General features: G+C 32.0%; 2 protein-coding genes across 3 annotated transcripts; one reads left to right on the top strand and one right to left on the bottom strand.

Annotated features, from left to right (window-relative positions):
• Nucleotides 1–11588: 11588 nt before the first annotated feature.
• On the top strand, nt 11589–32281 carry LOC118181040 (cathepsin L-like peptidase). The gene is made up of 9 exons (XM_035350115.2): nt 11589–11740; nt 13377–13484; nt 17544–17693; nt 20158–20307; nt 20400–20523; nt 21880–21980; nt 23264–23424; nt 30230–30340; nt 31997–32281. Exons 2-9 carry the CDS (start codon nt 13377–13379, stop codon nt 32094–32096), a joined length of 1005 nt encoding a protein of 334 aa, XP_035206006.1. The 5' UTR covers nt 11589–11740; the 3' UTR covers nt 32097–32281.
• Nucleotides 32282–33505: 1224 nt separating this feature from the next.
• LOC118181047 (uncharacterized) lies at nt 33506–45439 on the bottom strand. Of its 2 annotated transcripts, XM_035350124.2 has the most exons (4): nt 45199–45434; nt 42247–42343; nt 36460–37109; nt 33511–34553 (listed from the first exon to the last, which is right to left on the bottom strand). In XM_035350124.2, exons 3-4 carry the CDS (start codon nt 37098–37100, stop codon nt 34286–34288), a joined length of 909 nt encoding a protein of 302 aa, XP_035206015.1. In that variant the 5' UTR covers nt 37101–37109; nt 42247–42343; nt 45199–45434; the 3' UTR covers nt 33511–34285. The 2 variants fall into 2 exon arrangements, with proteins under 2 accessions (XP_035206024.1, XP_035206015.1); XM_035350133.2 differs by lacking the exon at nt 42247–42343 and having other exon boundaries at nt 33506–34553; nt 45199–45439.
• Between the last annotated feature and the right edge of the window lie 6220 nt (nt 45440–51659).

Raw genomic sequence — 51659 nt, forward strand, 5'->3', positions numbered from 1 at the left:
CTGAAGAAAACGCTTACAACCTAGTCATTATCTTTAAAGGGATTTACTAGTGTCCAAAAGAAATATTATTAAACATGAGTCTTAATGGAAATTTAAAAAATCACTCACAGAGTTGTGGTCATGCACGTCAATCAAAGTCTTAATCAGAATCTCTTCCTACTAGAACATTAGGATTAACTGCTACAATGAACAATAGGCTTTATATCTGAGAATTTCTTTTTCACTGATGCATTCAAATTCCTTTATTTAAATTAGTTTGTGTATTAACTGAGAGCAAATGTCTTCTCTGAAGTTGGAGTATTTTTATTGAAGTAATAAGAGATGGGGGTATAGATAACCTCTGTATGAAATGGTTGATCGGTTTAGAAAAATGTCATTTTATTCGAAGATTTGTTATATAAGCTAAAGTACTGATAAAAAAAGCGGGACTGAAATCCAGACTTTTAAAAAAATTTAACAAATAAAAAAACTGTTCCAGACGTTTGAAGAAAACCCTTTTAATTTAATTGTTAACAGAAATATTTGCAAAATAATAATTGATCAAAAACAGGTTACTGCACATAGATTAACTAAAGGCATGAAAACATTAACCGGACCATAAGAACGACATAATTCAATCATTTTTAAAGCAAAAAATGCACCCAATATACTATAACATATAAGAATAAAAAAACTGAGCTCAGTGAGCCGAGTAACAGAGTGAGTATAGATATATATATACTTTTGGTGTGACCAATTGTGACCGAATGGGAAGGTGCACAACTGCACGTTACCGCAGTTCCAGGTACAAAATTTTAATGTTCTTAGGATATTCGCTTTTGAGTTATGCTAGATACATGCATACGTACTTACAGATGTCACAAAAAAAAAAAAAAAAAAAAAAAAAAAAAACTCTTCTGAATTCATTTTAAATGCTTTTTATAGTCCGTTTTGGGGAAAGAGACTTTTATTCTCTACTTATGCACAGATGTTAAGCAAAACCATCGCTCACATGGATTCAAGAGCGGTCAAAATGGACATTTTTGTTGAAATATGATACCCGAAATTTTTTACGATTACAATACTTCGTACAAGGGAGTAAAAAAGTGTTATTTTATACTGTAAGCTGTAGGACTTTTTGGAAGCAAGAGAGACTAAAAAATGAGCAACACCTTCGCCGGGAATCGAACCACGGACCTCTGGAATACGCGCCCAGCGTGCTGACCACTACACCACGAAGGCATGTCAAGAATGCGGGAGAAACACCTTATAATTCGTTTCGTGAAAGATCTTTATAAATTGCTTGAATACAGACAAGTATTTCTGATAGTCTGTCTTAAATTCTGTGCTTTTTCAATATTCATTTAGAAAATGCAACTCCCGTTATTCAACTAAATGTTGTTCAGTCAATTATTTCTTCCTTCTCTTTGAGATCTTTTTAATTATATTCCATTCTGATATGCGATGATGTTGAGGTAATAGCATAGGTATGTAGTACTAAGTATTGGTAGTTTCTTTGGTCCCCAATCGAACAAGCGAAACAGTGTAATAAGCGTAGTGTTATATGTGGAATGCCTATATTCGGTTGGATGGTTTGTCTTCAGCTACAGAAGTTAGATAATGAAAATAAAAATCTACGTATAGACTTTGATATTTTGTTATTTACTGTGGAGATTTTTATTTTGAGCACAGTACCGCCTTCTTGGATATAACCGATGCAAATCTTGTACAATTATTAAAGTTATTTTAATCCCTTCTTCTTTGTAAAGAGAGGTTATTTTATTCGATGATGGTGGAAGAGAGAAATATTATCTATCACTCTTCACTAGCTATCTCAAGCAAGTTCAGGATGTTAAGATCAGGAGATTGTGCAGGATATGAAAGCTACAGAAAAGTTAAAATCTATTATTATTTATCTGTTAATAGCTATTAGTATTTATCAGTTAATATTCAATATTCGTTAATACCCATTATCATCCCTCCTTTATTAATTTTAGGTAAATATTTGTTGCTTATGATTATTATGCAAGGGTTATATTATAGTAGAATAATTATATGTGTAAATATTATTTTGGTTATTATTAGCTATTCAAGGAAATATGACATGGAGACCAACAACTATTGACGACCTCGCCTGAAAGTGACTTGTACCTCTGAGAACTCAAATAGACATAAGAACTGAATATTAGTTCTTTAAAACAATCACCCTCATACGAGACAAAAAAGATTAGTTGCGCAAGTGATCTATTTAATGCGGTTTAACGGCATAATATTGCTTTCCTAAATGGGAATAAAAAAGAGATTACTGAATGATAAATCAAAATAAAGTAATAATAAAGCTAAAATACATAATATATATTCAGTAAGAATGTAAATTTAGCTAAAATTAAGTTTCATTTTTATTTATTGCACAATCTTGCACCGGTGAATTTTATGCAATAAGAAATTTGCAGCCAAAAATATCCTGCTAAGGAAACAATTTTTTTATTTCCATTAAACTCGTGATATTCTTTCATCATTCCAACTAACAAAATTACGCAGGAACTCAATTATTTTCATTTTCATTGGTTTAAATTGTTTAAATGAGATAACTAATAATTTGGTAAGTTGAACACTCTAATCATTAAAACCTGAAGGCTCGAGTATATAGGTATTTCAGAAATACGAGTTGAGTTTTACTCTACATGGAATTTGAATTATTGCGCACCTACGTCTTGCAATGTAGGTTCATACAGCACTGTAGGTTTGTACGTAAGGTCTCCTAAATCTATTATATGCAATTAATTTCCATCTATAGTTTTGCATTTCAATGGAAATTAAGTTTATATTATTTTAAAATTTCCTCTCGATATTTTTTCGATATTTAAAATTTCCTCTCGATATTTTTATTATTATTATTATTATTATTATTATTATTATTATTATTATTATTTCCCTTGAAGAATCACTGAAATCTAGATGATCTAAAATTGAATTTTCCAAATTCCCGTGACCCTTGATATTAACATTTTAGCCCAAAAGCGGAAAAAATGAAAGACACATTCTTTTTTTTTCCCTTAATGCAAATCATATATAAATATCTTTTATATTATTCAGGCAAATTCAGCACGAAACTTGAGTAATGTTTCTCTAATTATGGAGGGAATGGAAGTTTGCGAGATTTATATTATAACTCTAAATAAACAAAAAGAGGAAAGGAACTATAACACAGGTAATGAAATAGGTAATGTTGAGCGAAATTTCAAAACATAAACTTCAGTAACTGTAAATGAAATGCCTATTTTTTGAGTATCTAACATAATATTATACAGATTAATACAACATTTATAAAAAAAGATTTATACAAGACACATAAATGTAGGCAAAGTATATATTTGGAAGGTGAAAATGTAAGAAAATCGCCAGTAAAATCTCAAAATACGTTGCATAAACAAAGTTGCGAAGGCCGAGCTATGTGACGTTCATAAATGGGTGGGACTAAAATTGTGACGTCACAATGTATTCTCTACAGATGTAGAAATAAGTATACTAAATTTTTTGTATTTCAAACTACTATAATACGGTAAGTGAATTGTAACAGTTATTAAAACTGTAAACAACGTCGCAGTCTCTCATACAGGGTGAATATTTTTATGCTTTAGTATTTATACAAACAAAAACAGATTTTTTAAAATTTTAATTTCATATTGCGGAACATTTTAACTTTATCATCTTTACAAAATTACCTTGTTGCTACGTAACGACACCATCTCTTACAGACTAGTAAGTAGACAATCTTCATTTATTTTCTAAAAATTTCTAAGCTTTACATTAATAAAAAAAGAAAGTATTTGTTATTGAATATCAACATCATACACAGTTTCATTTCCCTGTTTTCTTAAATTCCTAAACCACGTTCTATACTCTCGTATTAGAATTCTACACATTAATAAATTTAAAAAATATAATTTCTCACAATGAAAGAAAATAAGAAAATATTAACAATAAGCAATTTTAAAAAGAAAAAATATTTTCACTTACCTTTTCAGGAAAATAAAAAGTCTTTTTTTATTATTAGTTATTTATGTCGGGAGAAAACCTCCCTAAACCCCGTCTTTAAGAAAATTTACTCCGTTTCATCGGCCGTTTCCGACGGATAAATCTTTATGATTGCCGCTAAAAAGGCACGATAATGTTCATCACTTAGTGAGTGGTTGTGCCATTTTCGCCACATATATTCCGCTAAATATGAATCAAATTCTCCATCTACGTGGTTTGTATTTCGACGTAAATTACCTTGATTCCAGACAAAGTACTCTCTATGGAATTAGTGTGCGCACCCGACTCGGGATCACGGAAGTACAGACTGTGGTAGACAGCCATAACCTAAATTTTTTAGTCCACAATATGCCTTCCAGCAGTCTGAAACCACAGTTGATCCCGGCAACACCCATTCAACTATCACTCTCTCCAAACTCTCCTTTGATCTATTCTCAACCTCTCTAAAAAAACATCTGTTCGTTCCTCTTTCTATACCACCAATTACCCAATGACCGTCCACAGGCTTTCCTCTTCCATACTTCATTTTCCCGAATTTCCTCTCATCCACTTCAACTATCACTCCTTCACCACCAATTGGAACACTATCATTTATCACATTTGTCATACACACTTCTCTGCAAAACATAAACCAATCAACAACAGCATGTTCATGCACTTTCACTTCTTAAATCACATATTCATTTCCCATTTTTAAAAACCAACACCTCGTAATTCTCAAAATATCACATATACTCAAATGGCTATGACTAAACCATGAACCTTTCCTTATACTCCTACAAACATCATGCGCATTCACTTTTCCTTGCTTTCTACATCGCCATTCAAATCCATCTATACTTCCCTTTCTCTCACAAAAACGCATATTTTCACCACATTTCGAACAAACAAAAAAAGGAGCAATCAAACCAACTTTCATACACCATTCAATGACGGCACAAGTTTCCCTTGCAGTTCCAATTAAGTAACAAATTTACATGTACTACATTCACTCACCTCTCTCAGCATCACAGATAAATCCAAAGCGACTGTTTATTTAACTAAATATATGCAGAAAAATGGCAAAAACACACAGATAAAACCACTCGATTGATAACTACCACAAAAGAACATTCAAACGGCAACTGAATTAACTGATCAAATTACGAAGTAAAAATTCTAAAAGAAATTGTCTGCTTGGAAATTCTTTTTAACTGCAAGTATATTTTTGAAAGCATAAATTGTCATAAGCTACTTGACAATTTGTCTTCGGATATTTGTGCTCTCTCCGAAGAAATTTATTCGTATCTAGTTATTAAAAAACGCTGTGAAAGCCATGGCTTTTTGATATCTAAAGCTACGATAGGTAATATTGTCAACGATAGGAAATTACAAAAAAGACAACAAATATAATGAAATTAAAAAACAAAATAAAATCTGAAATTTAAGACTTTACACTACGCCCCAAAGGTGCGTTTTCATTACACTTTACGTGTTACCTTTATTAATTAAATATCATGTTCTTCGCACTTAAACCGTAAAATTCAGTTCAACAGCAATATCGCAAAATAATTTTAAAATAAGCATATCCTTTAGATTTTCCGATTTTTTTTCTGTAGAGCATTGTCATTGCTTTCTTCCTCAGCATGTTAATCAAAAATTCGTTAAAGTTTTACAAAATATCCAAACGATAATAAAACAAATTCCAAATTTCAAATTTGGGCTTCCAGATGCCCATATTCGAAGGAGGATTACGTTATGCAAAATTTGATGTTTCTAGGTACCGTTGTTTTATCAAAATGCGGGAAACATACATACATTTATGAAGATTTTAAAACGTTTAATTCCTTTAAATATAATACAGGGCGATAATATTTGTTGTCCACAATTTGAAAAGTGAAACAACGCTTATAGTGAATCATCGCAAAATGCCGAAAGGAAATTAACAGTCCTTTGGGCAAATTTCCCCTTTGGACTAATAATTTAAAGCTCAATTTAGGAAAGTTTAAAACACAAAATACCATTAGTTTCGCTTAAAAGCTACGTGTAATTCACAACAAATGCGAGAGGTTTAAACCTCGTAGAAATTTACAACATTTTCATTCAAACATGGAAGTTTATTTCTCGCAAAATGCATGATTCATGCGAAGGATTCATTTGTTAAAATTTATCTGCGTGCATACATATTTTCTTAAACAGATATCAGTCACTATGCGTACCAGAAACAGTGCATAGAAAAACCTGCTATACAATAGGTCAATTAAACAAGAGTAATAAAATTAAACTTTATACAATAGGTCAATTAAACAAGAGTAATAAAATTAAACTTTATACAATAGGTCAATTAAACAAGAGTAAAAAAACTAATATAAGTCAATTAAACAAGATTAAAAAAATCATAGAATTACACAAACTTGGCATTTCGCACTGCCTTGGCTTTGTCCATGTGCAAGTCGATCTATTTTTACTTCGAAAACATTAGAGAATTGCACAAACTCGGCATTGGGCGTTATATTGGCTTTTCCCATGTACACATAGATCCATTTTGACTTAAAAAAAATCCCAGAATTGCACAAACTCGGCATCGCGCAAAACCTCGGCATTGCGCACCACATTGGCTTTGCCCATGTGCACATCGATTTATTTTCATTTAAAAAAATTTCCCAGAATTGCACAAACTCGGCATCGCGCACAACGTCGGCATTGCGCACTGCATTGGCTTTGCCCATGTACATATCGATCTATTTTCATTAAGAAAACATCAGAGAACTGCACAACGTTAGCTTTTCCAATCTTCTAGGATTGAGCCAAAAAGAAATACAAAATATTAAAAATAAGCAACTTTAAAACAAACCATACAAGAAAAATTTTTTCACGTACCCTTTTCAAGAAAAATGTAAAGTCTTTTTGAGGGTTTTCATATATGAATTTATCTCAGGGGGAAACCCTTCTGGATCCACCCTCATCTGTAAATAAATTTACTAACGTTTTATACGCCGTTTCCGTAATATATGCAGAAAAAGGCTAAAACTCACAGGGGGAAAAAACACTCGATTAAAAAAAGAATCACCACATAAGAACATTCAAACCGCAACAGAATTAACAAGTAAAAATTAAAAATTTTTAAAAAAATGAAAGCTTTTAGATTTTACAATTACGCCCAAAGGGGCTTTTTTTTAACGTTTTGTGTGTTACCTTTCTTTATCAAATATCATGTTCTTTACACTTAAACCATAAAATTCAGTTCAACAGCAAAATAATTTTAAAATGAGCATATCTTTAGAATTTCCGATACACAGTTTTGCGCTCTGCACGTAACTGTTTTTTTTTTTTTTTTTTTTTTTTTTTTTTTTTTTCGTTCTGTGTTGCCGTTGCTCGCTTTGAAATCTTTCAGTTTGCTAATCAAAAATTCGTTCAAGTTTTACAAAATATCAATCAGATAATAAAAAAAATTCCAAGTTTGGGCTTCCAGATGCCCATATTAGGTTGGAAACGTATATTATTCAAAATTTGATGGCTCTGGGTACAGTTGTTTTAACACAATGCGAGAAACATTTATGCAGATTTTTCAAGTTTTAATTTCTTTAAATATAACACAGAGCGATAACATTTAGTGGCAACAGAATAACAACACAGCTTCAAAACATCGGGTTAGCCATGTTGGCGCGTTTATTGCCCATTGAAAAACAATCGCCAAGCAGTGGGCTAAACCGCATTTTAACCATTTGGAATAACAACATGGATAAAATAGTTTCTAGCTTTTATTTTTACCAATCTAATTCACCGATATACAAAATCGCAATGAAAGACGTGCTTTAGCAATGAAAGAAACAAAACAAACGCACATATTAACTCGTACTTGTCCTGATTCGAATTGAAATTCATCTTATGTCTGACGTCGCACGAAACCAATTCAATATATATTATAATGCTATTTGTATTATTCCGATTGATTCTGAAATTAACATAGATTTAATATTTAGACATATATATACACGTAATTTAATAACGCAGGAAAAAATTGTAAGGCTTTACTTGATCTGTTAATGTTAAATAAATCCTACAACCTTTAAATACAAGAAGAGAATTATCGCTATGCATGAAGAAACTAAAACGTCGTGAGAAAGTCCAAATAACCTTTTTATTTAAACGCAGCAATATCAGTCACAGCTCGTGGTAATGGAACTAAATAGAACAGACAAATTTAAATTGAGCGAGGAACAGCAGTCAAAGACTACACTGTTAAATATTACTGTTGCGCACGTAAGAGTTCGTAATAGATTGAATGCACACAGGTCCGATGACAGGCTGATAAAATTTATTATACGAAAAGAACTGAACAGTTCTGAACTTTCCATAAAAGAACTTTCCGTTCAGGAACTTTCCATGTCACCAAAAGAACTTAACAATTCTGGAACTTTCCATAAAATAGTCGTACAACTCTTCACAGTATCATAGAATCAATAGTAGTTAGAGTTCAAGCTACTTAGAACGATAAACAACGCAATGGAAAGCGCATCTAAAGAAGTAGCTCAGACAGAGATATCTCAATACTCCGAACTTACTCTAAACTAAATAGCTAACAACTACTTACAACTACTGTGAGCCGATGCTCTCTCCGGTCGTATGCAGTTTTCACCGCGCCGCCGAGATATTTTTAGTATTTCTCAAAATTGCTGGAAGGCATATGAAGGCCGAATACGGTTATCGTTACATATGAAGCAATTATAATTATTCAGTTACACTACCCAAAAAGTCCAAACACCTCAGTATAGATACTGCATTCTGGTAAGGAATACGGAAAGGAGAAATTATAATAGAGACCAAAATCATAATAAACCTTTAATTTAAGTAATGGCCTTATAAAAGTGATAATGGGAAAATTTTCTTATTGGAAAAGTTTTTAAATCAAAAAGGCATTTGTGTACACCATGAACACGATTTTTTTTTAATTTTGGGTAGATAGTATTATACATAATTAATCAACTAAACAGGAACAAGGGGAACGGCACACTCAGTAATTTTAATTTACTATGTAAAAATTGTATCTTATAAATTGCAACTGACGTCAGCCAATCTTGGCTTGGCTGACGTCAGGTGGATACTTTTGTAGCAATCGTTATAAAATATCGGATCTGGGAGCCTGTTTGGCATATTTTTGACATTAATCTGATTACCGACATGCATATCGACTGTCTCCGAATGGTTTCCGAATTCTTGACGTGAAGTTTTCAGTTACATTTAGATCTTCGCAGGTTTGCTCCAATGTCACTCCTGCTCCCATTCTCCCAATCCGTCAAATGACTTCTCAATGACGTGTTTCACCTTCCATTTTGACATCTTTTCTTTGAAGCATCCCCCTTCACTCGTTTCTACACAGTGCAGAAAGAACGAACGAAAAATTTGCAAATTTCTGTATAGCAAAGATTTATCCCATTGGATAAAACGCTGGCCCTGAGCTACCAGCCACCTTTCATTGAACTTCACTGAATAGGATTAGCATACAGCACCCTTTTATAGATGTTCCTTTAAGTTTTTACGTCAGTATATGTACAAGACTGTCCATCTGGGAAATTGTTCACAGTCTGTGCTATTGAATATTTATAACTCAAATTAAATTCTTAAAAATTTCAGCTTCAGTCCGAAATTTAAAATAAATGTAGATATTGCATATACATTTCTCCCTCTTTTACTGCGACAAGCATAAAAATATATTAATAAAAAATGCGATATACTGATAATTTATCCAGGAATGTTATAATAACAAAATGTACAAACATCATTTTATTAAATAAAATGTTTTGCCTTTTAAGGTATGTATTATAATAACTTTAGAATAAATGCTGTTTGCAAATTGATTATTTATTTATACAAGCAAATAATTTTTATTTTACTTGAGATTATTATTAAATATCTAGGCTTTTCATGTGAACTACTTTGAACTTCAGAAGAACCAGAAGAAATATAAATGTTTCATGTGAAATGCATTATAAAGATTCTCGCAGCTTAATATGATTGGATTTTTCAAGCCAAATTTTGGTGGGGGGAAAAAACATTTTTTTCCTAGCCAATTATTTTATTTCAAACATTAAAAATCATAAAATGTATTTTGTTTCTCATATGTAGATCCATAAAGAATTTGTTAAAATTTCGAATGTATTCAAAAGAGAAAAACTGAACAAATCACCTACTGCTTTTATATCTCTTTTAATACAGATCTGCCGCACGAGGTAGACTAGAAGAAACATGCCCTGAAATAAGTATTAAAAACTAGATAAGATTTAGCGCGTTAAAAAGATCATTAAACATTATGAGCTCCGAAAGTTTATCCGCTTAGAACTGCCAAAAGCGTTTATCCTTAAATATTTTTAAATTATTTAAATTCAAGGCCAGTACGAATCTTGTCGAGTTTTACCCTCCTCAGTACTGGATCTTTAAAAGGTCAACTGAAGAAAGAAAGCTGTACAGCTCTTTTTATTAAATGAAGAGATCTTTCAGATGACTACAGACCTAAAGTTATTACTTTTCATATTTATTGACGCATTTATTGTACAAATTAAAGGATTTGCTTATTTCAATACACCTTAGAGAAAAAAAGCTGAAGAGCGGAATGATAATCTCAAATAAATTGTATTTTTTTCTTTAAATGCATCTATTCATTTTAAAATTGTTTTGAAATTATAAAATGATTTAAGTTGAAAAATAAATTATAGAATTTGAACTTCGCTGAATGATAACACTGTCAGAGCTAACTGTATATGTAGTCTCATGGGATACATTAAGATCCTAAGTTTCGTTCAGATCAGTGACAAAATTGCCGTTATATGAATGATAACAAAATGTAACTTAGGAGACCAAACATTTTAGAATGAGTACTCTGAGTACATATCAATCATTAACAATTATAAAAGACCTGAATAATATTATTGTTCCCTTTTAAATTCAAAATTATCTTCCTTCAAGTTGCAAAGTAAGCTTCTGCAGCTTTTATAAAACATATGTATTTAAAATTTTTTTTAAAAAAAGAAGTTTTAATAAATAATACTAGGAAAGTAAACAAACGCTTTAAAATTTATTTATAACACGCATTTAATAATTAAAATATCAAAAAGAATGTTATCGAAGCGATAGCATATGTATCATAATTTGCTGTAAATGCTATTTTTTATGTAAAAAATCAAAATTTGATATACTTTGTTTTTTTATTTGAGACAATAAAATAAAAAATTTCCAACAATTGCTTAAAATCAAGTTTATAATTTGAAACTAACTCGTTTAGAAAGCAAAATTGACAAATATTCAAACAATGAATGTGATGCGCAGCAGATATAAAAAATAAATTCTGGACTCCATTTAATCGCAAAAATGTTAATGCTCTTCATTGAATTGTGGAACAAAGTGCCCAGAGATAAAAGATATTTTGAGCCCCCAACCGGTATGAGGGTGACATTAAAAGCAAAAAAAAAAAGAGAAACTGTTTCATAGGATCATGATAATAATTTGATGTATCATGCATTTCGGGGTTCTAAATCAGAGATATCGATTTGTTTCTAAATTCCATCTCGTATGATTTATTATTATCTAATGATAATAACATGATTAAAAATAATTGTTATCAAACATTGTTTATGACTGCAACACTATATAACGACACAATATTTTCTAACGCATAACCATTCAACAACCTTTCTAAGGACTTCAACGACATATTTTCTTGGATTTCTCAGTTCCCAATTTTGTTAAAGTAAGCTGACTTTTATTCTTTTTAAATACTGTAATTCTCTATATTAAATCATATAATTCCTGTTTGAATAATTTTAGTAAAATACTCCACTGCAAAAAATAAATACGCAGTTTAAAAATTGCGTATTTATTTTTTGTAAATGTTTTTTATAAAAAAAGCCAGCTATGTCTAAAAGTAAATTTATTTATTTTAATTATTATTATTTTTTAAAATTAATTTTTTATTTTTTCGATTTAAGAAATATATTTTAATATTTTTTTAATTCTATTTTAATTTAGTTACCTCGGATCGAACTACCAGTGTTCAGCGACTTTACTTGTAGGGTTTATATTTATTTTAACTAACATTTATTTTAAGTTTAAACTATCTTTCCTGTCAAGCCTTACTTTCCCCTGGAACTGCCAATGCCAGAGTATGTAAATTTTAGTAGAACGCGCAAGGATTCAAATTTTCAGCGGAAGTATTCTGTTAAATAGAAAGGAAACGAGTTCAAGGTGTGCTGTTCTTACTTCACGAGCGCGGAGGTAGTTAGCCAGAAATTGAAGAACCCCGCGTTTCGGCCTGTGTGCTTGCCTTGGAGAATTGTTAATCGTTCAACGTGATATTCAAAGTTTGCTGAATTAGCAGCGGTATTGTAAAACGCGGTGAGGTTAGTTACTTTTAGAGAGCCTCGTAGTTAGAGTCTTGTTATTATTTCTTTTCAGAGTCTTATTTTTATTTTACCGCCGGGTCGGCGTAGTTTGTGAGCGTCAAGAGCACGCAATTGTAACTTCTTAAATTGAATAAAAAGGGACTTAAACCCTTAGCAAGACTCTGTCTATTTTTCCAGTTTCAACAGTCACCTCTTGGTTGCGTGCAGGTTGGAGGCGCGCAACTCTACATACTACTCGGCTGTCATGTTCACTTCTCCTTACATGTTTAAATTACAACAATCTGAGAGTTCTTACATATATGTTATTACAATTAATACTGTTATAGTATATTTTATTTATTTTTAATAAGTTATAAGATATTTACTACCTTCTTTCCGCATGCTTTCGTCGTGTAATCGGAAGCATACTCGACGCGTATTAGAGAGAGGTCCAGGATTCGAGTCCCGGCGAAGGCACTGTATCATCTTCGCCTTCAAAAAAGCCTAATGATTCTACAAACTTATATTGATAAATTAACACTGATAATTGAATAAAAATCACCAAAATAAAGTTCACTTATGGTTTTACATTTTCACTATGCTTTCAGCATAAAAATGTTGGTAGATTCAATTCTTCTTACTGTTCAATATGCGTCGACTGATGAAAATATTTCAACATTTCCAAAATACGGACTAATCACATGATACAAATAAACCGTGTGAAAAATGTAATGTGGATATTTTTTACACTTTTTGAAGAATCCCAGAGAAAAATTAAAATCATTTACTTTAAATAATGCTCAACTTGAAATCGGGCTTCTATCTACATGTGAAACATAAAGAAATTTATTCTTCAGTAACCAGAGAATGTTCTAAATGAAATTTCATAAATTTGCACTAACATATAATGTTTTAATCTAAATGTTCAAGAGTAGTAATATGACAATTCTTATCTATGTTATTAATATAAAATTTTGACCAGATCAATTTAATAAATCTTTCCAGATGGCAGTTCCCATTTCTTATATTGCTGTTGTAGCAATCGTCGTTCTATATGGAGTTAAGGCTTCACCTTTTGACCCAGACTTGGATGTTCACTGGCAGAACTTCAAAGTAAAATTTTTGTACTTATATACTTTCATATATGTTAAATAGTAAAAGGTTTAAAAAATTAAAATATTTCTAAATAAACCATGAATTTTGTGCATATCCTCTTCAGTGACTTAGCTGAAAGATATATAAATTTTTGCAACCTGTATGTCAAATATCTTAATACTACACTCATGTCCATAAATTAAGGATAATGCAAAATCAGGCAAAGGAAGAGTTAGAAGCAAAACAATTTTGACTTATTTGTAAAGCTTATTTATTAAACAAAAGGTAAAGAGCAAAAAAAGATGCTATATGTTTGATATTATTAAAAAAATTAGCTATTTTTTCTCCCTGGAGCAAATTACAAAAAACAACTACTTACAAAAAACCAATATTACATGGTTGGTATGATTGTTAATACATTGTATGTATCCCAGACGATGCAATACAGTCCGTACAACGCCTAGGAATGCTGAGTATCAAATTATCGATCTGATCTTGGGGGATATTACACCACTCAAAAAGCAATGCTCTCCGAAGTTCCGGTAGACATGTAGGAGGAGGTTGACGGGCTGCAACTCGTCGACCAAGCATAACCCCACACGTGCTCCATTGGATTCAAGTACGGTGAGAATGCTGGCCAGTCCATACGGGTGATATCGTCCAATTGAAGGCATTCGCTTACGATGTTTACACAGTGAGGACGGCCGTTGTCATCCATAAACACAAATTGTGCGTCCATGGCGCCCCGAAACATAACGTAACATGTTGTTCCAGAATGACGTCCCGAAAGATTTGGCTTGTCATGGTTCCAATTTGAACATGCAGGTCAGTCCTGGAACCCAGAATAATTGCACCACCGTAACGGTGTCGTTCAATGATGTTTTCTTGGTGGCAACGAGTACCTGGAGCTCTCCATATGAAAGTCCGGCGAGAATCAGACTGCAAGTTAAACCTGGACTCGTCGGAAAACATTACACAAGCCCACTGTTGCGGTGTCCACAATGCATGCTCTCTACTCCAGGCTAACCGCAGGCGACAGTGAGTTGCAGTAAGTGGAACGCATCTGACAGGTCTACGAGCATATAAACCAATCTGCCCTAAGCGTCTATACACGGTCTGCCTTGAAATTGTCGTACCAGTGGCTGAAGAGAGCTCAGGAGACAGGTCTGAGGCTGTGCTCCGCCTGTTTCTTTTGGCAGTAACTGCCAAATACCGGTCCTCATTCGGCTTTGTAACTCTGTGGCGACCTGTGCTGTAACGTCTACTCACATTACCATCATCTTGGAATCGTTGCCAAAGCCTGGAGATGACACTCTGGGCAATTCCAAGTTCGCCTGATACTTCCAGTTGGGTACGCCCACATTCCAGACGGCCGATAATTCTACCACGTAAAATATCATCCAAATGCGTCCTTTGTGTCATAACTATTCGGTTATTGTACTGAAATGCTTATAAAGCGCCTGCGAGCAATTTTACTTCTTTGCCTGTATTCCATATATATCACTCTCTTACACTCTCGTCATTGTGACGTACCATCGGTGTCATCTGGTTGCTTCCTGAAATTTGCATATGATTCTTCAAGATGTGTGTAGTGATTTTACAGGTGATATATTTATTTTAGATTTCGATTTCCGCGTGACTCCGAATTATCTTTAATTTATGGACATGAGTGTATATACTATAAAAGTTGTATTTGAGAATAAATTAAAGACTGTGATGGAGGAAAAATGTTAAATGCACTGAAAAAATTGATAAAAATATATTCCGCCCAGACGGAATGTGATTAGTGACACTGACTGCGGTACCGAAGGGCCAGGGTTCTAATCCTGGAAGAAGGCATGGATGTAATTTTTCCGTCCCTTTATAAGAGGCAACGGTGGCCATTTGCAAGTTACCTACATAACAAAGAGTCCACTGTTTCCGGCCTTAGTAGTGACCAATGCTTATAAAAGGCTAGAACCTGCAATTGGAACAAAAAAAAAAAAAAAAAAAAAAAAAATTAAAATATATTTATAAAAAAATAAATCGCAAAATGTAAATGTATTTTTAAATACCTGTTATACTGCGCACCTTCGAAGGTTGTTTTCTAGTTTTTAATAGAAAGGGAAGTAGTTAGCTGCATGTACTTCAATCATATTTTTGAGAAACTATCACCGCTTTCTTAAGCTTTTACATCTTTCTATAAAATGCAATCCCATTTATTTGTACACACACATTTGATGGGATAATTACTGTTACAAACCATAAAACTAAAGCAAAATTGCTTCGGGAAATGTAAAAGGCATAGAAACTATATGAAAAAACTGCACTGATAACAGATAATGTCACAGTATTTTTGAATTGCTTTCATCTACAAGAGAAGGTAATTTAATTGTGTATAATCTGGAATGAAAAAATTTTCTTAAATCATTCATTAAAATAAATTGTTAATAATTAGTTTTCTGTTTCCCGTTGATCCTTGTCAAAATACAAGAGTAATATGAACAAAAATATTGTTTCTTTTATTTTGAATTTTATTCTTGTTTTCAACGTTAATTTAATTTACACAACCAAATGAATAAACTGCTTAACCACATAGGAAATTTGCTAACTTTTTTCTAACAATTATAATATAGGTTATTTCTCTTTTCTGTGTTTCTTTCTACTATTGTCAAAATAATAGTGATTTGGGGTTAAGTGTGGATGTAGATCCACGTATTACCCTAGTTAATCCATTTTTCATTACCCTAATTAATGAAAAACCCGCTGAGTGCTGTTTCATTTAGATAGTCAATCTAAACAATGAGTTTTTAGAAAAATGTGAGTACTTTTGTGTGTGTGTGTGTGATTTATATATGAAAAGATATTATTAATTGCATACATGTGAGTGATTAACGATGACATGTACAGATATTATCGTAGCAAACTGTTTCTTTTTTAAAGATTTAAGTACTGATTTTTAATGAAAGTTAATACTGATATTAATTAAAATGTAATTAATTGATTAATAATTATAATTAATAGTTAATTATTAAATTTAATATTAATATTTAGTTAAGAGGGAAAATGATAATTAATAAAACACATCAAGACAGTTATGAACGGAAACTTATATAATAAATATACTATAATCTTTATATATTGATTATATAAATAATATTACATAGTTTTATGAAAAGAATATGCTTTGTCTTAATTCTCTTTATTTACTTCTTTAAAGTGCACATCTGTGATTACATGCAGGATTTAAAACTCAGTTTAACTATTGCATTGAATAAAACAAAGTTTAATGCAATGCCTGAAATTTACTTTGAAATGGATGCCAAATAACTTCAATATAAAAGAAAATGAGAAAACTAATTTAAAAAATGGGTATAATTAAAAATGGCTCTTGTAAGATTATTTTCGCCATAGTCAGACATAAAATCTTTAACACTACGGGGTGTTGTACCTCTTATCACTTCTAAATCCTATAATTATATTCCACAGCAAAATAACGTGCGTAAAATTGATATTTGAAATTCTCACGGAATTCTCGTTTAGCTAAGCTCTATGTTTTCAAATATATTTTGAATCGTTAGGCATAGTCAAATTACAGTTTGTCACCTACATATTAAGAAAACTTATTTTAATTAATTAAGTTACATATGATATTGAAATTAATATGCTATTTAGGGCGTCTTACTTAAATTCCTTTTGACATATATTTTGATTTATACGTAGTTGCTTGAAAGTAGATATTTATTCAAAGAGACTGATATGAAATAAAAATTATCTTCTAATACGTTCAATGATGTAGCTTACAAAATCTTGCACATTTAGTTCAAACTGAAATTTTATCTTCGAATTCAGCAGTTATGAAATGCGTTGATAAATGAATTTTTTTACAGATTTTTTTTTCAATAACATCCTTCTAAAATAATTAGTTTTGCAGATGGTTAGGTAACTTTATATTTTAATAAACATTTGACGATAGATAAAAAGATATTATTTATTCGTCTGGATTATTGTTTATAGGAAGTAAATGTTTTGTTAGATTTTAAATTTTCGATATCATAACATTACTTGATTCACAGTTTCTAATAATTTCTCTTTCAGAGAGCATTCCAAAAGCAGTACAGTGGGGAAGAAGAAAGCAAGAGAAGACTCATTTGGGAAAACCACGTCGCTGACATTGTGAGGCACAATTTGGAATATGACCTTGGAATTCATACGTACAGAAAGGGGCTAAATGAATATACTGATCTGGTAAGCAAACCGAAAATTTAGGTTCACATTTAGGTGTTTGTTTCCTATCTGTATCTTCTGAAACGAAAATAGTTTCAACAGTTACTGTTACTTCATATAGCCCAACATAATTTCGATATGAAATTCATCAGGCTTCAAATAAGTGTTTTTTTATAAATTATACTCTGGCAACTGTACTCGAAACGTAAGCAAAGTTCACAGTATGACCTACAATATTAATAACCCTTGAAGCTTATGCAAAACGCGCATTTTTTGTAAGTAAATTGTTATACCATATTTAAAATGATGTTAAAAACAGTCTTAGATTGATGTAGATTTTGAACAAAACTCAAAACTTGCTTTAAGATTACTCTTTTGCCTAACTTTAAATTTTTCGCTTAAAATTAGATTGATATATCATAATGGCTGCTGAAAAGAAATTTCCTCTGTATTAAAGAATTTATATGTAAGAAGTTTAAAGTCCCGCCTGCAAAATCAGTAGGTTGCTCCTGCATAATAATGCATTTAGTTGCAGTAACTGTTCATACGATTTTAGCTATCAAGATATGTGCAATGTTTCATCACCTTGTTCATTTACCAGAGTTAGCCCCGTCGGATTATTTCCTGTTTCCTTAATTGAAGCTGAAAATGGAAGATACTCATCTTAATGATGTTAGCGTATTCAATTAATATCGAAGAATTAGCTTGTGTTATTCCAAAGACTAAGAATTCTTAATTCTTAACTATGTTTTATTAAGAATGTTTTGAAAAGCCGCATACGTACTGTAATAAATGTGTTAAGTTACGATGATTATATTTTGAGTAATATGTTTTAAATAGATTCCTCATTTGCTGGTCAATAATTTAGTCAGTCCTGATAATATAGACACGTTATGTATGGATTTTCAGATATGCAAAATCTTAATATATATATTTTTTTGATGGTCGCAATTTATTAAACTAGACATCTGATTAGTCGAGCGGTAGATCGGTGGGTATTTTTGAGTCGACTACCTATGCTTTACGTTATTAGATTACCTATTTTATGTTTTTATTGCTCACCAGTGCATTGCGATGTTATACCTGTAAGAAACGAAATGGGTCACACTCACGAAAATGCTGACACGCCTTGCCCTATATGAACAAAACACTTATTTTTTGTGAATTTAAAACAAATATGATTCTAATATGAAGCCTAATATAAAGAAGATAATTTTGAATTAAATTTCTACCTATGTATTAAACTTAAAACTGATTTTATTAATTTTCCAAGAGTACTTTTTAACGCAAATGAGTATGTATTTTCTCTTACAATAATTACAGTTTTCAAACAGAAAAATATGATATATAAAATTATTTCCTTAAAAATTTAATCTTTGTCATACAGAAATTCTTTCGAGAGTTTTCCCTTGTAAAGAATTAATTTTAAGAGGTTTTATAATAGAAAATATATCCAACTCTTAATTACGGAGAAACATTATATATTTTATGATTCAAGTTAAAATTCAGAATTCAGTAATTACTTATTAGGTTGTTGAGACTAAAATGACACTTTTATACATTTAAAAAAGATACGGTGCTATAATCTTTATCAAGGTTATAAAATTTTGCGTCAAGTACATTGGCCAAACTCAGAGAGCCTTAAAATTTCGCGTCAAGGAACATGAGGCATATGTTAGAAAAAAGGAAACACAGAAGTCTTCTGTTGCGCAACATTGTTGGTCCGAAAATCACACTTTCAATTTTTCTCCTGCTAAAATTATTCAAAAAACATCTTCCATTGGAGAACTGGATTTTCTAGAGACATTTCACATTCATAAAAAACTTTCTGTCGAGTTAACGATCCTAATTCCAATCCAAATTTGCCTTCGGCCTTTAAAGAAATGTTTTAGTTCTGGTTTCACCAACAGATGGCGCCACTTGCTTATTCTTGTCCAGGCTTTCTTATCTTATCTAATCATTTTTTCCTATCTTGTTCATTTGCGGTTTTGCAGCTGAGGATGGTGGTTCGGTAAAACCATCGAAACTAATCCTGTGGAAATTTTGTAAATATAACGCTGATTTTTGTGTTTGTCTTCTGAAGAGAGACTATACTCTGATAAATTTCGCAAAACTGTTTGTCTCGAGAAGATAACTTTTACATTTGATAGTAGATCAGCGATAAAAAATTATTTCAGCCTGAAAAATTTTGCGAAATATTTTTTAATAATTCTTTTAAATAATTTTATTTGTGATATCAAACTGATAAAAATGTAGCGTTTTCTTCACCAAGCGCATTTATAATTACAATTAACTGAATTTTGATTTAAAAGAGAGAAAAGCATTAGGAGAACAGAAAACGCATTTTCTGTGCACTTTGAGTAGTTCAAACCATTTAATCGTCTTCTTAATGTTTTTTAATTTGTAGAATAGATCTATTAATCCATAAATCCCGTTCTCCCTATTTATATTTAACAATAGTTTTAATTTCAATGCTTTCACTTAGAGCCACGAAGAATTTGTAAAAACGTTGAATGGATTCAAAGGAGTAAGACTTAACAAGTCAACATCTACTTTTGTGCCACTTTTCAATGTCAATTTGCCCGACACGGTCGACTGGAGACAAAAGGGACTCGTAACTGGTATTAAGAATCAAGTAAGTTTCTCTGATTAAATATTGTAGTAATTTTTACCTATTATCCAAACTTAGAAAATTAATGTTATTCATTAATTTTGGTATATTTTTAGGGCCAATGCGGTTCTTGTTGGGCTTTCTCTACAACTGGATCTCTGGAGGGGCAACACAAAAAGAAAACAGGAAAACTAGTATCTCTGAGTGAACAAAACCTTATGGACTGCTCAGGACCAGAAGGTACAGATGCTTAAATATTAAAAATTAACGTTGCGAATATTTCTCTCTACTTTTCTCTCTACTCTCTCTATTATGGAATTTTAACTAATAATGCACTTCATAAAATAATACATGAGACATTTTTGAAAGAAATATGTGCCTCATGCTTAATATAATATAAATGCTTGTTATATTCTTAATTTGTTGAATTTGACACAGTAATATATTTTTGTTATAAATTTTAACATTCTTTCAGGGAATTATAAAATTATCTAAATAATTTTATAAAATTTTTTATGGCAAAATAGTGTTAGACTACTTACACAGCGTGTTTGAAAACGGTAGCTTCAGGATTTATTTTCTTAACTCCTAGCATACTTCCTAGGCATGTAATTCTATTTACAAAATTTCTAAACGTAAGATGAAAAAGGTTAGCAAATTGCCTCAACTTTGTGGATGGGAATGTAAAAGCATCTACATATAATTCTCATTTTGTAAATTTTGGTTAATTAATGTTTAGTATTTTTTAATAAATCAAAAACAGAGCATTTTGTATGTTTGTTTTTTGTTAAATTCTTGTATGCATCCAAAGGCAAAAGTTCTGATTTGTGTCATTTTCCCACGCCTTTAATATTTTAAATTCAAGTCTTTGAAGGGTTAACTGAGGATGCGATTACAGAACAGAACATGTTTATAGCTGCTAATAAAATGACATACATTATTCAATTTTCAGTCGTTTTAGTTATGTTTTGGTGAAAACTCTTTGTAAGCGTACTTCTGTGAGCATTAAAGGTAGAAAACGGTTTCTTCTAACTACGGCTTTTCTAGGTGTAATAAACATTTCACTTTATATGAAAGATTTTTCTATTCGCGTACTCTTTCCAAAGACTTCCCGCTAACAGTGCTGAAACCGTTCTCACACATTGTTTTAGTTGTGTTTTACGAAATTTTGCAGTTTTTAAGTATTTGTCTGTCAGCAAAGTTTTCAGTCACCTTCCAATTTTTTCCTTCCACGTTCTTCTGTTAGCATTCTTTTCGAATTCTCAAGATTCGGAGTTTTAATCTCTCTTTATTAAGTACATTTTTAAGCCTTATTGCGCTATGTAGTGTGTAAGGAAACTTTTTTTGAGATGACAAAATTCAAAATGATGCCACTCATATGTAGTTAATGCCCTTACAAATTACTGCAGAGATTTTTAGCTGTGCTTCGTGAGGAATCTACAAATAATTTTAGTTAAGCTGGTCACTGAAAACAACAGCATTTTGTTATAAAATGTTAAATAAAGTTGCAAAAGTAAAAACAAAGATGTTAATTTCCCATTTTGAATTGAATATAGATACTTTTGTACGTTTTATTAAGCATTCATATGTTTGTAGGTAACATGGGCTGTGAAGGAGGACTTATGGACCAAGCTTTCGAATACATAAAGAAAAACAAGGGAATTGATACTGAACAATCCTATCCATACACTGCTCAAGTAAGAAAATTTAAATAAAATCAAATGCTGACCAAGTTATTTAAAATTATTGCTCCAATTCAAATAAAAATCGATGGCTCCGATTAAGTTGTTCAAGTGTTTTTAATATATATCACAGTCATTTGGAAGTCTAATAAGAAATAAATGACATCAAATTCTGGTGAAATTTCATTGATTTAAAGACAGAAACGAAATCATTTTTAATAATCTCAAATGCGATTACTTTATTTCTATACAATCAGAAAAATTTTGAACGCAACTTTTTTTATTTTAATGAAATATTTTCAAATCAAGGAATGAATGATAATACGTATCTTATTTTGAAATAACTGCTTACAAATAAAGAAACTTTCTCTTCATTAGATTTAATAATAAAGTATTAGCTTAATAATTTTCTGAATAAACTTCCTTTGCTTATGGACTTAAAGCACTTAATTAAAATCTCTTTAAAATATTAACATTATTGAATGGTACTAGATATAAAAGCAGAAACAGATTATTTCCATAAAATAAATAAACAAAAAGAAATTTTCAACTTGGTACTTCGTTGTAGTTGAAGGTGATTCAAGTTAAGTCTAAATTATTCATTTAACATGATCAGCTGGATATTTGGAGAAATCAACTAATTGCAGAATAAGCAAGATCATTTAAAATATGGCCTTTGCAAGTCTTTTCGATAAGCAGAACTGAACAAGTTGACTGCGGTTTTCAGGCTTGCCCGATATGTGACATAAATGCAAAATAATTCTCTGTAAGAAATCTTCCTCGACGACATCCTTCCTAACGTAGAAAGCTCTGAGAGTTTCGCCAAAATAAATGACTTATTTTAAACGGACTACATTTTTAATCATTTTTTTTTTTTTTTTTTTGTTAACCAAGAGATCCTTATAATAGGTTTTAAAGTATTTTTAGCGGTATGCTGTTTTCGTCATAATAAAACTTCCACCCTGACAGGAAAAATATATGACAGGAAGTATATAATCAATACATTTCCTGTAAATTAAAGATTTATTACGGCCTTCTAATTCCAATAATAAAATATGCTGATATTCTTCTATGAATAAATAATACGCATGAAAAACCCTTTTACTCATACAAAAGTATAATTCTGAAATTTTAACCAGAGTTTTAAGCGTAATTGAAATTGGTTAGAAGAAGCAAAAGACTGTCAGTAATATAAGTAATATAACCTATAACCGCTTCTGTTAAATGGTGATAAATTAAATCCACATGGGGGAAATGTAAAAGCTTCTAACAATTGCGAAATTTATTATTTTATGCAGGATGGAACTTGCCATTACAAAAAAGCCAGCTCAGGAGCTACTTGCACTGGATATGTCGACGTAGCGTCAGGGGATGAAAGTGCTCTACAACAAGCAGTTGCAACGATTGGACCAATATCGGTTGCTATCGATGCCAGCCAAGAAAGTTTTCAGCTTTACCAGTAAATATATGTTTTGCCCTTTAAAGAAAAAATAATTTTGGTCTTCTAATTCCAGTAATAGTATACGCTAACGTTTTCTCTATGAATAAATTTTATATGGGAAAATTCCTTTTTATTACAGAAGAATATAATAAAGAAATTTTAACCTCCGTTTTAAGCGTAGTCGAAAATGATTAGAAGAAGCAAATAAAAATCGAGGGCTCCCATTAAGTCTATCCACAGAAGTTCTGCACTATAGCAGCTTCTGAAATGGTGATGAAGTAATTCTTTATGGAAATGTAACAGTCAGATCCAATCTAATTTCAACTGCTTTTTTCGTTATAGCACTGATCTCGCTGTATTTCCACTTTTTTTAATTCGACAGTATATGGTTTTCAAGCTGCTTGCAGCGTAAATTTCTTTTCTTTATCAGCTTTCCTTTTCTGTTCAGCAATTAATTGTTACACTTCTTTTTCTGTTTCTTTTTCATTTTGGGTTTTTTTTTCCTTTGCTAAAAAACAGTCCTTAATTTATTTACACATTCAAAGTGTTCTTTAGCTTACTTCATTATAGGCATGCTCACTCCATTTAATTCATCATACATGTGGGAAATCATACCGTCCAATGCTGAATGAGAATTGCCCGTTATGACGTCATCAGTACAGCATCACCCAGCGCAGTAAGAATCATCCCAGACAGCGCTGAGACCTGGTCGAGAGTGGAGGGCAGACGTGAGCAGACGGCTCACACGTCTTCAAGAGTTTATAAAAGGACTGTTGTTGCATCATTATGTTAATCCTGCATACCGTTAACTTCATCTTTATATACTTTTCTTTATATACTTTTATTTCTTTCTATTAAATAAACCATTTAAATATTACTTCGTGCTCTCATGCTGTGAATTAAGTCAAATTCTACAAAAAAAATATGGCGACCAACCGTGCGGCCTCGAATTCCAAAATGTGCGAGTACTAGAACTGTGCTTTGAACTGTGAACTGAGTGAACTGTTGTCACAACTTATTCGATTTATTGGATTACTCGTATAAAGTGTGGATTACCCAATTGACGACGATCATCTGTCGGGTGAGTACAAAACTTTCTTTCCAATATGAAGTTAGTAGAAATTCCAGAATTGGAAGCAGCTTTAAAGAACCGTAAAAGTTCTGAAATCAAAAGTTTGCATAAGCTTATTTTTAATACTGATGGAGACCGAAATAACCGGAAAAGATTACGTGAATTTTCTGGCTTTATATTTAAACCAGATTCTGAAGAATATAATAAGAAAATAGATGCAGTGCAGAATAGTTTTACTTTGAATGAGTTAATTAAAATTTGCAATGTACTGTGCATAAATTCAGAAGGTTTAAAGACGGAAGTCGTAACCCGAATTGTCTCTTACCTATGTGATTTATCTGTATTATTTGAAAATATTTTGCATGAAGAAAATAGTGATATTGAAGATGAAACTATTAATAAAATTTCTGAAGTAATGCTTAATGATAATCAAAGAGACAATCCTGGTTTTAACGAGTCTCAAGTAAATAACAGTATGCAGCTTCCAATTCAAGATCATTTTAAACCTCATCTTAGTTTTTCTGATATTGAAAGTATTGTTAATCCTTTTTCTGGTAATGCATATGAAAATGTTGATAAATGGATTGATGAATTTGAAGATGTTATAAATTCTTTAAAATTGAGTGATTTGCATAAATTAGTTTTTGCTAAAAGATCATTAAAAGGTAAAGCGAAACTATTTATTCAGAGTGAACCTAAAGTTAATGACTGGTGCAAGTTAAAAAAGCTTTTGAAATCTGAATATGGTAAAGCTTTTAATTCTGCTGAGTTGCATGAAATGTTATGTAAACGTAAATTAATGCCTAATGAATCTTTAGATGAGTATTTTTTGAAAATGAAAGAAATGTGTTCGCGAGGTAACATTGAAGATGCTTCATTAATTAAATATGTTATTGATGGTATTCCCGATTCTGTGGTTAGGAAAACGATATTATATGGTTGCGAAACAATATCTGAATTTAAACAAAGGCTTAAAATTTATGATAAAATGAGATCGGACAATGATAAGTTTAAAAATCCGAAACCGAAAGTAGACACTCAAGTTAAAGATAGAAGTAAGCTTTCGTCATCAAACCGAAATCAATCTAACGTTAATAAGGTCAAATGTTTTAATTGCTAGGAATTTGGGCATTATTCAAAGCATTGTGTAAACAAATCAAAGGGTGTAAAATGTATAAAATGTAAGAAGTTCGGGCATTATTCAACGAACTGTCCAGAGCAGAGCCCCGAGACACATCAAGCAGCTTTATTACAACGAATTTGTGACAAGGATAGAATTATGAAGACTGTAGAAATAATCATTTAGTTGATAGTCTAGTTGACACTGGTTCAGATGTAACGATATGCAGCGTAGAGTTACACAAGCAGATTGGTTCTCCTAATTTAAATTGTAGCGATATCACATTAAACGGAATTGAATCAAAGCAAACGTACCCCATCGGCTTTTTCATTTCTGATATTTTAATTGATAGTTTTTCTCTGCGTACGAAAATTTATGTTGTTAAGTCATTATGTAATCAAATTGTATTAGGTTTGGATGTATTGAGTCAGTTTAACTTCTCTTTTACTGAGAATGGCCTTCAAATAATTTCTCATCGGAATAAAAGTAATGTAAACTTGATAACTGCTGAGTCATATCGAAATTCTAACGTTCGTTGCGTTATGGGAAATTTGAATATTGCTGTCTCATTGAAGAATGTTTATGATCCTTCGCGATCGTCTGGCGTCTCTGTTAATGTAAACAAAAGTCCCGAAAGCGGAAGTAGCTCGACGTTTAATTACCTTTCACATCTGGTGAATACTATTTCTGTCAACGAGATTGATTTATCGCATATTTCGAATGCAGAACATAAAGAAAGACTGTGTAATTTAATTAATTCGTACCAACCTCGGAAAAGTAGACAATCTGACTTCAAGATGCAAATAAATTTATGCGATGATATTCCGGTCTGTCAAAATAGAAGATACATGTCTTTCGCGGAACAAAAAATTGTTGACGATCAAATTAAGGAATGGTTGAAAGAGGGCATAATAAAGCCTAGCAATTCTAATTATTCGGCGCCTATTGTTTTGTGTAACAAGCGTAATAATTCGAAACGTTTATGCGTGGACTATCGGAAATTAAATAAGAAGATTATTAAAGACAAATTTCCACTACCTTTAATTCCGGAAGTACTTGATCGCTTAGAACAGTCCAAAGTCTTCACGACACTAGATTTGAGAAATGGCTTTTTCCATGTAGACATAGACGAAAATTGCACCAAATATACCGCATTTGTAACACATAATGGTATTTACGAATTTCTTAAAGCTCCTTTTGGTTTATGTATTAGTCCAAATGTTTTTCAAAGGTACATTTATTCAGTATTTCGTGACTTGCTAAATGAAGGTGTACTAATTATTTATATGGATGATATAGTCATACCGGCTAATGATGAAGTTGAATGTTTAGACAAATTAGAAAGAGTATTCAAAACTGCTTCGGAGTATGGATTACAAATAAATTTCAAAAAGTGCCAATTCTTAAAACGTAAAATTGAATTTTTGGGACATGTAATTGAAAACGGAACTATTCGACCATCACCTTCCAAAACTGCTGCTGTTCGAAACTTTCCACAACCGCGTAACTGTAAACAACTACAAAGCTTTTTAGGACTAACGGGATATTTTCGTAAATTCATTCCTCAGTATGCTAAAATAGCTAAACCTCTTAGTGACTTACTTGGAAAAGGTATTGGTTTTAAGTTCGATTCCGAACAACAGGAAGCTTTTTGCAGATTAAAAGAAATTCTCTCTCAGGCACCTGTTCTACTCATATTTAGGCAAGGATATCCATTAGAACTTCATACTGATGCTAGTAGTCAAGGCTTTGGTGCGGTATTACTCCAATTGTCTGATGATGGTAATTATCACCCAATCCAGTATATGAGTAAGAAGACTTCACCGCAGCAAGAGAAACTCTGTAGTTACGAATTAGAAGCCCTTGCAGTAATAGAAGCTCTGAAGAAATTTCGAAACTATTTGTTAGGGACTAAATTCAAAATTGTAACTGATTGTAGTGCTTTTCAGAAAACTTTAGATAAGAAAGATTTAACTCCTAAAATTGCGAGATGGGCAATGTTTATTGAAGAATTCGATTACGAAATTGTACATCGTTCAGGAAGCCAAATGAAACATGCTGATGCTTTAAGTAGAAATGCTTTAATTTTAACATCATACACATCCGATGTAACTGAGAAGATTCGGTTAGTACAACAACAGAATGAAGATGAACATGTGAAATTAATCAAGAATTTAGTTGAGAAGGGAGAAGAAAATGGATTCTTCGTGAGAAATGATATTTTGTACAAATTTGAAAATGGTAAAGATCTTCTAGTAGTGCCAGAATCCTTACAGAATGAAATCATACAGAAGGTACATAAAAAAGGTCACTTTGCTGTAGAAAAACTGTGAATGCTGTAGAGCAAGAATTCTATATTCCCAGACTGAAATGCAAAGTTGAAAAAGTAATTGCTAACTGTATAGAATGTATACTGTACAACAAGAAGCAAGGAAAATCAGAAGGATTTCTTCATCCTGTACCAAAAGAAAACGTTCCTTTGAGTACGTATCATATCGACTTTATTGGACCTCTTCCATCGACGAACAAGAGATACCAACACATTCTAACTGTTGTCGACGCTTTTACGAAATTTACTTGGTTCTATCCAGTGAAATCACCAACTACACAAGAAGTTATTTCAAAATTGAAGCAACAACAGACTGTATTTGGAAATCCAGCCAGAATCATTTCAGAAGAATTTTTAGCTTATTGTACTGAAGAAGGAATAGAACATGTCAAAATTACTACCGGTATTCCAAGAGGTAACGGACAAATTGAGCGAATTCATAGAATTTTGATTCCTGTTTTGTCAAAATTATCACATGAAGATTCAACGAAATGGTTTAATTATGTTTCAGATGTTCAGAGAATAATCAACAGTACAACTACGAGAAGTACGAAATATTCACCGTTTGAGCTTCTCATAGGCACGAAAATGAAGAATAAAGAAGATTTGAGAATTAGTGAGATATTGAATGAAGAATATCTAAAACAATTGATGCAAGAACGTGATGAAATGAGAGAAGATGCGAAAAACAACATTTTGAAGATACAAGAAGAGAATCGTAAACAATTCAACAAGAAACGTAAGAAACCGAAACTATACAAGATTGGCGACTTGGTAGCCATTCAGAGAACTCAATATGGGACTGGTTTGAAACTACGACCTAAGTTTCATGGACCGTATAAAATCATAGCTGTTCGATCAAATGACAGATATGAAGTCGAGAAAGTAGGATGCCATGAAGGACCAAATTTGACATCTACTGCGGCTGACCATATGAAGCCATGGTCAAATTGATTCCATGCTTGTATCAGCTCAAAACCTAAGGACCTGATACTCTCTCTCTTTTTTTTTTTTATTATTATCTTTGCAGGTACATGATGGTGATGTCTATTCAACAGACATCGAGGACAATGCCTCTTCAGGCTGGCCGAAGCTGTGGGAAATCATACCGTCCAATGCTGAATGAGAATTGCCCGTTATGACGTCATCAGTACAGCATCACCCAGCGCAGTATAAGAATCATCCCAGACAGCGCTGAGACCTGGTCGAGAGTGGAGGGCAGACGTGAGCAGACGGCTCACACGTCTTCAAGAGTTTATAAAAGGACTGTTGTTGCATCATTATGTTAATCCTGCATACCGTTAACTTCATCTTTATATACTTTTATTTCTTTCTATTAAATAAACCATTTAAATATTACTTCGTGCTCTCATGCTGTGAATTAAGTCAAATTCTACATACATTTTATTATTAATGGAAGTAAAGAATAACTAATTCAAATTCTTTTGGTGTTTATTAAAGCAGTTTTTATTTTACCGTTTTGAAGCAGAGTAAACGGAATTAAATGATAACGAATTCTAATTCTTTTGGTGTTTATTAAATTAGTTTTTGTTGTGCACTTTGTGAAGCTGAAAAAAATTGCCTTTTCTTTCATTTCTGAAAAACTAATCTCTGCCTAGAAGAAAAATTATCAGATGTTTATTTACTCAAACCATTACATGCGACATTTAATAAAAATAAGCAAAACGTAATTTAGCGTAAAATGTGGCAAATAAAGATATACGTGTCTGTAGTTCCGTTGAAACTAGTCCAACATTTTTCATTCGTTGTTACAATAACGCAGCGGGCTTTGAAATGTTTCATGTGCAAGCTAGAATATGAAATCGAATTTGAATCACTTTGACTACCAACTTGTTCATGAAGCACTTCACCTTTCGCTGTGTTTTTTGTAACAGTAAAGCTTTGATAATATTGGATTAACTCCAAAGGGATATTTCCATCTTTATGTGTGCTAATTCTTACGTGGAACTATTTGTTGTTTATTTTAAATTGCACATTAAGTATTTATTAAATTTAGAGCAAATTAAAAACAGTGAGCGTACTTCTGAATGGTTTGCATCTTTAATTTTCAGTAATATACTGTATAATATAAATAATTGATAATTTTTATAAATATTTGCACCAGTATTATAATTTAAAACTTATTTTATATTCTCATATATTATGTAATCAGCTACAGAATTATCGTCTGAGCCCAATTAACAATTATATAAATTTATTTTTATTTTATCTTCTCAAGACAAATTTTAAAGTATTTTAGCAAGTAACTCTCTTGTGACTAATATTCTACTTAATTTTTCAGGGGAGGTATATACAACGAACCTGCATGTAGTAGTATGTTCCTAGATCACGGTGTCTTGGCTATCGGCTATGGTTCTGAAAATGGCGTTGATTACTGGCTCGTCAAAAACAGGTAAATAACTAATTTTTTTTTAATTTGCTGTAAAGCCTTCTCTCCTTTATGTTATTTATTTATGTCAAGGAAAAGAGCTGGTTTCTCTTTACGTATATAAGAAAAGTTATTGCATCTATTCTAAAAATATATACTTTTCACATATTTTCTGTACAACTAATTTGCCGAATTTGGCCTTTCCTTTTATCTGGCGATTCAACACCCAATAGTCTAACTCGCAAACACTGAATAAACATAGCTATAACTAACGCTAGTATTCTTTATAATAATAGTATAATCACTCGGAATTTACATGCACTTGATAGTACATATATCTCTACACTTTTGCATTTTGCCATAAACGTCAACAATCGATAAATATCCTTGTTAGATGTAGAGTAGTGAAAGATTGCGATTTTAAAGATGCTTGAAGAAGTTAAGAATTAGTATCAATTTAGAACGTTAAATTTATCTTGAAATTATGAACTATTTGAGGAAAAATGCAGTTTATAAAACGTGGAAATAAATGAAAAAATAAAAATGGCCGCGCACTTTAGAGAATTAAAGCAAAAGCTTTTTATGTTAATAAAGAAGGAAATGGGATCAATTTGACTTCTGGTGCTCATTTTTAGAATTTGATCACTCTGCTGCACCAACTAAAGCATGGAATAATACTAAGTCTAGAAATAAGCATAAAACACCCAAATCGGGGATTTAATTCTATCGCCGTTTCAGATCGTCGATTGTTATAGCATAAACATTTTGATAAACTAAAATAATGCTTATAATTCTTAGAAGTCACAAAACAAAAAGAGAATGACGTCGTTATTAAAGACTGCTTATGACGGACTTTTACATAGTTATTTGCTAAGTACAGTGCTCTTTTGTATTTTAATCATTTTAAATTTATGTACGTTCCATCATCCTAAATATGTCATTGAAAACTCATTCACCCATATAGAAATGCATTGTGCTTTAATGTGCTTTAATGATTTGAATGTTCATGAAGCTACTCAGTTGCAAAGAATAGGTAGGAGAAAACAGAAAGAGATGGAAAGATTTATGATTACTTCTAACGCAGATTTTTTTAACGTAAAGTCATTTCTCATAATGAGAAGTGTAAATAATGTGAATGACTAATGTTCAAATGCCAAGCGAAACTATATTGCGTTAAAACTACTAACGAGTGAAATTACATTTTATTTAAAGAAATGTATCGAAATTTTAGATGAATTAAAACAAATCAAACTACAATACTTCTCTTTAATGGTTCAAATAACTTAAAATACTAGTTTACTTTACTATAAAAAATAGCAAATCTAAATAGAAGAAAGTAACCGAAATTTTATATGACTGCTGAATTTCAAAATAAATGTCTTTAATTCTGCACATTTTTTTTTTCTATAATGCATTTTTATTTTATCTTTTCTTCACATAGAAAATTCAGTTTCTAATTACAAATGTGATTATTTTTTTAATATCTTCGGCTTTAACTTACCTTCCATACATATCATATAACGATTAATACATGAAAAATAGTGTTTATGAAATGTTCTTGTATATATAAGTATCTTTAATTTATCTACAACTTAGTTTGCGCGAAGTATATAATTATTTATGCCTTATTATTTTTAAAAATTACTCTACTAGTTTTCCTAATAATTAAATTTCTTTCAGCTGGGGTACATCTTGGGGAGAAAATGGCTACATCAAAATGTCCAGGAACAAGAATAACCAATGTGGTATTGCTACACAAGCCAGCTACCCTCTCGTGTGATCTCTAATAGAAAGCTAAAGAACTGAAAATTCTTATGTGTTTGTTTCAAGACTTCTAAATTTGTTTTTTATCCATTTGTATCAGGACTATGTGAATAAGAAGGATTTAAATTATAATCGACATGGAATTTAAGCTATTAAAATAATTTTATTTTTGATTGTTTCCAATAAAATACCTGAAATATGCCCTCTCTTCTTTTTCTTAATGAACCACATCTATCAAAACATTTATGGATCTAATTACGTTAAAGTGAATGGTGGAAAACTCTTAGCATGTTGATTTAAAGGCTTTCAAAGAAATGTTTTTCAATGAAATGATCTTATCGTAAATATTTTCCTAGTTCATTACCTAGAAGCATGAAGAATTTAACAGAATGTATTTAATTTGAATAAGTAAATAAAGGAATAGAATTTTTCTGTTTAAGGTAATATGCTCCCTTATTGGCCGTATAAGGTGAGAAGATAATTTTTAAATAGGTAATTAATGAGAAAATGAATATTACTGATTAGAAATTAGAAAATGAGTATTTCATTTTGCTTCTTAGTGTATTACAATCCCTGATAATATAATCGTAAGAAACATACGAATGGGAAAATTACAGTTAGACAAAGGAACACACTTATATTGATGTGAATACAACTAACTCTATTACTTTCGAAGATCTGACATAGTTTCCCTCTTCTACAGGAGTAAAATTGCGCATATATATGAAGAGTTGTATAGAAGAGAGCTTCAAGTCCTGTTCTATCCTTCAAAAAATGTCTTCAAGCCTACACTGATTTAAGATAGCATTCTTGGAGGAATAATGTCGTACTTTTAACCAGCAGTTACCTTTCGATAACCGTTTTTTTTCCTTCAAAGGATATTAAAATAAGCAGATATAAACATATGCAATTGGAAAGCATGTATATTTTAAAAAGGGTGATAAAATCTACGTATTAATGATCTAAAACTGTTATACATACACGCATTAATAATGAAGCCAAGATACATAGATTCCTTCTGAAGATTAAACAACCAAATCACTTTCGAGTTCCTAAGTTTCCATATTTTGCCTAACGCATCTGTTGCATTTACCCATCTGTTGCAAAAGTTTTAAACTTAATTACACTTTGGATTTGATTAGCATTATGTTAGAGATTACGGGGACCTATATTGCAGGTCATTTTATTTCAAGCAAAAATGGACTTATTAGGCTAAGTATTTTGGTAAAAAGTTTGATAACGTAGTCATTTTGTCTCTCTCACTTCTTCTTTCAGCTCTTCAAATCAACGTTTTGATATGTGAAGTGCACGCAAGTACGAAGTTGCATAAAATTGTTAGATAATAAGGTTTCATTATCATTTCTGTTTTTTGAATATACACTAAGCTCCACACCAAAATTGAAATAACTATCCTATATAAGGATTTGGCTAATGTCTAAAATTAAGTGATTAACAATACCGGTTACTACAGAATAACTTTAGCGATATTCCTTTGATGAAGCAAGGATGCTGCTATAATTTAATACACCTGAAACTTTCCATTTCGATAGAACTTTAAAAAATGATTCTACATAAGTGAAATTAGTAGCTAGGATTCGAAAGCATGTTAAAGATATGAATAGATAAATTGTAGTTTTGTGTCATTTATCAAACGTCTTGCTGAAGAATACCATTTAGAAATTTCCAATGACGTTTAGGAAAGAGTTTTTTTTAATATTCTACATTTCTTTCTTTCAATTCAGGTCTATTTTACAAAGTAAAAGAAATCATTATTTATATAATTTACGAAAGTTTTAATATTTTATGACAAATAAATAAATGATACAAAATACAATAATAACTTAAGTGAAACATAAAATGTTTAAGAAATATTAAGTGAAATATGTATCCAATTTTCATTTTAATTACAATATTTTGCCATACAAACAAGCTCATAAAAACACAGTTATTTAATTTATTCTACCTTTAACACCCGACATAACGTGCGAAATTCTCATTTACTTAAGGAATAACAACTTAATGGCAATATCCGTTTTTACTATTATTCCTTAAGTAAAGTCTAGAATTATACCTAGGCAGAAATTTATGATAAAATATAAGATGATCAGTTACTCTTTTCCAATGCCTATACCCCCATGTATAATAAACCCACAATGCGTTCTTTTCAAATCCGTTAGAAAACTGTATACCGAGGATATCAAATGTCTACATAGATCCCTTTTTCATAGTCGATTCCTTGTTAGGAGTTTCACTGTTGGTTGAAGTAACATCATCGGATTCTTTGGAAGATTTCTTGGCTATCGTTCCCTTTTTCCTGAATCCATCATTTGAAGGATAAAGACTAAGGCTGCATTCAGGATAGTGAGTTTCACATTCATCTTGGTCCATACCCATTCTGGCAGCTGCGAAGTAATGCTCGTATTCGGCTAAAAGATGTTCAGCAGCTCGCCCGGCTCGACGTTGTCCACCGCGTCTAAACACAAAATGGTGTATAACTTTTAGAGTATTCGAAATATAAAATACTAAAATGTTCGATTAAATGCCATTTGCAAATATTTATACCAAATAATATTTTGATATCACCTAATTGAAAATACTTAAAAACACCTTTGATGTAAACAGCTTCGAACCGTGTATCTTTTTCAGTTCGAGGATTTTTCATCGTGACTAATTAGGAAATACTGTCACATGACAAAAGTAGTATTATAAACATCCTGCGCGAGCGCTCCAGTGAAATAATTGCTCAACTACATTTTCAAGATTTAAAAAATTAAATAAGAGCTTAAGACCCCATATGACTTCCATTTAAAATGAAATAACGCCATAGCAAAAATGTTAAGATTTTATAATCTATTTCTTTAATTTCTGATGACTCATTTGTAAAATAGTAAAGGCCTATTACAACTGCTTAAAAGTTAAGATGGTAAACTGAAATTTACATGCATTAGATCAAAATTTGTTTTTAATCCTACAGATTTTATATTTTTTAACAAATGCTTTTGCTTCTATTCTCAATGACTTGGAATAAAATTAATTCTTTGAATATAGTAAAATTTAAATATTACTTTGCTGAAATATATGAGAAAAAAATACTATTATAGAAATTAGACATAGCTTATTTATGAGGAATTTCGCTTTCTCGAGAATATTAGTAGGAATTAGGTCTTAAAAATAGCTGTTCTAAATATTTAGTGGAATTCTAGTTTAAATACACACCAAATTCTTAATTTAAATTTGCGAAAACAATAGATGCTTAATTTAAATAGCATGCTTTACCAGGAACTCATTCCCTCAGGATTCCCCCACATTCATAATATTTTATTCCTGCGAATTAAAATATCCCTATGAAGGTTAATTTTCTGCAAATATATTCCTAACATAGGAAGAAGGATAATTCCCGAAAAGGGGAATAGGTCAAGTTTTCAAAAATTTAATTATGTGAAATGAAACCAAAAAAAAAAAAAAAAAAAATTATTTGTTTCTACATTATAGAAAGAGATTCATTTACAATGACGTAAAACGAATTTAGTATGTTAGTCGAGTAGTAACTTCATTCTGTATTTAAATTAGAATTACCTGCTATATAATTAAATCCATATAATCTGTACAACTAAAAATATAACAAATTCTGGTGATACCATCTCGAATAAGTAAAAAAATTGCTTACAACAATATTGTCTTCAGAAAAATAGACGGAAATAGAATTGCTTTATTTTGAACAGAATGAGAAAAAAATCAACTTAAAAAATTATAAAATATTATTAATAAAGACCGATTTCAATTAAGATTTCCTATGAAAAGCAATTACATAATATAGACACTGATATGAGAAGGTTGACTTCTTCCTGTAAATAACAATAAATAATATATGCATTCAACGGCAATGATATGATATAATTGTTTCCCCACATAATTTTATTTTAATTATAGCTATCTAAATTTTCTTTATTCTGTATAATTTGCCTAAATTTTAATTACATAAGCATATAATTGTTTAAAGGATTCACGCAAGCATGTTTTGGACTCCCTAGAAATATTTCTCAGAAACATTTAGATAAACAAACTTTCAAAACTGTACTTAAGTTAAAAAGCGTCAGCTAACAAAAAGTAGTTTAATATTAATGATTTTCGCAGCTTTTTTATTATACTATCTATTAAATTAATGTACCATAGTATTCATGTATCCATATTAAAAAAGGAAAAATATACTTTATGTTTCCCTTTTATTTCCAACTGCAGGTTTGAAATTTCAAGCTCTTTTCAAAGTAGAAATAACAGAGTTAATAATGAAGTTAATAATATACTTTTAATTCTGCGTATGCTGTAATGCAAATTATAATCATTACATAATATTCTTTAAATATTCAAAAGGTACTTACTCCAGTATGTGCAATAAAGCTTCTTTGAACAATTCTAAGTCGGGTGTAACTCCATTACTCGAGACCTGACGGTACATTTGGCACACAAACAATTGCTTGCAATTTTCATCTGCAATGTTCCATTGTTTAAAGGCAGACTGAAGCATCTGCAGTAATCTTCTTGTTTCAGATTCTGTCAGAAGGGGCATCTTAGCTGAGCTGGTCTCTGGCAATGCCCGTTTGCTTAAGCCAAGAGAAGAAAGTACACCGCTCATTGGTAAACCGCTACCTCCCAGAGCTAAAACAACAGCTGGAATGAGGCTGAGTCCGTATAGCATGCCTCCCATCATAACAGTTCTTAAACTACCCAAGGATGCCATGGAACCGAATCCGCCGAGATTAGCCATATTGGCTAAAGTTGCAAAGTGGTTACCACCGCCGAAGGTTCCTGGAATAAAACCTTGTCTGGGTTCCTTTTTTCCAGAGGGTATGAGGGATGTGTTATCATTGATTATAGGTGCTTTGAATGAATTGATCATGTGATCCACCGTCGCAGTTTGTACTGGATCTGTGAGCCCGGCTTGAGATGGTGAATGACACAGTGCAAAAAGAAAAATGAAGGCCATGGTAATATCTTGGATGAAATATTTTTGTGACTGCATCTTCAAATTCTACAGATAGAAGGAATTTATCATTAAATAATTATTAAAACTTCTAAGAGTGATGCATGCTACTAATAAACAATGGTAGCCTACTTCAGAAAGTTTAATCTAAAACGTATTCGTGAAAATCGATTAGTGTTATAGTTTTTTAGTGACATATATTCTATTGAAATGAATTTGTTATATAAAAGTTCATGATAACTCATTTTCATGATTTTGGGCCTCGAAGAAAGTAAAAGCTGTTCTTCCGTATGTTTGTAGGGTTTATATTTATTTTAACTAACATTTATTTTAAGTTTAAATTATCTTTCCTGTCAAGCCTTACTTTCCCCTGGAATTGCCAATGCCAGAGTATGTAAATTTTAGTAGAACACGCAAGGATCCAAATTGTCAGCGGAAGTATTCTGCGTTAAATAGAAGGGAAACGAGTTCGAAGGTGTGCTTTCTTGCTTCACGAGTGTGGAGGTGGCTAGTTAGAAATTGAAGAACCACGCGTTTCGGCTTGTGTGCTTGCCTCGGCAGTTTGTTAATTTTTCAAAGTAATATTCAGAAGTTTGCTGAATTATCAGCGGTATCTCAGAACGCGGTGAGGTTAGTTACGTTTAGAGAGCCTCGTAGTTAGTCACTTGTTACTATTCTTTTCTTAGTTTCTTATTTTTATTTTACCGCCGGGTCGGCGTAGTTTGTGAGCGTCAAGAGCACGCATTTGTAATTTCTAAAGTTGAATAAAAAGGTATTTAAACCCTTCTCAAGACTTTGGTCTATTTCCAGTTCTCAGCAGTCACCACTATTGTTGCGTGCAGGTTGGAAGCGCGCAACTTTACATTGGCGCCCGAACACTTGTCAAACTGAAATGGCCGAAAATTGGATGGAAGCTGCGGGACAACAACAAGAAATGGCAAGCCAATTGGAAAGATTTGAATATCTGGTCCAGACGTTGAGAGCGTCAATCAAGCCAAACGTCAATTTCGACGGAAAAAATTCGGTGGCGATATTTCTGGAAAGCCTCGACAATCACTTCCAGCTCTACCCTGTGCCTGAAAGACAAAAAGTTGCCATCGCCACATCTGCACTAAGAGGACAGGCCGCGCTATGGTGGAAGAATATAGGCAAATTTTTATTACGGGAATTCGGACGCCAGACATATACATTTGAAAATTTCAAAAAATCGTGATTAAAGGCCTTCCCCATAGTGAAAGATCGAACAAGGCTAGAAGCCGAACTATATAGTTTTTTCCAACGGGATATAGAAGAGTTGACGGACTTCATTCTGCGAAAAATTAAGCTGACGGATATGCTGTACGGGAAGAAACCCGACGCGGAAATTATTGAAATAATCTTACCAAGATTGTTACCTGCTGTTCAAGACTTTTTCGAAATTAGAAACCCAAGCACATTGCAGGAGCTCTTCGAATTGGCGGTCAAGTTTCAAAATCGCAGAATAGCGGGAAAAGCTAGAGGGGCATCGTATTCTCAAAGTATCCGAAGGCAATCTTCAAATGAGGAGACCAGAAATGCAAACCGCTCTTTTGGGGGAAAGAGCTATCAAGCTAACTCAACGAACCTCGAAGGTCAAGGCACAAAAAGGAAATTTGAAAACAAACGTCCGCGTACCCAGAAGGCAGAAGTTGAAAGGAAAGCTTTAAACGAGTAGAGGGGCCTGTGAAAGCGAGGGTCCAGACCCCGGAAGTTTTGAAAAAACCCTCAAAAAGACACTTAAATACGGTCATCGTAAGGAACTCACAGTTACCAATTATACAAGTCCTGGTTGGCAATGTACCAGTAGAAGCCCTCATCGATACAGGAGCAGAAGGTAATTTTATGGGTGATATTTTTTTACGAAGAACTTTTTAAGAATAGGTTTCGATTATTTAAAAATAAAAACACAGAAATCATAGCAGCGCAAGGACAAACTTGTCAATGTATCGGAAAACTATCTTTAAAGATACAGGTCCAAAATGAAAGCCTTAAAGTATTAATTTTTGTAGTAAAATATTTGCAAAATCCACTTATTTTAGGTATGGAGTTTTTAAAAGCCGCGAAGGCCAAACTGAATTTTCAGGACAGTTCTATTGTGCTGGAGATGGACCGGAGGGTGGTGGAACCAGTGGAACAACCGCAAGTCGACCTTAGCCATTTGAATGACCATGAAAGTCAAGCCATCCAGCAAGTGGTGAGTACTTTTTCAAACTTGTTTTCAGAACGTCCTGGTAGCTGTCAAATAGTTACGCATGAGATACAGTTAACTGCCGACAAACCCTGTAAAACTAAACCTTATCGCTATGATAAACAGAAAGAGCTAATCATAGAAGAACATATTCAGGAAATGTTAAAGAACAAAATAATAACGCCCATAAATAGTGAGTACGCGAGTCCAGTCGTACTATGTAGGAAAAAGAACGAGTTTCCTCCTTCGGATAAAAGGACTTGGAGGTTTGCTATCGATTACAGAAAACTTAATAGTATTACTAAATTCCCAGTTTACCCTTTGCCGGTTATAGAGGAAATTATTAGAAAGATTAAATCTACAAGATACATGACTACTTTGGACTTAACGTCTGGCTATTATCAAATAGCTATGAGACCCGAAGACATACATAAAACCGCGTTTATAACAAAATCGCGCACTTATGCATTTTTACTCATGCCCTTTGAGTTGTGTGGGGCCCCATCAACATTCCAGAGAGCTATGGACATTGTTCTAAAGCCTGTCCTAGGAAAATCGACTTTAATCTATCTAGATGATATAATTATAACGAGTAGTACGTTTGAACAACATATTAAAGATCTAGAAGAAGTTTTGAAATTATTAAAAGAGGCCGGTCTTACAATTAACGCCTCAAAATGCAAGTTCGCAACTAAAGAACTTAAATATCTGGGTTATAAAATTTCGCAAAAGGGTATAGAAACTCAAGATTCAAAAATAAAAGCAATCAAGAATTTCCCACCTCCCAACACCGCCAAGAAACTTTCTTCTTTCCTTGGGTTATGTTCTTATTATCGGTCATTCATAAAAGATTTTGCTAATATTGTTGAACCCTTGTTAGTAATTAAAAGAAAGAAAAGTAAATTCACGTGGACAGCAAAAGCAAATACCGCATTCGAAAGGTTGCTTATCAATGCCCCTGTTTTGAAATTCCCGGAGGGGGACGAAAACCTGGAAATTGCAGCAGATGCGTCGGACTATGCTGTGGGTGCGGTTCTTATGCAAAATGGCCATCCTTTGGCATATTTTAGTAAAACGTTGAATCATACACAAAGGAATTACACAGCTACAGAGAGAGAAACATCAGCCGTATTAATGGCTGTACACAAATTTCGAGTTTATTTCGGCAAAGCGCCAGTAACAGTCTTTTCGGATCATGCGGCTGTTGGTAGACTTTACTCGGGGAAAAAACCTAACGCCCAGGTTAATAAGATGGGCTTTAAAATTCAAAGAATATAATCTAATAATCAAATATAAACCGGGTAAGGAAAACAATGTAGCTGACTCACTTTCTCGTATAAAACTGGACGATGAAGGCAGTGAACTTAAATGCGCTGTGTTGACTTAAAAAATTTTAGATTCTAGAGATACAATTATTGCTGAATTGAAAGCTGATCCTGAATTTGGAAGTATCTATGCATATTTGAAAGACCCCGAAATCTTTGAGCACACAGATATCGATGCGATAAGAAATAGAGCAGAAAACTATGAAATAATAGATAATTTATTATTTTATACGAAAACAACAAACGAAAATCTCGAGTACAAACCAGTCATCCCAGCCTCGCTTCGATTAAGCATTTTGAAGGAATTACACGACGCGAAAACAGCGGGTCATTTAGGGGTCAGAAAGACTTTAAAAAGGGTACGCGAGGCGGTATATTGTCAGCGGAAGTATTCTGAGTTAAATAGGAGGGAAACGAGTTCGAAGGTGTGCTTTCTTGCTTCACGAGCGTGGAGGTGGCTAGTTAGAAATTGAAGAACTACGCGTTTCGGCTTGTGTGCTTGCCTCGGCAGTTTGTTAATTTTTCAAAGTAATATTCAGAAGTTTGCTGAATTATCAGCGGTATCTCAGAACGCGGTGAGGTTAGTTACGTTTAGAGAGCCTCGTAGTTAGTCACTTGTTACTATTCTTTTCTTAGTTTCTTATTTTTATTTTACCGCCGGGTCGGCGTAGTTTGTGAGCGTCAAGAGCACGCATTTGTAATTTCTAAAGTTGAATAAAAAGGGATTTAAACCCTTCTCAAGACTTTGGTCTATTTCCAGTTCTCAGCAGTCACCACTATTGTTGCGTGCAGGTTGGAAGCGCGCAACATTACATGTTAATAAATATTTTCCCGAAGATTATTACTTGTTTTTAAGTACTTCTTTAATAACTTTTTAATGGGCTATTTTCTTGAGCATGACTATAATATCTTCTTCACTTAAAGGTACACCTAAACGGACTTTAATGTTTAAAACATTCATATTAAACAGAAAATCATTTGCTTGTGTTTTTAATGCATTGCATATGTTTATGTGCTGTGTCAAGTACAAAATTGTTGTTTTATTAATAGAGAGTTTTTTGAAGGGAATTTCATACGAAAGATGAAGAAGTTTTTTCCTTTGAATGAATTCCTATGATTGAGTGTTCAATTATAACTACAAATTACTCAGAGTTTCGAGCTAAAAGAGCTGCTGAAATCCTTTAATTATGTATGGATCAATAGCTTTTAAACTTTACATCAAATGCAAAAAAAATATTGAAATTTAATATAATGAAAGTTATATTTTTCCTTCCTTGTCCAGAATAACTAAAGAATGTAATTTCATCTATATAATATTTCCGCATGCAACAGAATTCGCATTAAAATCGCCAAAAATATATTTAGACAAGAGCGAAAGATGAACTTCATGGACGTTTCAGTTCTAACTTTCTTTCGAATGTCGGATTTTAAATACAAGGAAAAAAATAATAATTGGTATATGTTTCATTGCTTAAAGTTTAGCTAATGAAATTACCTCTTCAGTACAACAATTTTATCACTGTTTTTATTAGGAAATAATAATCCAAAAATTATTAATATTGTTATTAACATAGATGATGAATCACTGAGATATTTATTTATGATACTATTTGGCTGTACAGAATAATATGAAAATTATTATTTAATTACTCACATGTATATTTCCTTATAATACAAATACCGTAAAATCTTCGGGTTACGGATAAGCACTTCTCTGTGTTCTGCGCTTACGAAAGGGCCTCCGTTGTTTTCTGTAAGGATAATTTATAATTAAATTCATAATTTGGGAATCAATGTCTTCTTATGCAAGCAAATCTTATGGTAAAAGTGTTTTTCAGGTCCAACATCTTTTTGCTAGAGAATAATCAGTTCGATCTTTTATGTATCACTTTCACACAACGTCACCATTTTTCTCTGGAAGTTTTCTATTTCATTCTGCAGGTTCGTATATTATCTTTACATTTTGTCTGTATTTTATCTTTTACAAATAAAATTCTGATTCTCAAAACCATTGTGATCATAGTCATTCGATAAATGTTCTTGTTATTTCTTTAAATAACGTACTGGGAAAACATTAGGTTAATATTCATATGTTAGCTGTCTTTACGGAATGGCTTTTTGGATCTAGCCATGAAGAACTGTATTAAAAAAGCATGTGTTAAGTAGATTTGTATAAATACTTATTTTAATGCAGAGTTTGACTCCCTTTGGTAGCATAAACTAATATCAAACTCGTAACAGACTTGTAGCGAACTATCGCTATACGTCTGAAGTAACAACAGCCTTGGAAAGGTTTACAACAACGGTTTTACAACAACAGAATTTGAATATAAAATGCACGTCTCTTGTTTACAAATCAACCACCACTAGTGGCTATTCAACTTAAAGTAACAGTCAAATTCAAATTTAAACGTTTAGAAGTCTAACTCATTCAAAGCGAAGTTGGCTCGAAACTTCTCACCGGCGTAACAATTTAAATGTCGGCAGCAATAACGCGAAGAATTACAATCTTATCAGAGCTAGCTAAACTTAACAACGTGGCCTAGAGAGGCAGAAACACTCTCTCTCTTACAATCCCAAACATTCGACTTAAATACTTTTAAACTTATTTGCATTCTGATGAGGAACCGGAAAGGAGAAGTGATAGCAAAGTGGAAATTATAAATAACTGGCTACTTTCAATAATAATAATAATCCTTTAAATAGTTCTTTTTATAACCTTTCATTTATTAAGACGATATTTAGATCATTACAGAAAGCAAGAAAAGAGAACGCTTTAAATAACAAGGTAATATACACCAATTGACAACTAATCCTACGAGCAATTGAAAGCGGTCATGCCGATCTTACGAAAATTTCTTCTATCTTTTATCTAAACTTATTAGGAATTTGTTTTTATAATTTTGTTTATTTGAACTATAAGAGCGAGGGCAATAGTTTCTGTAATTTAATATAATAATATTATTTTTATTTAGGCAATATTTACAGCGCATATTCATTATATTAGATATTTATCTACGTCATTGTATAAATTCTGTACTGTTATTACATTTTATATTTTTGTTTTCATTTTTAGTTTTACAGTATACTATAATTACTGCATTATTATTATTATTATTATTATTATTATTATTATTATTATTATCAAGCAAGTATTGTTATATACTATTCATTATTATTATTATTACCATATAAGTTATTATTACCACATTTTGTTATTATTATTGTTAACTTTATCGTTTTACCTCATATAGCTTTGTTCAGTTGGAACCAGGTTACCTAAAACCCGAATTAGACACATTCTTCCCCCCCCCCCACAATTAGTAAATGCATTTTATTCATTGAAACATATAATATTTCTCTCTTAGAATGCTTTCAAAAGTTAAATAATACCTCAAATTATATATACTGCAATAGAATAAAGTATCTAAAACGAGAAAAGCTGTCTTTGAAAAATTTACAAATCGAAACACGTAGACAAAATAAATTACTCATCGAATCCTTGGGCTCTGATTTCTGGTATCTAAAAATTCCGCACTTCGTATTTTCTCTGATATCCAGCAAGATTGAAAGAGACGCAAACTGCTTTTTATTTATTATATAAATTTTATTACTCATATATTTAATATATACACTTTAAACATCATTGATGAAATTTCTGATAGTTCAAGATTCTTTTGTTGACCTTCAACAAGTTAATATTTCTCTTGCTTTAAAACACGATTTAATGGCCTCTTAAAGATACTTTGAAAGATAACATAACATTAAAAGACATTCAGTAATATTTACACAGTAGTAGTATGTTGTGTAGAAACACATGCCATATATTACAGCCTTTTAATTTTGTAGATTTAATAAGGATAAGCCAGGATATATTTAATTCATCCCAATTAAAAATATTCCTATTGCGTTGCTAAGAGGAGAACGACATAGTCAATATTGTTAATTATAATACAAAAGTGAACTAGAATTTTTCTAACAGAAGAAGACAGATGTGATGATCAACCATTTCAAAAACCATTCAGCGTTTAGCTAACCAAATCATCCATTTAAAATAAATATATCGGACAATTAATAAAGAATATAGCGAAGGCTCTGCAAGATAATAGCATCTGTGAGACAAATGTACTTCAGAAAGCATATCTCTATTAAAAAATGTTAATCATACTGATGAAACTTAAAATTTTAACTTTTAAAAGTGGTTAATGTAATTCGAAAAATAGTAACATCTTTAAAACTGCATCCATTATATATTTCTTCATAAAAATTACTATTTCACTAACAAATATATTATTGTAAGAACACTTCTGATACTATGAAGGGAAACGCGAAACCTTTTCTCTGAATTTAATTATAATGTTTTTAACAAATCCTGCAAGTAATTTATTGCACTCTTTTAATGATATTTAATTTTCCTTATGATATAAAAATTCAAATTGCTGTTAGAAGATTTGTATTTCTTACATTCTTTTCTTACATTTCGAAGATGAAAATATTACTTTTAATCCATTTGCAGCTGAACTGAAAATAGTCAGTGGTAATTACAATTATATTCAAACATAATAAATCATTAAAATGTATATAAAGAATTATCTTGAAATCTTACTTTGCGTTTTCCACTAAGATTTCTCTTGAGTATGGCAACTATCCAACAAACGCAAGATTCACGGTTATAACGAGATATTGTTAGGAAGGAATATACGTCAAAGGATACAAAGAATTGAGCAACCCTTGTTCCACTCAAACTTTATATAAGGGCTGCTCGTAAGGGTGTGGACGCCAAGGTCAGTAAACCATTTGTGACAAAAGCAATTTATCAGAGAATCATTTCTTGGCTGCGGAAGTTTGAACTTCTGAAGATTCGTAGCCTGGAGGTCAAGCGTAGAATTCGAAGTAAGGTCCAACTGTTTTGTAACCGTCTTGTAAAGATTGTTCTCACATGGTTGAACATACTGTGACTTGCTTTTTAGTTTATCACATACGCGTATGACATGTATGGAATAATGTTTATACAATTTGCGTTGGGCGGAAATGGTGCATATTTTTCTTTTCGGTTTCTTGAGAAGTACAAACACTTTTTTATATCTACGTGAGATTTTACACAAGATATTAGAATAGGGATTTGCATTTTCTAAAGCTCGAATAGAATTGACAAAGCTTTATATTTCCTGTACTTAAAAATGGCAAAATACAGCTTCATAGACTTCACAGACTACATGAGTGTTATGTCTTAACCAAAATTATAAGTACTTACGTGCTATAAGGAAAATATAAGAGTTACTTTTATTCTACATAACATATCAATTTATTTTTTAAAACAGCAAGTGACACTAACTTTTATGAGTCCTGTGTCTTTTCAGTTACATTATTCACTGGTTTTCTCTGCTTGGTCAATAGGTTACCTGCTTTTTAATTAATTTAACTTATAAAAAAACTCTTATCTCTTTTAAGTTATTTTTGACAAGTTTTTTCGTAAATTTTAAAGTTTCATTAGATTTGGGCTAAGACACTCAGATGTTTAACACAGTTATACGGAATGGGAATATGAATTGGTTAGCCACTACACTGGCGACAGTCAACATCAATAGTACGCAATCTAAAATATTTATAAATAGCAAACCCATTTTAACCAACAGTTTATCAGGAATAAATTGCATTACATGCAGTTGAAATGTACACAACTCACTTTCTATAAAACAATTAATTTGAATAGTTATAGAAATTGAAAGTTTGAGTACAATAAAGTACACCTTCCAAAAACTATTAAAATAAGAACTGAAATATTAAACATTTTCTTAGTTTAATTAAAAAAGTAAAATTTATTAATACTAAATTTTTAAATCAATTTTTATAAATATTTTGTAGCTCTGTAATCGTCATAACTTATGAGGCAGTAAAGTTAAAATATAAAATTTATATATAGTAATTGCGTACATATTTCGTAGAAAAGGTAATTTTATTAATATTAATTAAAGGGTATTTTGTCAATATTATTTTTTAAACAATTTTTATAAATATTTTGTTACTCTGCAGCGGTCATATATCATGATGCAGTGAAGTTAAAATGTAAAACTTTCATTGTAAATTTAAGAAAGAAACGAATCTGAATTCTGAACTTGGTTATTCGAATTGCAGAAACTAGTAAATTTTCCCGGGAAATGGGAAAGCCAATTTAGTGATGGATGCATCATCAAGTTTACACGATTTGGTTAAGCTGCAAATAAGCCTGGAAGAAGAAAAAATGAAATTATAAATTTTATTGCTAAGCGAAGAATCATACGAGAATTAGAAAAACAGAACGTAAATAATTTTCTGTAGCTATATTTTCTACATAAATTTTCTGTAATCTGGAAACCTATAACTTTTGCAACTATATAAAGACCTAATTTAGCCAAACAACTCGAGAAATTGCGAGAAAAACAGTCTATGATGGTCTCATACCTTAATAAAAAATTCCCTCATAGCTAAGATAAATTGAGAGAAAAAGACTTCATTCCCTTGTAGAATCATTAGGTTATTTTGAAGCAGGCGACAGGAAAAATGTGCAGTGTACTCGCCGGGATTCGAACCTGGACCTCTCGAATACGCTTAAAGTCTACTACCGTTACACCACGAAGTCATGCTGGCAAGAGGAAGAAAATGCCTTATGCATTAGAAATCATATTTCAAAATCTAAGAATTTCTAGAATCAAATAATAAGCAGCGATTATAGCGTTAGTTAATATTTTCTGGTCTGATGATCAAATTCATGTTTAGAGAAAGCTTACTAGTAAACTGCTTCTCGAAAATATCATTCCGCCTACGAAGATGGAAGTGCATTTGCATGTCAGCAACGCTTAACAATTAGTTTCAATTCACGAACAAAATAAATATGGACATATTAAAAGCAACTCAAGCAAATTGCTCAAAAGTAGTATCTGTGGTTATGTTTCATCGGTACGACCATTCAAAATAGGCAGGTTCTTTTCGTTATGTAACCGTAGATTGTAATTGCCCAGGAAGCACACCAGAGTTCAGCTTAATCGAAAAGTTGGAATCACAGTTCGTAACACCACTTCAAAAAAGCAAAATTACTTGCAAAAAAAAAAACTTCTACAAAACGTATATATATAATATATAATCAAGCAACACAAACTCTTTTCACCTCAGTAGCCCATCGTGCGGAAATTGTTCTCGTTAAACGATATGCAACAAAATATTAGTGTATACTTTTAACAAATTATATTACATATACAATTAATTATGTGACTAGTTTCTCAACTTCGACGTATAAAATATCTCACATAATTAAAATAAGAAATAACATTTTTTTCCATTATAATGTATTTTTAAATCTATACTTTATCATTTCGCTAAATGTGAACAATTAAAAAAGATTGAAACCACTTCTTTCAAATCTTTAAAGAAGAGAGTGAGTGGCGTGTACTCAGTTTTTGAGAATTATTATATACACGTCTCTTCAGTGACTATAGCATAAATATAAAAATAACGATTCGAATGGAAAGAGATTGCATCATGCATGATAAATATATTCTTAACGTTTTAACAAATAACTATTTAAGTTCACTGTCGAAAACTCAAAAATAAGCACTATAAAACACTATGTATGCCTAGGACTACGGTTTTGAAAGTAGTGTTACGAGAACGATAATGTCTTCGGAAAGAAACGGTTCCAAACTTATGATGACATAGCCTCTTTTATTCAACTTAAAGTAATCTTAAATCAGTGCATTTTGCAACAGGTGTCATCAAAATACATCTGCATTCTTACCGTCAGATGATTACCCAAGTATTTAATATTGCCCTACGAAATATGAGTTGCAAAAAAAGTTGTCAAGACCTTATTTTATTCTAACCAATTATTTTTAATTCGACTTTCCTTTCCCTACTGATTTCAGTTTCCTGCCGGAATGTGAATTTTAATGACTTAGTATGCAAAAACCAAGTGTATTTCAAAAGCAGTATTTAAGCTGCGTTTTAAGTTCGTGATGAGTAGTAGCGGAGTTAGTTCCGAGTTTATTCTACGTGTTTGAATTAGTGTGCGTGTTTGAAATGTTGCTTGTTTAAAAACTGTTACGTGATTAAAATGTTGCTTTCACACTAGTGTGCGAAAGCAACACTTCCATTTTTGGACGTCCTACTGTTATGGCAATGAAACTACATGAAATGAAATGGCTGCATGAAACAAGTTAGCATTTTGAACACCTGTTGTTGAAATATGGCGTAGCAACTTGTTATCCACTATCCTTCTACATCGCACTCTTTGTTTCTGCATCACAGTGAAGAAGCCATGTTTCAGTTCTTGACAGTAGCCTGAATAAATTTTAACTATCAAAGAAGAGCAGTTCTCTAAAACATTTCAGCCAATGTTTCTCCGTTCTGGTGTCAATATTCTAGGCTTCTATTTGAAGCAGATGTTTAGCATCTCCAAGTTTGTGTGTACGTTTTTTTTCCACTGATCCAATACTGGTGCTCATTTTCGCAACAATCTGGCACCCTGTAGCTTATTTATTTTCCAGCAGACATTTTTCGGTGTAAGCACTCACTTGTTTTCAAACTCACTTGTTTGTGCTCTTGTCGTCTTCAGACTTCATTACTGAGGCTCTAGACGTCACTACTGAGGCCTGAAACGGTGTTCCTTTTAGTATGGAGGCACCTAATAGATGAGCCACAGTTGCCTCGTACAAAGGGACAGACAAATTGCATTCATGCCTTTCCCGGATTTCGAACCCGGGCCCTTCGATACGGCTATGAGGGTTACTAACCATTTTCCCGTCTTGGCGGCATCCAATGTAAATATTCACGAAATATCTTCAGCTACAGGACCTAGAGGTACAATCTATAGCTATGCTCGGTTGCAATGTTGTCATCCCGGTTACTCTAGAGTAAACTTACTTTTATAAAACTTTATTTACTGAGAAAAACTGGCGAAGCAATAAACGCGGAAAAGGATCATGATCGGACTGATAAGTTATTCTATAATATATAAAATTTTCTAGCATTAGAAATATTAATAGCTAACTGAAATTAGGGTAATACATATACTGTATTCATTTTAATTACGAATTACGGAATGATCATTTAGAAAAATTAGCCTGTAGTATTAAATAATACTTTTTTTGTTTGAATAGCAATAGTTAAGAGAAAACCAATTAAGAATCGTCCTGTTGAGAAGGATGGACGTAGAGGAAGAGAGGTGGGAGACCTTAGAGATTCTGACAGGTCACCAGAACATGTGAAGACTCAGCTTACCAGGACAATCCACTCAGACATACTCGATACTGCTGTGGAATAAATAATATATTTACCAAAAGATAGAGCTATTTTATGCTGCAGTAAAAGATCCCTTATACTGACACTTCAAGACCAAAAACGCAAAGTCTCTGCAACGCTATTTCTACGTATTTTTTTTTTTTTTCGCAAAACAAGGAATAAAACAATTATCATCTTTGATGTTCGGGACGCTATAGAATGGTGGAAGAACTTTGCTAAGGTTTACCGAATTTGTCTTCACACGTCCAAAAAACTCTATCTGTACGAGAACTTCATCAAAAAATCAGATTCTGCGTCTAGCTGGATCATAGATGTCTCATCTGAACATCTAGAAGCAATCTCCGAAAACACCAGGCTATACCTGGGGATCATTTCCTGGCCCCCTAGACAGTATTACAGGGTAACAAGGTGTCACAACCTTCAGCATTTAGGCTGCAACTGAACTTCACTACCATCAGCCCAGAATATAAACGTTTGCACACATCGGATTCCTGTGCCACCACTAGCTTGTTAACTAAGTTTAAGGAAATCACGAACAGGTTAGAGAATACATTTTGCTGATTTTATACAATTTTATTAAAATGAATGCACATTTTGAAGACAGCCTGTTGATCTAAGTTTAACATATGTTGCTATTCTAATTACAACTGTCATCCTTGCTGAACATTAACTACAGGAGTTAAAGTGTATTTTACTCGAGTTAAATAATCGGCTTAATTTAAGATTAAACTGCTACTTAGGTGAAGAAAACAGAGATTTAGTGCAATGTTAATACTGCCAATTATTTTTTATTTTCCTATGTATGTTGATAATTTATAGCAGGGAAGAATTTGGTTGGTCTAAACTACGCGGACAACTTGAAAAATAGTGCCGGTGCTTTTTCCAAGTTACCCATCCATCGTTCGACAATGTACAGAAGTGCCATGGCATAAACTCGCAAATGTTAAGTCTTTAGACAAGGCCATGCGAAGGTTTCAATCTTGTCAAACAGTCACCATCTTACACAATAATGCCGGCATTTTTTTTCAAGTTGATAATAGCTCGTCAGGATTCAAGGGTGTCCTTACATAAAGGCATTGATGTGCTAGTACCCTTATGAATTTGGGTATCTTAAAAAAAGAAACCCTCATCAGAGTCATTCTTATGAAGGTCTTAATGCTGGCGAAGAGTCGCCAACTTTCATAAAGGTGCCGGCATCGTTATAAGGTTTTATGAAATAAGCCTAGTGGCGAGACACGAAAATTCTAACTATTATGAGGTTAAAACGCTGAATTTTACATGTTAGTTTAGTCTTCTGTTTTTTAGTGTGTCATTCTTTCTTTTTCTGTGAATTTATCGAATTTTTCTGCATAAATTTTACTTTCTGATTAATATAACAAAGCAGCGTCACAAGCGCCGGCGTCTTAGGAAAGTTCCCGAGTTTCTGCCCTTGAGTTGAAGCCTGACATTATGAAATGCGAAGGCATATAGAACATAAAGCTCTCTAGAAAAGCATATAGAATTATATAAATGGTTCCTTATTTAACTTATTGAAAATCAGGAAAGTTTATTGTTGTAAACTTATTGTAAAAATTCACTGATAAATTGTTACGTCTCTTAACCATCTTTTAAGATACATTTATTTTTAATGCAGCTCATTTGCAGCTCATGCAAAACTCGATATTATAAATAACAGCTCCTTTACTTTCTGCAAACAAGATTATAATGCTGACAGAAAGCTTGAAAGTTTCCGGATAGATCTAGGCTTATAATCAACTGATTCTGATTTTACATTTTCGAAAACTTATTCGTGCC

Source organism: Stegodyphus dumicola, chromosome 6 (genome assembly GCF_044657685.1).
Source record: "Stegodyphus dumicola isolate Sdum_Otavi_A_Nest chromosome 6, ASM4465768v1".
Taxonomy (NCBI): domain Eukaryota; kingdom Metazoa; phylum Arthropoda; class Arachnida; order Araneae; family Eresidae; genus Stegodyphus; species Stegodyphus dumicola.

What these genes read in the sequence shown, in the direction of transcription:
- LOC118181040 (XM_035350115.2), top strand. Translation starts at nt 13,377, where the DNA reads ATGGCAGTTCCCATTTCTTATATTGCTGTTGTAGCAATCGTCGTTCTA. An exon ending in TAAATGAATATACTGATCTG is followed by an intron (nt 17,694 to 20,157) that starts GTAAGCAAACCG and finishes GCTTTCACTTAG; the next exon opens with AGCCACGAAGAATTTGTAAA. An exon ending in TACTGGCTCGTCAAAAACAG is followed by an intron (nt 30,341 to 31,996) that starts GTAAATAACTAA and finishes AATTTCTTTCAG; the next exon opens with CTGGGGTACATCTTGGGGAG.
- LOC118181047 (XM_035350133.2), bottom strand. Translation starts at nt 37,100, where the DNA reads ATGCAGTCACAAAAATATTTCATCCAAGATATTACCATGGCCTTCATT. An exon ending in GCTTTATTGCACATACTGGA is followed by an intron (nt 34,554 to 36,459) that starts GTAAGTACCTTT and finishes TTTTGTGTTTAG; the next exon opens with ACGCGGTGGACAACGTCGAG.